General features: G+C 37.8%; 1 long non-coding RNA gene and 1 other non-coding gene across 3 annotated transcripts; one reads left to right on the forward strand and one right to left on the reverse strand.

Moving 5' to 3' along the window:
* The first annotated feature begins 4,392 nt into the window (after window positions 1–4,392).
* Window positions 4,393–4,464, forward strand: TRNAA-UGC (transfer RNA alanine (anticodon UGC)). The gene has a single exon. It is a non-coding gene; the product is annotated as a tRNA-Ala (tRNA).
* Window positions 4,453–54,980, reverse strand: LOC143670251 (uncharacterized). Of its 2 annotated transcripts, none has more exons than XR_013169306.1 (5): window positions 54,722–54,980; window positions 37,305–37,343; window positions 22,917–22,972; window positions 20,533–20,652; window positions 4,453–4,554 (listed from the first exon to the last, which is right to left on the reverse strand). It is a non-coding gene; the product is annotated as an uncharacterized LOC143670251 (long non-coding RNA). The 2 variants fall into 2 exon arrangements; XR_013169305.1 differs by lacking the exon at window positions 4,453–4,554 and adding an exon at window positions 9,207–11,538.
* Window positions 54,981–72,089: the final 17,109 nt, after the last annotated feature.

A 72,089-nucleotide genomic window follows, 5' to 3' on the forward strand; every position in this document is an offset into this window, starting at 1 on the left:
TTGATAAAACCACTTTGAAAAATAGGAATAGAAGGAAACTTCCTCAGCATGGTAAAGGACATTATGAAAAACCCACACCTAACATCATTCTCAATGGTGCAAGGCCGAAAGCTTTCCCAGTAAGATCTGGAAAAAAATGATGATGCCTACTGTCTCCACTGTTATTCAACACTCTACTTGAAGTTTTAGCCAGAGCAATTAGGCAGGAAAAAGAAATAAAAGGCATCCAAATGGGAAAAGAAGAAGTAAAACTTCCACTATTTGCAGATGACATGGTACTATACATAGAAAGTCCTGAAAAATCTGCATCAAAGCTACTAGAGATAATAAACAAATTCAGCAAAATGTTGGGGTACAAGAGCAACACATGCAAAAAAACAGTATTTCCATACACTAGAAATGAGCAATTTGAAGAAGAAATAAAGAAAAACATTCCATTTACAATGGCAACCAAAATAATCAATTACCTAGAAATAATTTTAACCAATGATGTAAACCACTTGTACACAGAAAACTACAAAATATTGCTAAAAGAAATCGAAGAGGCCCTCTTTCAGTTTGCTTAAGCTGCTGGAATGCAATATTCCAAAAATGGGTTGGCTTTTACAATGGTAATTTATTAGCTTACAAATTTATAGTTCTAAGGCCATGAAAATGTCCAACTAAGGCATCAACAGGAGGACACCTCTGTAGAAAGGCTGCTTGCATCTGGAACACCTCTGTCACATGGGAAGGCACATGGTCAGTGTCTACTGGTCTTTCTCTCCCAGGTTTTGTTACTTTCAGCTTCTGGCTTCGGTGGCTCTCTCTCAGCTTCTGTGGGTCCTTTTTGCTTCTCCAGGGCTTTTCTCTCTGAGCTCTCTTAGCTTTTTCTGTCCATTATACTCTCATAAAGGATTCTAGTAAAAGGATTAAGGCCCACCTTGAATGGGGTGGGTCACATCTCAAATTGAAATATCCTAACCAGAAGGTCCCATCTACAATAGGTCTGCACCACAGGAATAGATTAAAAGAACGGCCATTTCTGGTGACCATAACAGCCTCAAGCCAGCAGAGGACCTAAAGAAATGTAAGGGTATTCCATGTTCATTATCCAAAGACTGAATATCATTAGGATGTCAATTCTACCCAAAATGATTTATGGATTCAATGCAATCCCAATAAAAATTCCTACAGCCTACTTTGCAGAAATAGAGAAGCCAATTATCAAATTAATTTGGGAATAAAAGGAGCTCTGAATAGCTAAGAACATCTTGAAAAAGAACAAAGTTTGAGGGTTCACATTTTCTGACTTTAAAGCATATTACAGAGCTACAGTGGTCAAAACAGCATGGTACTGGCACAAGGATAGATATATCAACTAACGGTATTGAATTGAGAAATCAGAAACAGACCCTCACACCTATGGCCAATTAATTCTTGACAAGGCTGCCAAGTCCACTTAATTGGGAAAGAATAGTTTCTTCAACAAATGATGCTGGGAGAACTGGATCTCCATATGTAAAAGAACGAAAAAAGGTCCCTATCTCACACCATATACAAAAGTTCACTCAAAATGGATCAAAGACTTAAATCTAAGAGCCAGGATAATAAAACTCCTAATGAAAATGTGAGAAAGATCTTCAGGGTCTTATCTAGGCAATAGTTTCTTAGATATTACACCAAAAGCAAAAGCAATGAAAGAAAAAAATAGATAAATGGGACTTCCTCAAAATTAAAAACATTTGTGTATCAAAGGACTTTGTCAAAAAAGTGAAAAGACCACCTACTCAATTGGAGAAAATATTTGAAAATCACATTTCTGATAAGGGATTAATGTCTAGAATATATAAAGAAATCCCACAACTCAATGAAAAGACAACCCAATTTTAATCTGGGAAAAAACTTGAATAGACATTTCTACAAAGAATATATACAAATGTCAGAAAAGTGCATGAAAAAGTGCTCAACATCACTAGTTACTAGGGAAATACAATTGAAAGCCACAGTGAGATACTATTCCACACACACTAGAATGGCTACTATTAAAAAACAGAAACTAACAAGTGTTGGTGAAGATGTGGAGAAATAGGAACACTCACTCATTGCTGGTGGGAATGTAAAATGGTGCAGTTGCAGTGGAAGACAGTATAGAAGTTCCTCAGGAGGATAGGTGTAGAATTACCATACGACCCAGGAATCCTTTTACTAAGTATATATCCAAAAGAATTGAAAGCAGGGACTCAAAGAGATATTTGCACACTGATGTTCTTAGAGGCATTATTCACAATTGCCAAAAGATGGGAGCAACCAAAGTGGCCATCAACTGATGAATGGATAAACAAAATGTGGCATACACATGGGATGGAATATTATTCAGCTGCAGGAAAGAATGAATTCCCGATGCATGTGACAGCACGGATGAACTTGAGGACATTATGTTTAGTGAAATAAGCCAGGCACAAAAGGAAAATATTGCATGATCTCACCAATATGAGGTAATTATAATGAGCAAACTCATAGAATTAAAATATAAGTTAAAGGGGGTAGACTGAAGTAGAGAATGAGGACCTGATTCTTATTTTGTACAGAATTTCTATTTAGGTTCATTGTAAATGTTTTGAAATGAATGGTGGTGATGGTAATACATTTTTGTGAATGTAATTAACAGTGTTGTATTATGTATGTGAATGTGGTTGAAAAAGGAAGTTTGGTTCATGTGTGTTACTAGAAGGAAAGGTAGAAGATAAAACATGGGACTGTATAACACAGTGAACCCTTTTGAGTATGATAGACTGGGGTTAATAGTACAAGTCTAAGAATGTTCTTTCATGAATTATAATAAATCTATGAAACAAATACAAGGTGTTAATTATAGGGTGAATATACCTAATGTAAAGTATGAATTATAGTTGATAGTTCTATTTTAATATTCTCATCATTTCAAGCAAAGTTATCACACTAATGCAAAGTGTTGACAATAGTGGGGTATATAGGAACACTGATCCTTTTACATAGCTTTTCTGTAAACCTACAACTTCTCTAATTAAAAAAAAAATAATAATTTAAAAAACATTACGCTAAGTGAAAGAAACCAGACAGAAAGTACCACATATTGTATGATTCCATTTATGTAAAATGTAAATGTACAGAAATCTAATAGAGATTTAAATAGATTAGTGGTCATTTAGGAATGAGGAAGGATAGAAGGATTGAGAGGTGCCTGCTGAGGAGTATGGGGTTTTACTTTTTGGAGTAATGAAAATGCTCAAAAATTGATTGTAGTGATGAATGCATAACTCTGTGAATATACTATAAGCCATTGATTGTACACTTTGGATGGATTGTATGATATTTGAATATATCTCAAAAAAACTGCTTTTTTTAAAAAAAAAAATCATTATAGGAACTCTATTTTCGGCATGATACTTCTTTAAATCTACAACTTCTCTAATAAAAATTATATTAAAAATAGTATACCAGAATATTCATTACATATATTTTGCTTTGATGTAAAATTGGAAACAAGGTAAGTATGCACCCATAAGGAAGTTTTTGGGTGCATTTTGATGCAATCCTACCGCAGGTTGCTATACAGCTATTATAAAGAATGAGGTAGATGTGGAAAAATTATTTTTACAGGGATAAATGTCTTGAAGCAAAATCCCTGAAAAGCAAGTATATTGAATACTATTTATGTTTAACATCGATGTGCACAGAAACAAATGGAAGCAAAAATATCATATTTAAACAATGATTCCCTCCAGAGGGAGTCATGGAAGCAAAAGGCTAGAAGAATACTTACAAATCTTTCACGTTATAGTTCTGTATTTTATTCTTTTTTATCTTATTCATACTTTGTTGCTAAAATGTGGCATAATTGCTATAAAAACAAATAAAGTGATTAAAAGTCCTTACATTACCATAATGTATTTAGAAGATAGAGAAATAATATAAGGAAGAAAATTAAAATCACCTAAAATCCTGGAGATAAGCTGCTAATATTTCAATAGAATACTAGTATTTTTTTTCTCATAGTAATCACTGTAAGACTTGTTTCCGTACTAAAGGTTGTAGGCAGGGAGGAAACCAAAGTTCAATCGTTACTGCCATCATGAAGGTTCAAACTCTTTTCCAAGAAGTGGAGAATAGTAGGTTCGGTGGGGTTTGGATTGGATGAAGAACAGGAAATCTATAAAAGTGATGCCAGGGGGTGCAAGGGTAGTTCAATGGTAGAATTCTCGCCTGCCATGCGGGAGACCCAGGTTCTATTTCAATTCCCGAGCCTTGCACTTCCCAAACAAACAAAAAACAAACAAGCAAACAAAAAATTCAACAAATAGTACTGCAATAATGGGAATGACCCTGCATACATCATGCAAAAAAATTTTTTTTTAAAAAAAGTGATGCCGAGGGGGTGTAGCTCAGCGGTAGAGCGCACGCTTTGCATGCGTGAGGCCCCGGATTCGATCTCTGGCACTTCCATACCTTGCTTACATCGGGCGGGTCACGGTGGCTCAGCAGGTAAGAGTGCTTGTCTGCCATGCCCGAGGACCCGGGTTCGATTCCTGGTGCCTGCCCATTTAAAAAAAAAAAAAAAAAAAAAAAAATGATGCCATTACAATTGCATATGAGCCATTTGACTAAAGACTGTATTATACTTGAAAAGACAAAGTTGTCCAGTCTTAAGGGCTTTGATGATTTATAAGGCAATGATTTTGTTTGTTTTACAGTCTATGACCAAAGTTGACAACTGATTTCAGTTGGGTTTTAGAGGAAGTGGACAGGAGAATGAAGGAAGAGAAATGTATTTATAGCTGGAGTATGTATGTATGCATGTACAGGTAGGTAGATAGATAGATACACTCAATATTTGCATACAAAAACACACACATACATATATTCTTTCTAAGTATATAAAATATTTTCAGTGTATTTTAATTTATATATTTCATAAATATATTATATGATATATTCTATTGTATACTTAGAGTATTGGTTTTCAAAAATTACAAGTAACTTCATGAATTTTTGTAGAAATAGAATGACTAACTTCAAAACTAGTAAAGAAATGGAGAAAACTGGAAATGAGATGTAGAAAACTAAAATGATCAAATTAAAGGCAAGAAAGAGAAAAGAGAAAAAAAGTAAAGTGTTCCTCACTGTAAATAAACAAATAATATCACAGAAATAACATAAAACCTAGGTAAACAAAAATCAGTAGTAGAATAAAAATCAGACCCTCAAATTGATGAAATTAACAATAATTGAAATCCTTTAATACATCATTTTAAGAGTACTTACACTACTTTCAAGTAAATGGATGTTTTTGCATTTACTCTTTTTTTCAGATGCACCCCTGCTCCACCTCAATTCCCTCTCATGATTTATCTTCAAAGTCCTAATCAGGACTTGACTATTACATGTCGACTTATTTGTATGTTCTTTGTCTTCCCCACTAATATGTAGTGCTCTAGTTTGTTAGCTGCTGGAATATGATATACCAGAAATGAAATGGCTTTTTAAAAAGGGGAATTTATTAAGTTACAAGTTTACAGTTCTAAGGCTATGAAAATGTCCCAATTAAAGCAAGGCTATAGAAATGTCCAATCAAGGCATCCATCCAGGGAAAGATACCTTGGTTCAAGAAGGCCAATGAAGTTCAGGGTTTCTCTCTCAAGTGAGAAGGCACATGGCGAACACAGTCAGGGCTTCTCTCTCAGCTGGAAGGGCACATGGCGAACATGGTGTCATCTGCTAGCTTCCTCTCCAGGCCTCTTTCTTCATGAGGTCCCCCCAGGGCATTCTCCTTCATCTCCAAATGTTACTGGCTGGTGGACTCTGCTTCATGGCCCTCGTCATTCTGCCATCCTTTTCTGCTCTCTCAGAGTCTCCAAGGTCACTGGCTGGTGGACTCTGTGGTTCTTTTGGCTGCATGACTCTGTTCAGCTCTGCTGTGGCTTTCTCATCATTCTTAAAAGGCTGTCTCTCCAAAAATGTCTCCTCTGTTATAGGATCCCAGTAAACGCATCAAGAACTCACGTAAAATTAATCAAGTTTAATACCCACAATTGAGTTGCATCTCCATAGAGATAACCTAATCAAGTTTCCAACCTATAGAACTGAATAAGGATCACGGACAGTCCTTCCAGCCATCTCTGATTTGTGCCCTGCCTCCAAGTCCCACCATGTGTATCCTCCTCTATTGTTGGCAACGTCTGTGTGCTCTGAGCTTCAGCTCCCTCCAGAAATAATTATTGATTAAAATAGTCCCATCTGCCTCTTCCCTTCCAGAAATTCATCAAATCACTGTTTTCCTTTACATTTGTAGCTTATAAATGATGGCTTATATATATTTCTTCTATCTGTATGTATTTTCTATCATTTTTGTGACTTAATATATCAGACGTTTCATTTGGTTTTGATTTTCGTGTGTGTGTGTGTTTTGTTTTGACAGGAAGGCGAAGCAAAAACATATACTTGGTCCACGATCTTAAATAGGAAGGCTATTATAATTAAAACCAAAGTTTCTACTTATTTGTGGTTATAAACTTTTTATTGTTTTTTGCTTTTTTATTTAATTTGATTATAAACTTTTAAATTGTAATTTTGCATACCTTTGATTTCTCTGGTTTTACTCTTGAACAGACTGACAAGGAATATATTCTACTAGGTTAAAAATTCAACCTATCAGTTCCAGCTTTTGTCTTTATTAGTTCCATCATTCAGACTCACTTGTATATCTGCAATATTTTCTTAACTTCTGGAGTTGAATGCATTGTTAAAGTATTGTCATTCTTTATTGTTTAATAAGTAAACATTGAGAGGCATGATAAGATGTGTAAAATGTATTGTACATTTAACTCTATCGCATTAGTTCAGACATGTAGCACTGTCATTGTTCTGACTTACTAAAGCATCTGAAATTTTTATATTTCCTTCCTTTCCAAAGAATCCATAAATGCTTACTGGTTGAATCAAATAAAAGGTCTTATGTTCCTTGATTTAGGTACTATTATTATTGTTATTGTTCTAGTTTGCTAGCTGATGGAATGCAACATACCAGAAACAGAATGGCTTTTAAAAGGGATAATCTATTAAGTTGCAAATTTACAGTTCTAACACTATGAAAATGTCCCAATTAAAGCAAGCCTATAAAAATGCCCGAACTAAAGCACCAACAAGAGGTTACCTCTACTCAAGAAAGGCTGATGACATTCAGGGTTTCTCTCAACTGGAGAAGCATGTGGCGAACATGGCGACATCTGCCACCTTTCTCTCCAGGCTTCTTGTTTCATGAAGCTCCCTCATGGATGTTTTCCTTCTTCATCTCCAAAGGTCTCTGGCTGTGTGGACTCTCCTGGTTCTCATGGCTCTGCTGCTTTCTCCAAAACGGTTCCTTCCTTTAAATGATTCCAGTAAACTGATCAAGACCCACCTGAAATGGGTAGAGTCATATCTCCCTGTAATCAATGGTTAATTCCCACAGCTGGGTGAGTCACAGCTCTGTGGAGATAATCTAATCACACTTCCAACCTAAGGTGCTGAATAGGGATTAAAAGAAATCCCTGTTTCTTATGGGAGAAAAGGTTGCTCCCATAAGATTGGATCATAATTAAGCGTGACTTTTCTAGGGCACATAATCTTTTCAAACTAGCACAATTGTTTTCTAAATTACAGAAATGCTTTGGACTTTTCCAAATGCAAACTGGCCTTCTTATTGGACTTTTTGCCCTCACATTTGGTATTAACCATTTTCACTCATTTATTTTTTCTATCCAAAACCATATGTCAACTTACAAAATAACTTTGTTCATACCACCTCACAGTATTACTTGCTGCATTAACTTTCACTTGATTGCTTTTCCTTGGAAAATTTTTACTTTGTTTAGGAAAAAATATATATAAATTTAGGAAGCAAGCATTTCTAGTTTGATAACATTATGTCTCATATTTAATAAAATTTAAAATCACTTATCAACTTGCACATATGTAAAATGTTCTGTTAGATTCTATTAAGACAAGTAGACAAATGAAAATAGTCACAAATTTTTTAGATAGCAATTTAAAAGTTTACATTCCATCCACTAGCAAAATAGTTTTAAACCGTGTATGATCAATTATATGAAGGAAGAAGAAATGAAATGGATTCACTGAAGAAGAATGAGTTTCACGAAGAAGGCTCATATTGAAAGGCTCAAGCTCATTATTGTAAAAGAAATTCAGCAGTTATTTGTCTAATCCAGGACATATTCTCACTTTCAGCTCACCTGAACTATGGTATTTATTTTTCGTTTCCTATTTATTTCCCGTAGGCATCAACTTTCATTTTTCCCAGGTTGTTAAAATTATTTCATATGATGTATTAATGACTAAGGGAAGGAATATGGAAACCTCACATTTTTGGAGGACTTACTGTGTGCTATTTGCTGCTATAGGACAGACTTTACATGTTGTTACCTGTTTTAATTTAAGCAGATTCAGATAGATGAGAAAAATGAGGTCTGGAAAATGTGTGTAGTTTATTTAAGCTTCATAAGTAGTGAAGCCATATCTGAACCCAATTCTTTGAACATGTTTCTCTTTTGTTTTAGCTTCCTAGGGCTGCTGTAACAAATTGCCACAAATTTAGTGGCTTAAAACAACAGAAATTTATTCTCTCACCATTCTGGAGGAAAGAAGTCTGTAATCTAGCTATCAGAGGTGTTAGCGCCTTTTGGGGGCTCCGAGGGAGAATCTGTTTCATGCCTCTCTCCTACCTACTGGCATCCAGTCATTGGACTTAAGGGCCACCCTAATCCAGTATGACCTCATTTTAACTTTAATTACATCTGTGAGGACCCTATTTCTAAATAAGGTCGCATTCTGAGGTTCTGGGTAGACATGAATGTGCGGTGGGGGGGGGGTACTATTCAAACCACTATACCTGTTCTAATTGACAATAAGAATAATCAAATTGATCAAGAAATTAGGAGTGAATTCTTAACTAAATGTAATTTCACTTGGAGCATAGATAAAATTCCAACACTCATAATTTTGAGAAAAGAGAAGAGAAACAGATAAATGCATTTGTAGAATCTCCTCTCTGAGCATACTGAATAAAAAAATATGCATAATTCCTTTCCATTCCATCTTGTAGGGCTCCCAGGAGAAAGACATGCTATTCGAGATAAATGGGAAAATAAAGAGCAAACAAACAGAAAACACATAACAAGGGATATGTAGGGATACAGTTAGGAATTTTATTTTATGCATTTTATTTTGCGATTCTTTCAATCAATAAACTATTTATTTTCTTCAATTTATCATGCATTATTTTTTACTGTCCACAATTTTTAACTTTCTCATTTGTTCCTTTGTTCATTACTCATTTTCATAGCTTTTGTTATTCTTGCATTTAGCTATTTTATTTCTCTTTTCATTTCCCAAATATCTAAGATAAATTGAGCTTGCCTCTCATAGTGGGCATTGTTGGTGTCACCTTCAGATTTCCTTGTATAACCTGCTCTGTACATATGTCTTCCACCTACTGCAAGCTTTGCTGATAACTGCTCACACTTTTGGTCATAAGTGAGGTCACTGCAGTTGCTTTGACCCTTTTTGGAAGCCAGAAGTGTCTGTGAGTTTCAAGTTCTCCTCCCTCTTAATGAGGCCCTATATTCATGATTGATTGGTGTGGGAACCTAAGAGTCCAGCCTCTTTGCTGTGTAGCATCTGCTTCACAGCCTCAGATTGGAAGACTTCTTGGGATTAGGCTGAGGCTCATATCCCACCTGAAATCACACCTTGGTTTGGCTTCTTTGCCTTCTCTGTCCTGCTTCCTCCTACCTAACTGGTTTCTCCTGGGACAGCTTCCACAAAAAATCACTTGAGTCTTTACCTTGGGATGGGCTTCTTGAAGAACTAAACATCTGTGTTTTCATTTCTTTTCTTGGGCAGTCACTGTTTCAAGCATCTCCTAGTCTCCATCTCATTCATACAGATACTTTATAGGATTCGCAACAATTTCTCATTTAGGAGAAATCATCTGTTCGGTCTACAAACATATTTCAGGTACGCTCTAGGTTTGTTAACTGTTAACTTGTATAAGTATATAATTTTTGGCTTTAATCTCAGATGCAAACTCAGCCCATCTTCACATAAGGTGAGAAATGGATGAAATATTGGGGATGTTTAGCTTGGAAATAGAAAGGAGTGGATAATGGGGTTTAAATATGTGAACTGTTGTGATGGCTGGAGAGGAGGTAAATAGCCTTGCTTTCTACTATCCTAGAGGTCAGAATCAAATCACTCTTGAAAAAGTGCAGGATGTCACATATTGTAGTAGTTTACCAGGTGCTGGAATGTGATATACCAGAACTGGAATGGCTTTTAAAAGGGGGAATTTATTAAGTTGCAAGTTTATAGTTCTAAGCCTATAAAATTGTCCAAACTAAGGCATCCAGGGAAAGATACCTTAATTCAAGGAAGGCCGATGAGTCAGAAACACCTCTGTCAGCTGGGTAATCACGTGGCTGGCATCTGCTGGTACCTTGCTACTGAGCTCCATTGCTTTCAGCCTCTGTTCCTCTAGGGATTCCTCACTTTACTTCTCAAGGGTTGGTTTTCATCTTTTGGCTTCCCTTGGCTCTTTCCAGGTTCTGGCTTACTTAACATCTCATGGTGACATCTGCTGGGCTCCAAGCACTCCAAACATCTGTGTCTCTGTTTTCCAAGTGTTGGCATCTGTGTCAGCTCTACTTTGAAGTTTCTGTCGGCTCTGTCATTTCTAAGCTCTTTCCAAAATGTTTCCTCTTTTAAATGACTCTAGTAAACTAATCAAGGCCCACCCTGAATGGGTGGAGTCACATCTCCAGTTAATGAAAGGGTCACACCCACAATTGGGTGTGTCACATCTCTGTGGCAATAGTTTAATCAAAAGTTTCCATCCTATGGTATTGATTCAGGATTAAAAGAAGCGGCTGCCCCAAGATTGGATCAGGATTAAAACATGGCTTTTCCGGGGTACATAATAGATTCAAACCAGCACACATATCAACTCAGAAGTACAGAGGAACTTTCTAAAGCTTAGAAGCTTCCGAAAATCAGATAGATTGCCTCAGAAATTTAAAAAGGACATTGTGACTGAAAAATGGATATCATAAGATGGATCAAATGGAGGTGGTGCTGTAGCAGTTATATGTATGAAGTTCAGGTGACAGCTCCTACCTAGCTCTTCCCCAGGAACCCAATTTAGGGTCAGAAGGCAAAATGATTCCCTTGATTTAAAGGGGAAAATGCAGTTATATTTAGGGCCTGTAGTCAAGGAGGCAGGATATTCTAAAAACTTCAGCTACATTTTAGTCCCTCTCTTTCCACTCCCTGTTCTTACAATGGGATGGGCACTGCCTGGCTGTTTCCAGAGTTTGAAACTGTAGATTAAAATCACAGGACACTCCACAGGCAAAGGTTTCAATCCTGTTTCCTCTTCCCTCAAGGGAATTAAGATACTTGCATAGCCAAGAATTTAAATGAAGGGTTATCATGAAGCGAAGATACGTATTTCACAGTTTTAAAAGCCTATAGAAAGAAAACATAGTTAAAATAAACCATAAGATTACTTAATGAAGTGATAGTAATTAAATGATGAAATCAGACAACCGTAATAAAAACGCACATACTGAGAAAGATAAAACAGCCTCAAACACTTGCTTTTGCTCCAATTTTAAAATTACTCAACAATAAAACAAGCCAAGATTGGTAGCAATTTAAACTCTCACTGGCATTTTTGACAATGTAGGCTACTCCCACAGCTTTGCCAAAATTGGGCACTGGCATCATTCTTTATATGTTACAATCTGTATAACTCAAGATCAAACATTTTCGAGATTAAATGAGGATTGCTTAAGAGGCACTGAAGAGTAAAGTTCTCAGAATTACTTACAGAACCTTCCATCAGAACATATGAAAATTCCTGAATAACAATGTTTTAAACCAGTAGTTTGCAAACTTTTTGTGCTCTCGTGTCCCAGAAGAGCATTTTGTAACATACCCCCACTTACATTGCTTTTTAATTTAGCATGTGCAAATTGCAATGTTAGAATAATTTCTAAGGAAGAGGTTTATAGTGTATTGTAGATATAATGATGTGTTAAAATAAGATTGCTATATAACTCTTTATGTATATCCAGTTGTGGTGGTGTGAAGCTGTGTGTACCCCAGAGAAGCATGTTCTTAAATCTAATCCATTCTTGTGGATGTAAACCTATTGTAAGTAGGGCTTTTTAATGAGATTGCTTCAGTTAAGGTGTGACCCACCTTATTCAGGAGGGATCTTAATCCTATTACTTAATCCTTGATAAATGGAATGAAGAAAGAGAGAGACAGAGACAGAGAGAGATGGCTTGATTTGGATATTTTCATGACCTCAAACTCTAAGCTAATAAATTCTCGATGTTTAAGCCAGTGCATTTCATGGTATCTGCTTTAAGCAGCCTTGGAAAGTAAAACAGTACTGAAATACAAATAACATATTGTCTTGTTATCTGTTATCTGCTTAAACAGAAATGAATAAGCTCTTTCTTATAGTTCGAAATTTTGTCATTCCTTCTTGTATTTGAATGAATATTCCTCCTACAGAATTTTCTCCTAATGAAATCTATTTTTTGTTTCTAATTCCTTTATTGATTATCCTATCATATTCTAATGAAATAGGTGCACATTTTGAACAAATTTTTACTTCCTTGGGCTATAAGCCTCCATATATTAAACAATTTGTTTTGTGGATATTACATATTACTAGAATAAGCCATAATCGAGCATCAATTTTGTCCTCATTTGAAATTTTGTAGTAGACAGCGCTGACAAGCCGTATTCACAAAAATAAGTAGAAAAATAGAAGCATGGCTCTTACAATGTCATTCAATCATTTGAGCTCCTTCTAAATTCTAACAAAAAATAACCTAGTGATCCATCATCAAATATTACTTAATCTCTTAGCTGACAACTTGATTAGATCTCCCTTCATTTACTGGGAAAGAAAGGAAATGGAAACCACTTGCCTCAGAAAATAATTTGCTGCCCATTAATTAGAGTTCTTCACTTTACCAAAACCACTGATTGCGGCAGATTGTCTCTGGGCTTGGTATTCAGGAGGATTTTACCATGAGGAGGTTTGCAATGCGTACGCGTGCAATCAATCTTCTCTGTCTTTTCTAGAGGGCTGAAGGGGCTTGTGAAAGGGGATTAATTTAGGAAAGACTTTGAAAGCCAAAAACCTGGAAATGTAGAGTCTGTGCTTTTCTACTCTAGGGAAGCCTTCACCTGGGTCAAGGGTGCCCACGGTCTAATCAGAGGAACTCTGGCATATCTCAAAAGGATATTCATTGCTTGACTATTGGTTCTGTGCTTCCACAGTGTGTTAAGGTACCTACACTGCTTAAGACTTTCCATTCTTCCTTCTTTAATGTGTTTCCAATTTCCTCACTGATGGTCTTGTGATGGCTACGATAACTCCAAGCATCACACTGTCAAGTGGCAATATCAAAAGCAGAAAACAAGGGTGGAAGGCGTATGGCTTTTCAGGGAGAAATAACTTTCCCAAAGACCTTACTTAAATTTTCCATTTACAAAATAAGGGCGACATGTCAGCACATACATAAATCAAAAGCAAAGGAACAGTGTAACCATAAATATAATAGACCAACTGTGTTCCATGCCCTGATTAATTGAAACTAAGCATGTCACCACCCGAAAAAGTTACAATGTTTCTTAGCAGAGATTTAGATGAGGTGGCAGATGTCAGTGCTTTGCACATATCCCCTGGGATACTTCTATCATTTTACCATTTTTGTGTACATGGAGTGCTGGTGGAATTTTTCACTCCCAAAAGCCAGCACCCGTGTCTCTTTGTTTTGAGCTTGTCCTTAAACTGCCAGAACCTGCCCTGCCTGTGTGTGTGTGTAGAGCTAGAAGAGCCTGGGAAAATACTATTCCCTTCCACTTTCCAATACAAATAACTGTCTAGTATGGATACTATAAATACTGCAGCTCACTTCTGTTCTGATGGAGACCAAATTCCAGGGGCCCCTATTTCCCACTCCTCTAAAACTTTTCCCAGGAAAACTCATAAGTGTGAATTTATGTGAGTCCTTTTCTTAGGGTCTGCTTCTGATGTATCCAGTCTAATACAAGGGATTTGCCTGTTGGATAGTGACCAGTTTTTTCTGGAAATCCCAGCACAGAGGATCGTGGAAAAGAGAAACCTGAGAAGCACCTACCAATGAACTTCCAGACAGAAAACAAATTTGCCAGCTTACTTCTACTGCATCTATAATGTTTAGACAGGCTCACTCCCTAAAGATTCCTCAGTTTGGAATAGATAATTGTGAAAATAAATTCCAAACCTTTAATGCTTTGGAATATGAAATATAGCCTGATATAATTTTATCATGCAACTCCCTTGGTTAAATGAGAGAATTCAAAATTGAGGCCTCTATGCAAGTAGAATTTTGCATATTTAGGCTATAAAAAGTACATTAGAATTACTTTATAGTTCCCCAGTAGGACTTAGGTTAGCAGAATCATCCCTTCATGTTATATAAACTATGTCTCTAAAATGATAAGATTGATTTCCCAACTATGTTTGGAAATCAGTTTTATCGTTTCAAATCTATCTCACTACTTGATAGCAGCACCTCAGGAGAGGAATCTACATGAACAGTGCAACATTCAATAGGCATATTCATTTTTGAAATATATAAAAATCACTATTTAAGTTGTTTTAGATATATAGATTGTATTAATAAATAGAAGGACCCATGGATAGATAGATAGTGATAGTAACATTTCCAACTAGAGAGAAAAGCTACCAAATAGAAAATCACTGCTGAGTTAAATTTTAAAGTACACATGTTGTGTGTGAGGGAAAGTTGGTGAGTGAAATAATAGTGAATGAAATTATTTTCATAAATTGATTTGTTTGCTATATGCCATGCACTGTGCTAATATCTTCATTCCTTTAAATTAAACTTCACAACACCTCTCTATTAACTGAATTAATTATCTCCATTTTGATGGGTAAAAATGAGGTTCAACTAGATCAAGATACTCTTCCAAGGACATATAGTTCAGCGATAATAGAACTGAGATTTAACACAGGTCTGTCTGAATGTCAAGTAAGTGGTACTAAACCATTTTGTCTGTGCCATTTTATGAGACAAGAAATTCATCTCTTTTGGGGGAATGGCCATATATTTTCTATTGATGTTTTTAGGGGAGGCGCCATGCACTTCCAGCCTGTGGGTCTGCTCGGTAAAAAACATGAAAAATGAAAGAAACTGGACTAGTAGTGATCGATTCAGGTGCAAACTCATTGGTGATTCTACCAGAGTGTCACATGGCCCCTCTAGCCAAGGTATTGGTCGCATCAGAATTAGTTTCCATGCATTCAGGAACATGGCAGAATATCCAGAGACCAATTCCCCATAGAAAGTAGAAAGTCATATATTGGGAGATCTTCCATGCTACAATTGGTAAATTGAAACTGCATCTAAATTTCACAGAGCCAGACTACAAAATTCTTAAGATTAAGGAAAAGATATTTAATTGCATGTGTGCATGATTTTTTTTGGTCAAAGGAAGTCATGGTTGCATTACTTCCAGTGCTCAGTTGCAAACAGGCAATGAATGAGATATTCATGATTCCTGAGGAAAAGAAAAGATGTACTAGTTATAGAAATAAAAGACATAGGGATAGGAAAACAACTCATCCTGCATCACTGATATTTTCATACCACTGTTGCAGATTTGAAAATCAGGCATCTTTTAAACATTCCTAAAATTTCTTGGCTGTTGTTTCCACTAGGAATTTTCCACTGGCTAATCCTTTGGCTTTAGAATCCAGACATTATCCTAGCATCCCTCCCTCTTCCTTCTCTTTTTATTATCTCATTTTTCCAATTGGCCACTCTAGACTTTTCTATAGCTGACCATAAAGAGCCAAAATTTCTCCTCTTCTTTCTTTTTGCCAGCAGTTTCATTGAGATTTTATTTACATATTATAAAATTCAGTGATTTTTAGCACAATTATATGTGCAACCATCACCATAATCCAACTTTAGAGCATTTCAGTCACCCTAAAAAGATCCTTTGTGCCTATATGCAATCATCCCTATCCTACCCCCAGACCCAGAAAACCACTAATATATTTTCTGTCTCTATACATTTGCCTTTCCTAGACATTTCATATGGTGGCGTTTTTTAAAATAGAGCCTTCTGAATCTGGCTTCTTCCACTTGACACATTACTTTTGACCGATAGAGTTCTATTGTATGACTAACACATTTTGCATAGCCGATCCGTTCACCACTTGATGGATATTTGGCTTGTTTCCAGATTGGGGCAATTATATTATGAATAATGTTACCAAGTCCATTCATATGCAAATGTTTGTGAGGACAAGCTTCATTTCTCTTTGGTGGATACCTGACAGTGGAATTGTTGGGTTGTATGGTAAGTTATGATTAACTTTTTAAGAACCACTAAACTTTTCCAAAATGACTGTACCGTTTTACATTCTCAACAGCAATGTACTAGGTAGGGTTCCAGTTTCTCAAAATCCTTGCCAACACTGAATTTTCTTAATGGCATGGATTGAAGCACAAATGATTTTTAATATTAATAAAGTTGAGTTTATAATTTTTTTCTTTCATGGATTGTGCTTTTGCCATCAGAGCCAAGAATTCTTTGCCTAACCCGCATTAATAAAGATTTTTCCTGTGTTTCTCTTGAGACGTTTTACAGTTTTAGCACTTATATTTATATCTACAATTCACTTCGAGTTAATCTTTCTGTATGGTGTAGATACGGGTCCAAATTAATATTTTTGCTTCTGGATATCCAATTGTCCCAGCATCATTTGTCAAAAAGATTATCCTTTCCCAATCCAACTGTCATGGCACTTTTTAAAAAATAATCGATTGACCATGTATGCAGGATTTATTTCTGTATTCTTAATTATCTTCCATTGATCTATGTACCTATCCTTATGCCAGTACCATACTGCCTTGATTACTGTGCCTTTAGAATAAGTTCGCAAATGGGAAGCCCTCCAACTTCATTCTTGTTTGTCAATGTTGTTTTACCATTTCTGGATTCTTTGCATTTACATATAAATTTTACCATCAACTTGCGAGTTTCTATCTTTAAGAAGCCAGCTAGTATTTTGATAAGGCTCATATTGAATCTATAGGTAAATTTGAGGAGAATCACTGTCCTGAGTTTTCCCATCCGTGACTAGAGCATTTTTTTTTAGTAGACGAGACTGAGTCCATTCAATGCAAGAAGAGAAGGGGTTGGCATTAGATTCATAGACAATCCATCTATTCTACCAATATTAAAGTCAATTATAATGAGTGGTTTGATAGAGGAAGACAAGAAAGTTTTATTCCAATTGCCTCCATTTTTCTTAGAATAATTAGCAACTAGGTCATTGCCTGTGAAATAGAACAAAGAGTGATATTTAAATGTGACAGAAGAAGATGTGAAATTATCTTTAGGGAGTAGGAGAGTAAATTGACTAAGGGGATATGGGAGAATTGTGGGACAATACTGAGAGACCTCTTTACTGCTTTTGGCAATCCTATGACCGCCACTGTGTGAAGTCGCCCAAGCTCACTTGCTAGATATATGCTCCCTGTCACCCTCGTTCACCCGAGTCAGCAGCCACCACCAGACATGTGAATGAGGCAGCTGACTTCCGTCACAGGGTGAGTTCTGCTAAGACCCTCAGAACTGTCTAACTGAGCCCAACCCTCATCTCTGACTCATAGAAATGGGAGCTAACAAATGATTAAAGTTTTGAGATTTGTTTCCTAGCTCAATAATTAATAAAAAAAAAAAGTAGGTATTTCTTATGAACCAAAAACTGTCTGATCCACCTTATGTTTCTTTGCTCATTCTAGGGTGATCAATTTGTCCCAGTTTGCCTGAGAATGGTCTGGTTTTAGCACTAAAAGTTGTCCATCTCAGGAAACTCCACAGTCCTGGAAAAACCAGAACAGCTAGTCACCTCATATTTAGCCTTCTCTCTTATTTGTTCCTTATGACTACTATCTTCTATGTTCCATGCACAGTATATGGAAGCTTTTCCATAGGTATTATTTAGGAGGAGACTTTTGATATACGCCCTGTGTCATTGCCTGGGTGAAATGTGGAGTCTCAGTTACCTTCTCTATAAAATGGAGCTAATGATATTACCTGCTCTTAGGGTTGTGGAGGGAATTCTGTGAGCTAGGATGTGCTTAGAAGAGCTCCTGGCTTAATGTCAAGCAACTAATACCCACACTGCTATTAAAGTTGTGGTCAAAATTCTGTATTGTGAAAGAGTCAGCAAATTGAAGATAGTACTGCTTCTGGTACTTTGGGTACTGCTTTCAATAGTATGGCACGAAAATGATCATTCAGAGGGAAACTGTGACATTTTAGCTTTAGTTGAAATCTAGCATTTCAGATCTCTGATGGTGTTAATTCCTGAGTTAATTCAGGAGGAGGAAGAAGGAAGGCTTTGATTCAATGCTCAATAAGCCTATCTTGGGGAATGCATATGGCACTGCTTGTTCATGTGTGCCTGGTGAGAGGAAGTTATGAATTTTAAATAATGAGGTTTAGCCGTAATCATAGTAACTCATCTACTGTGAATTAAATATTAAAAGTAATTTTGAACAAAGTAATATAATTATTTTTGGTAGGAGTTATCAGTAGCATTTGAATATTTTTCACACATCTTTCAAGGGAAATAATAAACAGATTTAAGCCAAAAAAATCATAAAGGTCCCTATTATTTTAGAGAAGAATAGTGAATGTAAATTTGACAATGTTAATGATATCCTTAAAATAGAATCATAATTAAAATCTGTTTTCTGGAAGAAATATTTCACTACATTCACAAATACTAGCCTAGTGATTATATGTGTTTGACTTGCTCACAGAATATGATCCCAATGCCAGAAAATAAAAGGGAAATAATTTCGCTGATTTAGTAGGTCCAGGGGGAAAAAAAAGAGAAAAGAAGAAAATGGGGTCATGGGAACATAGAAGTGAATCTAACATTAAATATTTGAAAGCAAATTCACGTACGCAGTTTTTAAGGGAAGAACCAGGACAGAATGGCAAAATCATGCATGTAAATCTAGTTCCCATTCTATAGATTTGGACTCCCTAAAAGATGAAAGAAGTTAATTGTTCAGATCTTTACCCAGTATTCCTGGTACCAGAAGTTTCACAAAATAGCCGAAACACCAAACATATGTTAAGTGTCTTCCACTTTGAGAAAAGAATGCCTCTTCAACTTGAGGGGGATAAAAAAAAATAACTTTCAGATGATAAGTTTATACAAGCCTTGTTTAGATCCATGAGTCAAATAAGAATTTGACTATGTATGTGTGTGAGTGTGTGTTTGCACACAGGTGTGTGAATTTTTGCCCCCAACTCCTGAGCTGATTTGTTTGCCATGACTATTGAGAAGAGTTGGTCTCACATCTCAGGCCAACCTCCCCAAGATTGCAGCATTTTCCACCTTATTTAGTTCCAGTAGATTAACCACCATAATTGGCTAGTTCTCTCCAAATAAGGTTGGCCTCATGGTGTAGTGACATACATTTTCCTCCAATTTTTTTGGATTATAATTTCCTTTCTGCAAATTGTATCTCTCTCAGGTTCCTATTGGAATATCAGTTTCTGCTTTATCCATTTTTTGTTTACTATATTAACTGGGTATGTGGCGTTGTAAAGGTAAAACCTTTATAAACAGACATAAAAGCCCTTGCTCCTTAAATCTCCTCTGATGAATAAGATGGCTATTCTATTTTGTTAAGGAGTCTCCAGTATATATTTTTTTGATCTGTTTGATGGCAATATATATTTCTATAAATGAAATAAAAACTGGATTGCCAAAGTCACTGCCTGTATACCTATTTCCTGGGGCCAATAGATTACAATTTTTTTCTGCAGTGAAAGAAACAAGTGGAAATTTTAGAAAACTAACAAGTTGTGTGTGGGCATGTGTGCGTGTGTATAAAGAAAGTAACAAGAAGGAAATAGAAAAGTCTAAATCATTTCATTTTTGTCTTGTCTTTTTTCATATGTGCAGTTTTATGTATAGTTCCCCACAAAATTGGAGTCATACTACATGTACTGCTTCAAAACATGGTTTTTGCACACTTTATGTGTCACAAAAAATATTCTGCTAATATGATTTTCATAGTTTCAAAGTGATAATAATGACCAGAGTATATGAGCCCCAGGTTCTAAGTAAGCAATTTGCAGGCACACATCCATGATCCACACAGTAAAAATAGGAGGCAGATGATACTATCTTCATTTTAAAGATGAGAAAACTGAATCTTTAAGAATAGAAGTAACTTGCCCTTAGCCACAACGATAATATATGTTACAGTAGTGATTCAAATACTCGTCTTACAAAGCATGGTTTACGAAAGCATGGTTTCTTCATCGCTTTCTTTTACAGCCTTTTGATAATATTCAATTGAATGAATAAATAACAATTGATTTTACCTGTTGTCTCCTTTTGGATAGTTAGTGGTGTTTTAAAGTTTTCATTGTTACAATTTGCCTTGTATTGAGCATTCTTGTGGAAGAACCCACATTGGCTGTTCAGGGTCTTAGAAGCAAATCCTAGAATTACAACCACTAGGTTAAAAGTTTTGAATAGTTTTAAAACTTGTGATGTATGTTTTGAAAACAAACTGGATGAAAGACAAAATTTTCCAACTAAATATCACTTCCCTAGCAATGTTTTCATCAATATATTTCTTTGCAAGTGACAATTTAATCTTTTAAAGGTGATCTGAGTTTCTGTAGCTGAATATTCATAATTCTGTCATCTCCAATACTGGGGAGATTAGATAGATTGGGAAATATGAGATACTTAGATACCCATTTATACACAAAATTATATCCATTGCATTTCTTTCATGACCACTAAAATGAATTGACTATACTTCTTTCTAATTTTCTATTCATAAGCTTTGCCTTTTCTTTCTTGCTTTTTAAAAAATCAGTTCTGATATTCTGTGCCTTTTAATTGAAGAATTTAGGACATCAAAATTTCTAAACCTTTTTGTAATAACATAATTGGTGTTTATCTTTTCTTAACTAATTTGTAAAATTAACTCTGGTCAATTAATTGGTCTGTAGAATCATCCCCTTCTTTCATAGTATTATGAAGTTAACAGGACACATGCCTTCCCAGGGTAAGGCAAACATTTCTCAGTTTCCCATACTGTTGATTATGGACATGTAACTAAGTTCTGAACATTGGGTTATAAGTAAAAATGTTATGTAGTAGAGTCTGGGAGACTTCTCTTGGTGACCCAGTTCTATGGTATGACTTCCAGATTCATTCTTGAAACTACAATACGCTAGTCAATTTTTTCTCAAAATTCTTATTGCCTAAAACATTTATTTCACTTGCATGGGTCTGGAATTTGGCTGTGACAGCTCTTTCAGGCTGCAGATCAGGCTCTTTCATTCCAAGACCCATACTAAGTAGTAGCAGCTTCCTGGGGCATGCTCTTCTCATTATGGATGGTAGGAGAGCAAGAGCATAAGTGGAAATGCAAACTTCTTCTTACATCGTCTTTTCAACTGACAGTGTCACATTCATTTGGTCACAGTCGGGGACATATACTTCCCCTTTTCTACTGGGAGACACCTCAGTGTCACATAGCAAAGAGCTTGGATGCACAATCCTGTAACGTTGGAGGGAGTAAAGAGGTGGTGACAATAATTCAATCTGCTATGCCCAGAGTATATTCTGTTTCTATACATCTCCCAAGAATACTGTGAACCACTTCATTTTCTATTTTAAAAGTCCTTTCTTCCTTAATCTACTTTGAATGGCTTCTATTCTCTGCAGATAAACCCTGACTGACATTTCCCAGAACATTTCATTTTTTAATATGTCTGGAATTTATCTGGTGAAAGGTCAGAAGGAAGATAGAGTATTCATCTGACTTTTCTAGCACTAAGCATGACTTTCACCTTTAGCCTGTGAAGCAGCATGCTCTCTCTGTCTATGGACTTTGGTTGGGGTAGTCACCCCTACTAAGGCTGGAGCATGTGGCAGCACCTTAAATCAAACAGCTTTCTCCCAAATATAGATACTGGTGCAAGACTGGATAGAAATTGGAATGTAGTGGAGTTGGGGTGACTCTAATAGTTCCCATAATAATTAGAACCTATGAATGCCTAGGGAAAGAAAGAAATAAAAAGTGATGAAGTCTAAAAAATTCAGAATACTGTTCTGAATATGGGCAACTAGTTATATGTAATGAATTGGAATGTGTAGGGTCAGCAGTAGATCTAGGCAGGTCAGTAATGATAAACCAACTTTCTGAATGTGAGCAGGAAAGCTGCGGTAAAACATTTATAGGTATGTAGTAAGGTATAGGTACATCTATGAGTATAAGTAAATTTATGAAGGCTTGTGGGTGTTTATGTGTATACTTCTTCATACAAAGGAATTGCATTTGTTTTCAAGAATGGTTGTTTTTTATTAGTTCTTCAAAACTTCTCAGATAAGAACAAGCAGTTGGGAGATATTTGAAACAAAGCAGTAAAGAAGTGAATGGAAAGTGAGACCTAATACAGGCCACAGGATAGAAACAGGTTCAGTTCTATTTAGATTGATATGTGTGGGGAAAAAAATAGTTCAGGAGATTTGTTTGTTTGTTTAGTTTTGCACATTCAAACTTGGGAGAGTTATTTTCCCCTGGAAAAGTTTGATTTTTCTTGTATCAACTTTACCTATTCTTTGCATAATATTGCATTTTCCTCTTCTACTCATTGTTTACTCACTTCAAGAGAATTCAATATGATTTACAATAAAAATTATATAGGACTCAGCTAGGCATAACTTGAAACACAATAAGGAATACCTTTAGAAATGATCCTCCAGCTTGTACTTCTGCTCGCAAACAAATATATTATATTCCTAGAAGCATATGAGAAAGGATGCAATAAGATTTTATTCAATTATACAAATAATCAGTGTCATGACCAGGTACATTGTCCCTATAGCTGATTTCATTCCAGCAATCATCCACATGAACCGCTTCTTTTTCTTTATGGTAGTTTATATATCCATAAACAATTTAAACATATTAGATTAAATAATCTCATTTACGAAAACTGTATTTGGTGGGTGCCCAATTGAGAAACACCAATATATTGTGAAAACCATAGAAAATGTCATTGCTTCATATTATTTGGAGAACTGATCAGTAAGAGAACAGAGTTCACCAGGAGAGTTAGAGGCTGGGAGTTGAGTTAACTATGTGGAAGGAGAAAAGCAGCATGTAGTGTTTCTGAGAAGGATCACTAAAATAGGATCAGAGAACAAATGCAAAATGTCACTTGTGTCATTAAAAAACAGTTTGGGACCATTAAGTGGCCAGCATCTAAGAGATGGAGTAGTAGTTTCTAGAGAAATCAGATTAAGAGAGAAAGGGACCGATAAGCTGGGACCGATAAACTGGAACCCAGGCACACGGTCTTGGAATAAAGGTAAAAAAAAAATGGATAAATAAGCAGTATCTAGAAATGAGGTCTGTGTAATAATCTTTGCACATCAGCTGCAAGAAATAAACTTGATTTTGAGTTTAGGGTTTTAAAGCCAAAAGGTCCTCTAGGTGTTTGAGGTAAAAAAAAAAAAAAAAGATTAATTTTCCTAAGGTTCCAGTAGAAATTCATCTCCTTACATTAGCATCCCGACGCAAAAGTAGATGGTCTCAAAAAAATAAATCACCCCAAGCCCATGGATTGAGACAGGTAGGCAGGCTGGAGTTGAAAATAAATGAGCAGGTGAGTGATCAGCCAATTCATGACCCTGCTCTCGATTTCTCTTTTTTGGATTTGTAATTGCTATGGCTATGCTCCCTGAACTCAAGGTTAAAACTAATTTTTGAACACTTTGGCATTCAGAATTTTACTATTTCAAGTATTGTCAGAACAAAATAGCTCTATAATTAGGAGGCCTTTACATTTTATAATATCTGTTAAAGCTATTTAGGAAGTTTAAATTTATAATCTTATAAATGATCCTGACACATCCAGAAAGAGCTGACACACTTGTAGGAGGACTATCCCCTATAGGATTTGATTCTTCCATCATCAGGGATCAAGTTAAAGCCTTAGAATTCTGCATGCTCCAGGCGGCAAGCTCTCGCTCCTTGCTACCCTCAACAATCCAGAGATTCTCTACCTTGTAGGTCATTAATGATCTCTTTATACCTGCTTTAGTTTCCTAGCTACAAAAACAAATACCATACTGTGAATCAACAACAGGAATCTATTGTTTCATGTTTTCAGAGGCTAAAAGGCTTGCTTCTCCTGGGGTCAACATTTTCTAGCTGGCAGGCAATCTTTGGAGTTTCTTGGCTTTTCATCACATGCCAATGCATGTGGTGGCATTTTCTCCTTTATCTTCAGGGTTTGGTTGCCTTCTAGCTTCTGGCTGCTCCCAGTGGCTTCTCTGTCTGTCTGACTTTCACTGTGTGTATGAAGAACTCTGGTAATCTGGATTAAAACCCTACTTCATTCCATTGGGCCACACCTTAACTGAAGTGGCATCTTGAGAAGCTCTCATTTTCAATGGGTCCACACCCACCAGAATACAGACCAAGACCGAAAACATGTCCAAACTGGGGTACACGATTCCATCCATCACAATACCCTTCATCCTTTCTTGGACGTCATCCTTTATTAGAGAGCAGGGAGCGAAGTCATAGCAGTTGAAATCCAAACAGAGAAGTTGAGGGCAGGGTAAAAAGAATCCACATACAGCTCTGTTCTAACCCATCAGTGAAACAGTCTAGGTAATGCCGCAAAATAGAATTCCACTCTGTTGTTTCAACTGAAGGGATTTGATGAAAGAGAAATTATAGAGGTGTTAGTAGAGTCAAGGAAACCAAAAGAGGATTTTGAGGTACCCAGAGACAAACAACAGAAAGAAGGTATTACCATAGGGACAATGGTAGGAAAAAGTGTTTAAGGAGCTCAGTGAAAGCCGAAACAGTATAAGAGGTGTGGCTAATTAGGAGCTACGGGCTGAAGGAGAGTGTCCTCTCCTTCCTCTTACCCTCACCTCTCCTAACAGTGCCTCATACTGGCCACAAGCAAACAAACACCAGTCAAAAATGAGCCCAGGCGACGTGGTTCACATGGGTCAGATTTCTGGAGTATAAAACAAAGCAACAAGAGAGAGAATACATTTGGGGGGCGGAGGGTTAGAAGGAAAGCCATACACTCCATTTTATCCACTGGAATTATTTTATCAGTGCACCTCAAGAACAATCATCAGCAAAATCTCCTACATTCTCAAACTTTGCTATAAAAGTTCCATTCTTCTTCTTGCTCAAGTTGAAACTAGGAATTCCTTCCAAGAATATTACTTTCTCTGACACCCTCATAAGTGGCAGCTGTTTTCTTCCTGTACTTCTGTTATTTGGGGACCACATGGGAGTTGGTACCAGACCATTCTCCCTCTCTCTTCCTTAAAATCTCCCAGTATTTGAAACTTATGTCATCAGGCTATTTTGCCTATTACTCCTCCTCATTGTAGCCATCCACTGATCTTTTCGGTCAAGCTTATAATTCTATGAGTATTTTATCTCCTGGTTCATTTGCATTTCCTTGAATACTACTCCTGTCAAGTATCGTTGATTCCAATAGCCATTTTGATGCTAGTCCAATATCCTAAACTATCAGTCCCTTACCTTTATGTAACCCACTGAGTTTTGTCTTTCACCATACCTCAGCCAAAACGAATGGTCATAGAATTTGCTACATCCAGTAAATATAAACCCTTCATGATCACAGTTCAAGCTCCAGTCTTCAATCACCACCTGCTATACTTTTGTCCTACTCCCTCAACCCAGCTACCTTTGTACCTTCAATCCATTCTACATCTTTGCTTATCTCTGCTGTCTCTCTTGTCCTCACCTTTTTTTTTTAACGCAACTTAAGTTCCATGCACAATCAATGCTATTACTTATATGTATCCTCAAACTGCTTCCCCTTTTCTCACGAAGTCATACCTCCTTGGACACACTATTGCTGGTTAAATACACTCCACACCTACTCTTTGATGACATCTACATTGTTAAAAATGGCTGGAGCAAAACAGATATCATGGTATTTAGATCAACCTAAATTCCTATCACTTGCTTTATGTGATCCTAATATTGTCCAGTAATCACACTATATTACCCTGGCCCATTTTTACTTAGAGGAATAGTTTGTAAATTTTCCTCTCTCTTTTCACATTCCCAAAACCTCCTTTCCCATTGTTATCCTCAGGTGATGATGTTGTATCCACTTTCTTTGAGAACATTAAAGCATTTAGAGGAAAACACAAGCTTCCATCCTCACATCTACTCACCTTTTTCTGTGTTTATACTCTAGATTCTCTCTTGATAACTTGTCTATGTTCCTAGATGAGGCTGCACTCTGTATTAAAGAACCACATCCAATCTCCATTATAGTCAAGGACTTGGCCTCAACAAGACTACCCTGAATCAACAACTTTTTCATCCACTGGATCATCCCATCTGGATACAAACAGGCTATAATGCCTCCCTACATTGATCTCACTTCTAGCTTCAGCTACAACCATAGTTCCCCTTTCTTTCCTTTCCTACACGGTGAAATTCTGTGTGTTTGTTTTTCTCATTTTAACACTTGTTTCCGACTCTTCCTTCAATCTATCTGGAATCCCCATTTTTCAACTTACCAAAATTGCTTGTATCAAGGTCACCAGAACACTTTCATTGTTAAATCCAGTGGTCAGTTCTCAGCATTCATCTTATTTGCTGCATTAGTAGCATTTGAGTGAATGGATCACTCTGTGGTGCATCATATAATTAGGTCAATAATGTTAATTATTACTAATTAACATTAATTGGCTAATAACATTAATTAGTAATTAGCATCAATTAATAATTAGGCAGGAGCACAGGTCTAGGATACAATAGAAACTTTCAGCAAATGATCCCTTTATTACATAGAATAAAGAGTCCAGAAAGGGCAAATGATCTCCTTGTCATTTACACAGCACAAAGAGTCCAAAAGAGCAGGGGAAGTAGTCCCATCATGGCTGGATTCTTAAGGTGGCCGAAAAGGGCACCAGGTCCAGGGTTGATGGTAGTTCTACACACCCCACATTGTGCAGGATAAAAGAGACCCATCTATACTGTTTGAGTTTGTTTTTCACCCACCCTGGAGGGAGGGGACCTGCCACAGAGAATTTCTGCCTTGATCAACATCTAGGGTTGCTTGTTCCAGTTTCCAGGTTTAAAGTCTGGCTGGGCTTTTTCATTAGAATTAACATGTCCATGGCCTGCAGAATGGTAAAGGATAGAAAAGGAGGTGGGGTTAGCAGAAAGGCAGGAGGAGCATGTTTGTGACTGCCCCAGAGAATAATGTGAGGGGAGGTGTGTCCTGGGGATTGGTGCTTAACAGGGAACTGTGACTTGTTACTTTCGGTAACTTCCCTAACTCCCTCATTCCTGAAATGCTCTTTTCACTTGGTTCCCAGGACATGACACACAGATATTTTCTTTATCGCCTTTCTGGCTATTCAGCTTAGCATCTTTTCTAGGTCCTACTCATGGACATGTTGGATTGCCGTCAGACTCTGACTTGGATCTCTATTCTATCTACACTCACCCCACTGGTGATCTAATCCAAGATCTTGGCTTTAAATGTCATTTTTACGCTGCAGACTCTTAATACACACCTCTCTCTAGCCTGGACTTCTTGCCACCTTCAAGCGATTCATAAACTGGCATTTCAAACTTAACACGTCCAACATTGACCTTTTATCACCTCTGCAAATCTGTCCCTTTTCCATTCTTCTTTAACTCAGTCAATGGTAATGAAACTGCCCAGCAGCTTCAGTTCTTCTTTGTCCTAAACCACTCCCTTTATTTCACCCAGTTAAGGCCTGGTACTGCCCCCCACCCCCCACCCCCACCACCAGCAGTCATCCCCAGTAATGCCCTGTTCCTGCTTTGTTTACTTCTGCCTTGCCAACTGGCTGACCTGGACAAAACTAGAAAACCCCTGCCACCTCTACCCAGACATGTGCAAAGCAACAACATCCTGACATCTGACCTGGGATAACCTAGTGGAACACAACTCCTAAAAACTCCACCCTCTCATCATGCTAAGGCCACCATTTTCTGGCTATGTGATGTATGAGCTGGCCCATGTCCCCTACTACATCTAACCCTGCCTCCGACCCTACCTCATCTCACACACACACACCACCCCCCTCCACCCCTCCTCCCACCCCACCCTCTCACATCATCCAACCTAAGCCTCCCCGATTTCAGCCCAATAAAACCCTGCTTCTCTTCCAGATTGGGGAGACAGATTTGAGGTTTTCCCTCCTGTCTCCCTGCTTGATGGTCATGCAATAAACACTTTTTTTTTTTTGAAATCCTGCTGCCACGCAATGACTTCTGTGTGCTTTGGGCTAAGAGTCCCCTACTGGGTAACAGTAATTTCATACTTTCAGTTGCTCGGGTCAAAAATCCTTTTTACTTTACTTCATATCCCACATCCTCTTAGCAAACCTTGTAGTCTCTGCCTTCAAAATACAGTTGTTTCTCCCTCTCCACTCATATGACAAGCCACCATCATCCCTCACTGGCTTTCTGCATTTTATTCTCCTGGTTGCAGCCTAGATGATGATGTTAAAAACATGGAGAGTTGATGTCACTCTTGAGCTCAACATCCTACAGTGGCTTCTCATTTCCCCCCCAAAATTTTGACCAAAGTCCTTTCCATTACAAGAGCCTGCATTGTATGTGTTGCCTGCCCAGCATGGGACTTGCTGACCTCACACAATGCAGACTCAGGCCACTCCAGCCAGTCTTCCCCAACGGCTCACTCCCTCATTGTTTAGAAAGTTCTGAAAAAATATTATCTTCCCAGTGATGATTTTTCTGGCCACCCAGTTAAATTATTTTATTCTGCTGTCACACTTTCTATCCCTCTTTCCCTGCATTTTTATTTCTCCTTAGCATTCATCATTATCTAAAATAGAGTGTGTTCTATATCTTATTTATTATCCTTCTGTCCCACAAGAATTTAACATTCATAAGAGTTATGATTTCTTTCCTATGACATTATTCTGTGTATGCTTATATATACAGAAATAAAATATTAATGCATTCTTCTTATGTGAAATTAAAATGCATATAGAATACGACAAAATACTGCCAGCGTATATTCTATTTTATTTATAGTTTTATTGTGGTATGTTTTGACATAGATGGTTCATGTGACATACTTTCTCTTTAATTCAGCATATGTGAATATCTATTTAATTCTGACTGTTCTTTTGTACTGCTACAATGTATTCCAAAGTATGGATTTACCAAAGTTTTTTAGTACTTCTTCCACTGATTAACATTTACATTGTTTCCACTTTGCTTCATTCCATAGCTGAATGAGACATTTCTGTGCATACATGTTTGAATCTGACCCTCTTATACTTAGAACAATTGAGAAATAAAATTCCAGAGTTATAGGTTAACTGTTTTATTGAGATATATTCACATACCATATAATCCATCCAAAATGTACAATCAGCAGCTTTTAGTATAATAACAGAGTTGTGCAGTCATCACTACAACTGATTTTATAACATTTTAATTACTCGAAAAAGAAAAACCCCATACCCCTTAGCAGTCACCTCTCAATCCTTCTATCCTTCCCCAGCCCTACATAGTGACAAATGTAATTCTCTGTATAGATTTATATATATTTAAATTTTATACAAAAGGAATCATACAATATATAGTACTTTCTGCCTGGTTTCTTTCACTTAGCATAATGTTTTTTTAAGTTTTTGTTTTTCTAATTAGAGAGTAGCTTTATATAGAAGTCCTATAACTATACAACATTCCCATATACTGCCCTATTGGTGACATTCTGCATTGGTGTGGTACCTTTGTCACAAGTGATGAAAGGACATTAAAATATTACTGTTAACTATAATCAAGAGTTTGCTTTAGTTGTGTTTTTCTCATATACCAACCTCTATTATTAAAGCCTGCAATAGTGATGTACAATTTTATAATTAATGAAAGAACAGTCTTATATTTGTACCATTAACCAGAGTCATCATCCACAGCAGGGTTCACTGTGTTCCATGGTCCCATATTTTATCCTCTAACTTTCCTTCTTTAACATACACAACCAAAAACGTCCCCTTTCAACCTCATTCACATGCATAATTGAGTTCTAGGATTTCTTTATATATTCTGGATAATAAACCCTTATAGGGCTTTTCACGTTGAGTAGGTTGCCTTTACATTTTTGTCACAAAGTCCTTTGACATGCAAACTTTTAAAATTTTGATGAGGTCTCATTTATCTATTTCTTCATTCTTGCTTGTGCTTTGGGTATTGTCATGGTTAGGGACAGGTGTCAACTTGGCCAAGTTGTGGTACCTGTTCATCTGATTGGGCAAGTGCTGGCCTGTCTGTTGCAATGAGGACATTTCATAGGATTAGGTTATGATCACGTCAGCTACATCCACAGCTGATTCCATTTGTAATCAGCCAAAGGGGAGTGTCTTCTGTAATTAGTGATGCTAAATCCAATCATGGGAAGCCTTTTAAGGAGGACTCAGAGGAGACAGGTTGCATTCCTGCTTTGGCTGGTGAGCCTCTCCTGTGGAGTTCATCCAGGCCATCCATTGGAGTCGTCAGCTTCGCAGCCTGCCCTGTGGATTTTGGACTCTGCATTCCTACAGTCACGTGAGACACTTTCATAAATTTTATATTTGCAAGTGTTCCCTGTTGATTCTGTTTCTCTAGAGAACCCTAACTAATACAGGTATTAAGCCTAAAAAACATTGCCTACCACAAGATCTTGAAGATGTTTCTCTATATTTTCTTCTAGGAGTTTTATGGCCCTGGGTCTTACATTCAGGCCTTTGATCCATTTTGAGTTAATTTTTCTTTAAGGTATGAGATTATGGTCCTTTTTCGTTCATTTCCATGTGGATATGCAGTTCCCCCAGCACCATTTCTGGAAGTGGTGCCCTGTTGAGTGGACTTGGCAACCCTGTCAAATATCAATTGGCCATAGATGCAAGGGTATATTTCAGAACACTCAATTTAATTCCATTGGTCAATATATCTATTTCAGTGCCAGTACCATGCTGTTTTAACCACTGTAGCTTTGTAATGTATGTTAAAATCAGGAAATGTGAGTTCTCCAACTTCTTTCTTTTTTATATTTTTGGCTATTCAGGGCCCTATACCCTTCCAATAAATTTGATAATTAGCTTTTCCAGTTCTGCAAAGCAGGCTGTTGGAATTCTTATTGCAATTGCCATGTATCTGTAAATCAACTTGGGGAGAATTGAAATCTTATAACAATATATAGTCTTCCAAACAGAATGTCTTTCCATTTATTTACATATTTGATTTCTTTCAGCAATGTTTTGTAGCTTTCAGTCTACAACTCCTTTACATCATTGGTTAGATTTATTCCTATATATTTGATTCTTTTTATTGCTATTATACATGGCAATCTTCCTTGATTTCTTCCTCCAATTGCTGTTTACTAGTGTATGCAAACATTACTTATTTTTGCATATTGATCTTTTATCCTCCCACTTTGCTGAATTTTTCTATCAGCTCTAGTAGCTTTATTGTATATTTTGGGGGACATTCTATATATAGGATCATGTCATCTGCAAATAGTGAAAGTTCTACTTCTTCCTTTCCAATTTGGATGCCTTTCATTTGCTTTGCTTGCCTATCTGCCCTAGCTAGAACTTCTAGCACAGTGTTGAATAACAGTGGTGACAGTGGGCATCCTTGTCTTGGTACCCACCTAAAAGGAAAGACTTCAATCTTACACCATTGAGTACAATGTTAGCTGTGTGTTTTTCACATATGCCCTTGATTATGCTGAGGAAGTTTCCTTCTATTCCTGTCTTTCAAAGTTTTTATTAAGAAAGGATGCTGGATTTTGTCAAATGCCTTTTCTACATCAATTGTGATGATCGTGTGATTATTCCTCTTTTATTTGTTACTTTGCTGTATTACATTATTAATATTCTTGTGTTGAACCACCCTTGCATACTTGGAATAAAATCCACTTGGTCATGGTGCATAATTATTTTCATTTATTGTGGGATTCAACTTGCAATTGATTTGTTGAGGATTTTTGCATCCGTATTCATTAGAGAAATTAGCCTGTAATTTTCTTTTTTTGTAGTAAGCTTTACCGGGCTTTGGTATTATGGTGATATTGGCTTCTTAGAATGAGTTAGGGAGTATTCCTTCTCTTTGATTTTTTGGGAGAGTTTGAGCAGGATTGGTATTAATTGTTCTTGGACTTATTGATAGAATTTACACATGCAGTCATCTGGTCCTGGGCTTTCTTTATTGAGAGTTTTTTGTTAACTGATTCAATCTCTTGTAATTGGTTTGTTGAAGTCTTCTATTTAAACTCCAGTCAGTGTAGGCTATTTGTGTGCTTCTAGGAATTTGTCCATTCAATCTAGGTTGTCTAATTTGTTGGCATACAGTTATATAATATCTTTTTATAATCCTTTTTATTTCTGTGGCATGAGAAGTAATTTCTGATTTCACTTATTTGCATTTTCTCTCTGTCACTTCTGCATTTTTGAAGAAAAGCATATTTGCATTTTTGCATATTTGCTATATGTACTTACATATTTGCATTTTCTCTCTCTTTTTTCTTTGTCAGTCTAAAGTTTCATCAATTTTATTGATCCTCTCAAGGATCCAACTTCTGGTTACTTTAATTATCGTCATTTTTTTATTCTCAATTTCATTTATTTCTGTTCTAATCTTTATTTCTTACCTTCTGCTTATGTTTTGAGACTAGTTTGCTCTTCTTTTTCTAGTTCCTCCAGATGTGTAGTTAGGTCTTTGATTTTAGCCCTTTTATCTTTTTTAATGTAGGCATTTAGTACTATAAAATTCCTTCTCAGCCTTCTAAGCACTGCCTTAGCTGCACCTTATAAGTTTTGATATGTTGTGCTCTCATTTATATTTGTTTCAAGATATTTACTGACATCTCTTGCATTTTTTTCTTTGACCCAATGATTGTTTGGGTGCGTTGTTTAACCTCCATGTATTATTGAATTTTCTAGATCAACACCTGCTATTGATTTCCAGCATCATTCTATTATTTTCAGAGAAGATGCTTTGTATAATGTGTATCTTTCAAAATTTATTGAGACTTGTTTTGTGACTCAACATCTGGTCATCCTGGAGAATGACCCATGTGCCCTTTAGAAGAATGTATATCCTGTAGTTTGGGGGTGTGTTCTAGTTTGCTAGCTGCTGGAATGCAATATACCAGAAACAGAATGGCTTTTAAAATGGGGAATTTAATAAGTTGCTGGTTTACAGTTCTAAGGCCAAGAAAATGTCCCAATTAAAACAAGTCTATAGAAATGCCCAATCTAAGGCATCCAGGGAAGGTTACCTTGGTTCAAGAGGCCAGTGAAGTTCAGGGTTTCTCTCTTGTCTATTAGGGCACATGGCAAACATGGCATCATCTGTTAGCTTTCTCTCCTGGCTTCCTGTTTCATGGAGCTCCCCGAGAGGTGTTTTCTTTCTTCATCTCCAAAGGTCGCTGGTTGGTGGACTCTCTCCTTCTTGTGGCTATGTCATTCTCTGCTCTCTCAGAACCTCCAGCTTTCTCCAAAATGTTTCCTCTTTTATAGGATTCCCGTAAACTAATCAAGACCCACCCAAATGGATGGATACACGTCTCCACCTAATCCATCTTAACAACCACTCTTGATTGAGTCCCATCTCCAGGGAGACGATCTAATTACAGATTCAAACATACAGTACTGAATAGGGATTAGAAGAAACGGCTGCCTTTACAAAATGGGATTAGGATTGACACATGGCTTTTCTAGGGTACATATATCCTTTCAAACCAACACAGGATGCAATGTTTTAGTATGTGTGTTAGCTCTGGTTCATTTATCATATTATTCAAGTTCTGTGTTTTCATTATTGATCTTTTGTCTAGATGTTCTCTCTATTGATGAGAATGGTGTATTGAAATCTCCAGCTATTATTGTAAAGACCTCTATTTCTCCCTTCAGTTTTGCCCATGTTTACCTCATGTATTTTCAGGCACCCTGCTTAGTGAATATATATATATGAGTTATTTCTTCTTGTGGATTGCCTCGTTTATTAATACATAGTTTCTATCTTTCTATCTTATAACAGTTTTGCATATAATGTCTATTTTGAGTGATATTAGTATAGTTACCCCAATTCTTTTCTGGTTATTATTTGTGTGGAATACCTTTTTCCAACTTTTCACTTTCAACCTACTTGAGTTCTTGAATCTAAGGCGAGTCTTTTGTATACCACATGCAGATGGATCATGCATTTTTCCCCATTCTGTCAATCTGTGTCTTTTGATTGGGAAGTTTAATCTGTTAACATTCAATGTTATTTCTGTAAAGGCCATAACTTCAACCATTTTATCATGTGCTTTCTATATATCATACCATATTTTTGTTCTCTCTTTTTACCCTTTTAGTTACCTTTACTAATGATCTTCACTTCTATACTCTCCTCCAAACCTGTCTCCTGCCTTTTCCTTTCAGCCTGAAGAACTCTTTTCAGTATGTCTTGTAGGACAGGTCCTTGTTAAATAACTCTCTGAGTAACTGTTTATCAGGGGATATTTTTAATTCACCCTCAGTTTTGCCATATCAAGAATCCTCAGCTTGTAATTTTTCTCTTTCAGTACCTTAAATATATCATGCCAGTGCCTTCTCTGCTCAATGATTTCAGATAAGAAATTGGTAATTGCTCTTTTGCAGTTTCCTTGTATATGATAAATTACTTTTATCACTTTCAGGATTTTCTCTTTATTTTTGTCATTTGACATTCTGATTAGTATGTGTCTCAGAGTAGCTCTTTAGGATTTATTCTGTTTGGAATACGTTGTGCTTCTCAGACATGTACATTTATGTTTTTCATGAGAGTTGGCTAATTTTCATTCATTATTTCTTCAAATATTCTTCCTTCCCCTTTTCCCTTCTTTTCTCCTTCTGGGACACCCATGAAACTTATGTTTTTGCACTTCATATTGTCATTCAAACCCCTGAGACCCTACTCAATATTTTCCATTCTTTCTCTATCTTTTCTTCTGTTTGTAAGTTTCCAAATATCCTGTCTTTTCATTCACAGATTCTTTCCTCTGACTGTTTAAATCTGCTGTTATATGCTTCTAGTGTATTTTTAATTTCCTTTATTGTGTCTCTCATTCCCACAAGTTCTGTTATGTTTCTTTTCATACTTTCAGATTCTTCCTTATGCTCACCCAGTGTCTTCTTAATATCCTTTATCTCTGTAGCCATATTTTCTCCTTGAAATGATTTAGCAGATATACTTGAACATCTTTGATTAGTTTTCCAAATTCTGTGCATCTTCCAATGTTTTAATTTTTCCCTTTGACTAGGCCATATCATCCTCTTTCTTAATATGGCTTGTAAAGTTTTGCTGATGTCTAAGAATCTGATTATCTTGATGAAGTTACTCTGATGGTCATTTTCTATCTCTTGCCTAGGGTTTTATTGTTGATTAGCTTTGTGTTAGGGCCCTTCTTGGTCCATTAGTTCAATCTATTCTAGTCCTTTGGGATTGCCCATGCTTAACCGATCAGATTTTTTCAATTCTTCTTTGTCTTATTCTTGCCCTGGCTATGTGGTACAATTTTTAAGATTGCACTATTTGTGCAATTGTTTCATCCCAGGAGAAAGTGTCCTTTCCTCTGTTCTTTCTCCAAGAATCTTTATTTCTTCTGTGTGTTTTTGTTTTGCCTCTGTTATATATATTTTCTACTCCCCTTTACTTGCCTGTGGCTGCTTTTGTCTGGAGGGCAAATTCTTGGAGGAGTATCATCCTGGAGAGGGCTTTCCCAAGTCAGTAATTACTTTGGCCAAAGCAGGGCCAGTGATCCATGAAGGGGGCACAGAACAATTCAAAAGTGCCCAGGGGAGCAGGTCAGAACAGATGCTGGAAAGCCTTTTTGACAGCTCTCTGAAGCTCACTTTCCTGGCCTGCCCAGCAAATGGTGCTCTTCAGCACATGTTTTCCCGAAGCCTAGGGAGGCCCAGTGTTTTGAATCTCCACCACTTCCATCTCTGTTGAAGGCAGGGTTGTAACAATGGTCACGGAAGTCTTTGTCCATGGTGGGCTAAAACAGCAGTTAAGAGCTGGGACACAGCAATCTAAGTTTTCCAATCAAGAGCCATTATCAGTGCTTGGCCATGCCCCCCTCACCCATCTCCCGGCCTCAGTTCTTTGGGAAGAGGCCTTCTGCATCCCTTCTGTCTGCAGCAGACAGACAAGGACCAGACCTGAGCCGCTCAACTCAAGAGTCAGGGATGGGTACCAGCAGCTGCTGCAGAACACGTTACTCAGCTTTTCACTGCAGTTTCTTATTCTCTTTCCTGAATGTTGTACGGTGCTCCCCAGGCCTCCTGAGCTCCAGATCAGTTGTGTCAGACATTTCTGTCTGTCCACCAGCTGTTTTTGTAGGATAAGTCTTGTGGCACCTTACACCTTACTCTGCCATCTTCCCTGGAAGTTCCTCTTCTATCGCTACATGTGTTTTTCTTTTATATAATTTTGCCAAAGTATTAATTATGGTCTCACCATTAGTATAGGTGAGATCTTTTTCCTCTCCAACCCTATCAACAATGGTATTTACAGATTTTATGACATTTTACTAAACTGGTGGATTATAAACAATGGAGACTTTTTCTTATTTAAATTTCCCTGATTGCTATTACATTTGATTATCTTCTAATTTACAATTGACCATTTGTACTGTCTATTCCATGACTTGGTTTCTCGGAATTGCTTGTTATGAGTCTGTCCACTCTAATGGGTTGAATTGTGTGTAGCAAAATGATATGTTCAAGTCCCAACACCCTGGTACGTGTGAATTTGAAAGTAAGGTTTTTGCAGATGTTAGCAAATTAAGAAGGGGTCATATTGCATTAGAACAGGCTCCAAATCCAGTGAGTGATGCCTTTATAACAGAAAGGAGAAGGAGATTTGGATACAGAGATACAGACACATAGGAAATAAGACCACATGAAGGTTGAGGGAGAGTTTAGAGTGATGCATCTACAAGCTAAGGAACACCAGGTATTGCCAGCAGCCTCTAGAAGCTAGGAGAGGGGCAAGGAACAGACTTCCTCAGAGCTTCCAGAAGAAACTCACCCTGCCAGTACCTTGACTTCAGACTTCTGGCCTCCAGACCTGTAAGAGAATAAATGAGCGTTGTTATAAGCCAGCGGGTTTGTAGTACTTTGTTACAGCAGCCCTAGGAAACTAATACATCCACTTTTCAATTTGGTTGCTTGTTTTGTTGTTGATGGTTTATAGTAACAATTTGCATATTACTAGTATTAATCCTGTACTTTTTATATATTTTTCAAATATTATCCTAATATCTTACACTGATTTATACCTTTTTATCCTGTCATTTTTCATAGAAATAAACTAATTTAGTACAGTCATATTTATATGTTTCACTTTGTGCATTTGGATTTGTTTGTACTGTTTAAGGAAGTCATTCCTAGGTCAAATCCGTAAATACAGGTTTAGTTTTTTTCTAGCACAAATAGTTTTACTCCTAGGTTTTAAGTATTAAAGCCATTTTGAACTTCATTTTGTGACTAGTGTGGGTTAGGGGAGCCACCTATGTTTCATTTACTTTTTTTTGTTGTTTGTTTTCGTTTTGTTTCTTTTGTTTTGCATGGGCAGGCACTGGGAATCGAACCCGGGTCTCCAGCATGGTAAGCGAGAATGATTTACTTTTTTTTTCTGCAAATAGACATTAAATTGGCTCATTTTTAAAGCAGACTTCTGTTTTTCCCCTCACTGGATTAAAATGGCATCTTTATAAAACCCTCAGCTTCCACATACATAGGAGTCTGGTTCTTGTCTCTCAATTCTGTCCCACCGATCTATTGTCCATTCTTCTGCTAATATTATGCATTCATTTTTCTAGCTTTTTATCAAACTCAACTGTCATAGTTCCTTGATATCTGATGAGGAGATGAAAAATACAAAACAGATGCTCTCCAGAAGATGTATAATTAGTACTCCTATAGTTGAAGTAGTACAGAGAAAGGTCAATGGGTGGCTCTCAACTAATGAAGTGTTTATATATGTACATTTCAAGAGACTAACAATTATAAATGTAAGATTTGCTCCTCTTAGCTGTTCAGGCTCTTCAGTGAATGCTCAGAATGACAAGTTTAAAGCAACTGTAACTTCATTAGCTCTCTACCTATTTTCCAATCTTTATCAAGTAGCAAAGGCAACAGAAAATCAATCACTTCCTTTTCCTATCCCAGAGGGAAAGACAGTTTGAGAAACAATCACCTGTATCCGATTGAGATCAGATATGGCAACATACTATTTCCGAACTGACTTTTGCTTAAATTATCTGGAAAATTAAAATGAGATCAGATTTAAGAAATGAGAAAAAGGGAGACGTGAGAAAAAGGCTTTCAATCACAATTGTTAATATTCTGGTTCTGAGAAAGAAACCAGACTTGGGGAAGTGTTTGGGAGAATATGCTCTAGAGGTTCCATTCAATTGTTATATTCTGTCTGACTTTTGTGTGTTAATAATGGCCTCATTTCTTGACCAGTTTCCTCTTCCGTTTATCGACCTTAGGAAGGAGCACTGGGAGGCATATAGTAGAAATGGTTGCCTTTGAGATACTCTATTTACAAATAGAGCACTTCTAGATCTGACTGTTTCCATTGACTATACTCCCTGCAATACCTACTGCCATCAGGTCTCAATAAAAATCATGTGAAAAATGGCCAGCAGGAATAGCTTTATAATATTGAACGTGGGACCCCTCCTGCTATATCCCCATCATGCCCTCGTCCCCAGCCATAGAAACTAGACTCCTGGGATCAGGAATATTAAAATGGAAGCTATCTAGTATACAGGATATCTTATTGATATGTAGCCTCCATTGTTCATAGCAGACTCTAATTCCCCAGATTGAGTCAATCTCAGAGAAAAAGCTTTCAAAATGATTTTATAAACTGGACCTAACCTGTTTTCTTCCACAATGCTTTTTCATTTCAAGCACAATCCCCAAAACAGGAGGTGTGGTTGGGTTTATAAATCACTTTGTCTGAGAAAACAGGAACAAAAGTATCTCATTGTTGCAATTATTTACCTTTTGTCCTGAGAGATTTATATTAATTAGCACAATATATTTGTCTCATCCTTCGAAACTCCTTATAGTCTGTAATCAGACTATTTAGTGTTCCAGGCAGAGCTTTAACAATCAAAAATACAGTCTGCAACCCTACCAATTGTTATTGTTTTTATAAGTAGCTCCTTTAAACCTCCTCAGATCTTAATATAAGGATGCCAACTCAATTAGCTGGCAATGAGAGGAGAAAAGAAAAGCTGTTATGCAGATGCCAGAAATTTTAAATCTTTCTTGACTCAAGAATTAGCTTTTAAAAGGGGACAGAAAAAAAATTTCTACACTCTGAGAAGTTTCCAAATGCGTGATTATTAATATATAATTCAATGGAGCATAAAACCAATTTGAGAAAGAAATGGGTGAGGGCATAAATGCCTTAATAGGCAAAGTGGAGGTGCCTAAGAAAAATACAAGAACTTACTGGATGCTCCTCTCCCTTCTAGCCCAGGAGCAGCCCCATTGTCTGCTGCCATATGATTCAGAAAAAAAGGAAAAGTTCATTTTTAAAACCCTCCTAATTCTCCCGATTTTCAGATATTTTCATTATATTTGGATTGTTTCCCACTAAATTCACATTATTAATCTTAGAGGATAGCATATACATGCATGCAGATTACTATTTATAATTCATCCACTATATTCAAATCTGAAATAAACCATCTAAAATGAAATGTAAAGCAAATGGGAATAGAACATTAAAACAGATTGCATTACAACAGATTCACTAAAATTAACGAAATGAAATTTTCATTTAAAAAAGGTGATGTCACCAAAATAATTACTGTTTTAATATCCTTGTCATTGCACTGAGCAGCTGCTATTGCACATTCTCTTTTGGAAACCTTGAAATTATCATTTGACTTTCCCCATATTTAATATTAATCTTTTGGGTTGAAATGGTTTTTCTTCATGAAGCTGTATGAGTTTTGCTTTTTATTTTAGGGTGTGAATGTATGTGTGTATGCTATTTATTCTGCCCTACTTGAAACTCCCAAAGGAATTTAAATTATACATTAGCGTCTAAGCAAGTGTTACAAATGAAGACCCTCTCCTAAAAGGAACTGTATTATTCATCTAATGTACATTTTTAATTACTACTAACTTGCTTCCCTAAAAGATATAAGGTCTTCCATGATTGTGCTGTTCACAGAAGCAGTAAAAACCATTCTTTATTTGTCAAATTTACATTAACTCAATATGTTGAAGGATATTAAAATTTGTATATTTCAAAATCTCAATTTAAACGTAATTTATACATCTATTTGATGCTTCATTTCATTAAAATAGAGGGGCTAAATTTGCTTTACCCAACAAATGAAACAATTTTAAAAAGTGATTAAATTGCTTTAGTTAAAAACAGATTTACATTCTAAAATGTTTATAATTTTAAAACAGGTCATTTATTTTTAGTATACATTTATCAATTGCGCACATATAATACACATCATAGTTACATGATACATCACATGGAATGATGCTTTTTGTATACATGTTCATGACAATTTTTAAAAGAAAAAGATTTTAGATGAAAGTTTGAAATAACAGTGCATGTGGTATTACTTTATAGACATGGTCTTAGAATCTAGTAAGGGTTTTATTAAAAGTCATTAATACTTTTAATAGAATAAATGGCAGTAATGAACTGGCAATGCAATATAGACTAATGGAGTTTGGTATACTTTTCTTTAAAAACCTTGTAGTATACTGCACATGTGATCACAAAATAGTGTATGAACTGAATGGCATTCATGTGTAGATACGGTTATGCTTGAGTCAGAGCTTTGGTGAAGTTGAGACTTACTCATATCCATGCATATCTAAAGGATAGGTAGAGGTAGGTTTATCAATTAGCCTCCCTGGTAAGACAACACCAGAAGACCGAAAGAGAAAATGAAGCATATGCAATAAGCTCAAGGCAAGGAGAGCTATTCCAAGAAAGTATTAATATGCCACTTTATTGTGCTTCTTTCCAACCCCTTGGACTCTTTGCTTGTATCCTAGTTTAAGGTGACTGCCATCAGAGAACACATAAAAAACTAAAATTGAATCAACACAAGACGTCAGATGCGTTGTTACATCAGTTTCTGATTTTCTTGAAGGAATGGAGTGGATAGTGGCTTCTGTAAGGATGAAACATGCATGTTAATGGCTCAGCCAATGACAAGAGATGATATTCTCATTTCAGACATTATCACTCTCAACACCAGGCATTAGCCAACGTGAGGAAGCATCAGCAGGTAATAGTCACTCAAGCAATGCCTTTGGCAGGCATAAACAGCAGTAATTTCTGGGGGAAGCAACAAAACAACAACAACAACAAAATAAGTGGCTGCCTTATTAGCATAAACATAAAAAGAAAACCTCACAGTATGAAACTAGACAATGCTAGGAAGATAACTACTGCTGCCACCTTATGGCCACCGAAACACAATCATTCTCTAGGTACTCCTAGAACCATTTTGAAGGACTTCAAATGGCATGGAGTTTCCGCAAATGAATAGGGGTAGAGGCTGATAGCACGCTGATTCATAGCTGCTATTTTGATCAAATTTGTATTTTAGGGCTTTGTAATCCCCCAAATATAGATTATATCTGTAAGTAGTTTTAAAGCTACACAATACATACATTAATGAAAAGTTTGTTATACTCTAAGTCCTATTGAATGTGTTTTCATTATTTTTTAAAGTTCAATGCATGTCTATCCATTTATTTGTTTTTAATAAGTTTTTGTGTGAGGGCATGCTTTGGAACTATGTAAATACCTTGTTCTGCATCAAACTTGAAATTAACTAGTTAATTAAGTTCTATCAGTATGGACTCAGGTTTTCCTATTTTATTAAATAATCTGTAACCCATTATTCTAAATATTTATCCCGCTCTCAGATTTGGCCAGTGGGAGCCTCTTCAGATTGTGTCCTTTTAGCCTGCCCCCATCATTCTTTGAGATTTCCTTGATAAAAGAGGATGTTCTATGTTCATCTTCTACTTTTTTTGCCCCAGCCCTAGAATCATTCATTTAAAAAAAAAAACAACGCCTTGGCTTCTTTTGGTGGAGATTGGTATTAAGAAGCCAAGATGTGGGTGCTGATAGCTCAATGCTAATGGGTGGGCTACTGTTCCAAGTCATGCATATAATATCACCAGGCTCTTTCTAGGTTTCTGTCTTTCCTTATTTGTAAATTCCTTCTTTACCAGTGAGAATCCTGGCTCCCATTATCCTTGCCATATTTACATATTTGATAAAGTCCCCTGTAATAACACTGCCATCACTGTCACTCTCACTTACCTACATTGATGTCCTCCTCCCTCTAGTCGAGATCTGGCTTGACTCACCCAAATGGATGCCCTCTTCCTGATATGTTAACACTTTTCTCACCCTTTGGGCTCTGACTCCTCATACTAGGTACCCACACATATGAAAGCCCTTTTCACCCTACTTGGGGTCTGACATTCCGTGTCAGCTTTGCCTCCATGTGGACACCCTCCGCATCATTCTTTTGCTCTCAGGTCCGGCACCAGGCTCTCCTTTACCTAGATTGCTTCTTTATCCTGCTTGAGCTTTCACACCCCTGCCCCACACATGGAAACCCTCTTTGTCCCACTCTGGTTCTGACATCCCACCATGAGCCACCTTCCCCATCACATGTCTCTGATGCCGGAGTTCTAGGCTGCATGCCAGTGAGCCTGGGAAATGCCAGTGAAGTCGAGACCTCCGCCCAGGGTTGATGCCATGAAGGTTTATGCCTCAGTCACAGGAAAGAACTCAAGGACTAGTCAGTGTGTACAGCCAAAGACTAGTCAGTGTATACAGCTCAAAAGTTCAATGCATAGACAAAGTACATGCTCTAAGGACCATGAGCGCTGGCATTCTCCAAAGGAGGAGAATCCGTTTGAGGTGGGGATCCTTGCATTATTAGGAACTGGAGGGGCCCTTTCCCCTCTGGCTATGCTAATAAGGGATTGATGAGCTGCACATTTCATTGGTTCTTTTGAGGTATGGACCTGAACAAGGGCCAGGTGTTTGCAGAACAAAATGAATTCTTTTTTTATGGGTTTTAGGTCACTTTCCCCTCCCTCCCTCCCTATCTAACTTGCCTCAGATCCACTCATCACACATAGGCTCTCGCACTGCCCACCAGAGAGCTGTTCTCAGTCTGCTCAGACCCTGGCCTCCCATGCAAGGCACTTCCCTACATGTAGATACCGTTTTCAGCCTGCTCAGGCTCTGACTATCCATGCCACAAAGCCCCTCCTCACTTGTCTAGCTTTCCCTGATCAACCTAATGGCTTTAGAACTGAAATGATCAGGAAAATAAGAGAAAGGGGAAGGAGAAATGGATGATAAGGTGAAAGATGAGGTAAAGGCTCTTCACTCATTTTCATTATTCAATTGGCTCTATAAGCCTGCAGCAACATTTTGAGTGGTAGTGTAGATGGAGTTTTCCCCAAATCAAGGTTCATCACTCAGTGTTTGTCTGCTAAAGCTTCCAGAATGCAACACACCAGAGATGGATTGGCTTTTAACAAGGGGATTTATTTAGTTAAAAATTTATAGTGCTTCAGAGGAAAGGCAGCTAGCTTTCATCTGGGTTTCTGTTAGATGGAATGGTACACAGCAATGTCTGCTGGCCTTCTTTCCTGGCTTCTGGATTCCAACAACTTTCCCCGAGGTGATTACTTTCTGCATCTCTAAATGTCTGGGCTGAGCTTTGAATGCTGAGTTGCGGTATGCTGAGCTGCGGAGCTCGCGTCTGACTGCTCTCTTTTAAACCTCCAGGTAATTAAATTGAACCTGAATCATCGTGGAAGGCACTCCCCTTAGCCGACTGCAGATGTAATCAGCCATAGATGAATTTCACATACTGATGACTTAAGTCCACAGAAACAGAATGAGGCATCAGTACCTGGCCAAATTGACACCTGAACTTAATTATCACACTTGGTGTGGCTCAAATACACAGACCAGGCTGAGGAGGAAAAAGAGGTTTATTTATGCCATCAGGAGGTCGGGAAAGATTTTCCAAATCAGCCCTCACATAATGATCTTTCAATTGGCTTTTATACACATTACAGACAAAGAAAGATAATCATCTTAGTTAGCAGGTAACAGAGGTCTAGAGAACTTAAGTAGTTTTTTTGTCGTAGTTGTTGTTGTTTATTTCATTTCTTTCCTATTTCGTTTAGGATTTACATCCTCTGTGACAGCTGGGGCAAGGTGCCTCTAAGTCTGGGGCTATAGATGAAAGCTTATTCCTATCTGGAGGTCTAGAGCAATAGATGAAAGCTTATTCACATCTGGGTGCAGACATTACATTTACATATTGCTTCCCTGTGAGACTGAGAGCTCAAATTCACAGCTTGCTTGCAGTTTTAAGATTATATTTAAAAAGTCACTGTTGCAGTATCAGGACAAATACAGCTAAAGAGGTAGAAACTAGAGTGGTAGTGGTGGCAGCAGCAATCAGGGTACCATAGTGGTCCCAAGAGATGGTAATTATCCTCTGTTCCTCCTTCTCTGTTATTTGCTTCTTATACATAAATAGAGAAATGATCTTTAAAAAATTTAAATGCCTTTATAATTTTTTCCCTTTAACAATGCTCTATAACGTTTTGCAATGAACAGTCTAATGCATTGCTGACTAGGGAAAAAAGTAAGAGATATTCCCAAAGAGGGGGAGAAAAGGTGAAAAATGGGGGGAACAGTGTGCTGAAAATAAATGTGTATGGCTACACAGTTGTAATGGAAATGTGAGCCTTTGGGTCCTGTGCCAGATTGAAAGTATTTTGTACCCCAGAAATGCCATGATTTAATTCTGACTCAATCTTGGAAGGCAGCATTTCTTTTCATCCTGATTCCATACTATAGGTTGGAAAGTCTTGATTAGATTATCTCAAGGGAGATGTGACATGCTCAATTGTGGGTGTGACCTTTGATTAGATGGAGCTGTGACTCTACCCCTTCCAGGTGGATCTTGATTAGTTTACTAGAGTCTTTAAAAGGGGAAAACATTTTGGAGAAACCTCAGAAATGACAGAGCTGACAGAGACTTCAGAGGAGAGTTGAAACAGATGGTGTTACTTAGAGAACAGAGACATGGATGTTTGGAGATGCTTGGAGTCCAGCAGACATTGCCATGAGATGTTAAGCAAGCCAGAACCTGGAGAGAGCCAAGGGAAGCCAAGACATGAAATCCAGCCCTGGAGAGCAAAGTGAGAAACCCCCACAGGAAGAGAGGCAGAAGCAATGAAGCCCAGGAGGAAGGAACCAGCAGATGCCAGCCACGTGACTTCCCAGTTGACAGAGGTGTTGCAGACCCATTGTCCTTCCAGGAATTAAGGTACCTTTTACTGGATGCCTTAATTTGGGCATTTTTATAGGTTTAGAACTGTAAATTTGTAACTTATTAAATTCTCTTTTTAAAAGCTGTTGAATTTCTGGTACATTGCATTCTGGGAGCTTACAAACTAAAACAGGCTCTCTTTAAAGTGGAGGAGTAGAACCTGAAACTCCAAAGTAAGCAAACATTCTCAAAGAAGGTGAAGATGTACCCCTTGGTTTTGGTCCCTGAATCTGTATATTGGTCCTTAAGATACCCAATGGTTACAATCAACCATGTATAATCTTAACGAAAATTCACCCAAAACACAAGGAAATAAGTTGTAATGAGAAAGAATTAAGACAAAGAATGCAAAACAGATTTAGAGCCCCAAAGGCTTCAGATGATTCTGTTGGAGGGTCTGGATGAACTCCACGGGAGAGGCTCGCCGGCCAAAACAGAAAGAGCAACTATCTCTTCTCAATCTTCCTTAAAAGTCTTCCATTAATTAGATTAAACATGACACATTGCAGAAGACACTCCCTTGGCTGATTACAAATGGAAACAGCTGTGGATGCAGCCAACATGATCATGATCTAATTCTATGAAATGTCCTCATAGCAACAGACAGGACAGCACTAGCCCAGCCAGACAAACAGGTACCACCACCTGTCCAAGTTGACACATGAACCTGACCATGACAGTCCACCCCTGGTCAACTTGACAGCTACATACATCACCTTAAACCATACTTAATTTCTAATTAGAAAACAATAAAAGACACATTTTTTCCTCGCCTAACGATAATTAACTGTCCTGCATACAACAGGAAACACATTAAATATCCCCAGAATACGGTGCAAGTCCTTAGGTAATATTCATTCTTAATTGATACATTATAACTTAAATTCTATAACATGAATAAAACAATATTACAGTCCTTGTTTTTGTGACTGATCACGTGGTCATAGTTCGTACTTATCACTACCTTCATCCACTACCCATTCCATTTTCCCTTTACCCTCAGTAAGCACTTCAGTTGGCCGTGATCCTTTGCTTGGTGGGGTGACCCAAACCTTCATTCCTGAAGTTTCAGAGCCCTTGTTAGTCCTGCCTGGATTGTGTTGTTGCAGTTTTCCACTGATTTTAATCACAGGGCACAGTAGTACTAAAAGACGCCCAGGGGATCTCCTATATTCCAGAAAACTATTCTTTATTTCCATTGTGTAATTGCAGTCCTATTTCCCCCTGGTAGTCAGGGTCAATCACCCCAGCCATTAATGTAATCCCCTTCTTGGCTTGTTGATCCAGGGGCATAAGTAGCCCAAAGTGACCAGCTGGCAGTCTTAGATTCCAGTTCAATGAAATCATTGTTGTTTCTCCTGGTGGAAGCACTTCCCCTTCTGGAACTAAAATCTGTAGACCAGTAGAGCTCAAAGTCACAGGTACAGGTAGCAAAAACTTTCCTAGTAGATCACTAGGGGTAATAGTGAGTGGTGCCACTCCCATTTCCACCTCTTGGTTCCTTGACCCATGGATCCTGGCTATGGGAGAAACAGCATCCTAGAGTGAATGCTGATTCAGAGCATACACAGCTTCCTGGAGAACATTACCCCAGCCCTTCAAAATTGCCACCTTGTTGGTACTGTAATTGAATTTTCAGAAGGCCATTCCACTGTTCTATCAATCCAGCTGCCTCTGGATGATGGGAAACATGGTAAGACCAGAGAATTCCATGAGCATGTGCCCATTCCCACACTTCATTTGCTGTGAAGTATGTGCCTTGATCAGAAGCAATGCTGTGTGGAATACCGTGATGATGAATAAGGCATTCTTTAAGCCCACGGATGGTGGTTTTGGCAGAAGCATTGCTTGAAGGGAAAGCAAACCCATATCCACAGTATGTATCTATTCCAGTCTGAACAAATCACTGCCCCTTCCATGGATGGAGTGATCCAATGTAATCAACCTGCCACCATGTAGCTGGCTGGTCACCTTGGGGAATGGTGCCATATCGGGGGCTGAGTGTGGATCTCTGCTGCTGGCAGATTGGACACTCAGCAGTGGCTGTAGCCAGGTTAGCCTTGGTAAATAGAAATCCATGTTTCTGAGCCCATGCATAACCTCCATCCCTCCCACTATGACCACTTTGTTAATGAGCCCATTTGGCCATGACAGGAGTTGCTGGGGAAAGAGGCTGAACAGTATTCACAGAACGGGCCATCGTATCCACTTGATTATTAAAACCTACCTCTGCTGAAGTCCCCTTCTGGTACACATTCACATGGGATGCAAATATCTTCATGTTTTTAGCCCACTCAGAAAGGTCTATCCACATACTTCTTCCCCAGACCTCTTTGTCACCAATTTTCCAATTATGGTCTTTCCAAGTCCCTGACCATCCAGCCAAACCATTAGCAACAGCCCATGAGTCAGTAAACAAATACATCTCTGGCCAGGTCTCCTTCCAAGCAAAATGAACAACCAGATGCACTGCTCGAAATTCTGCCCACTGGGAGGATTTCCCCTCACCACTGTCCTTCAAGGACACCCTAGAAAGGGGTCGTAGTGCTGCAGCTGTCCACTTTCGGGTGGTACCAGCATATCATGACAAGCCATCTGTAAACCAGGCCCAAGTTTTCTCTTCCTCAGTCAGCTCACTGTAAGGAACTCCCCAAGAGGCCATAGCTATGGTCTGGGAAAGAGAAGGTAATGTGGCATGAGTGCAGACTATGGGCATTTGGGCAACTTTCTCATGTAAATTACTTATGCCTCTGAGACCTGCTCTGGCCCTATCTCATATATACCATTTCCATTTTATGATGGAGTGCTGCTGTGCATGCCCAACTTTATGGCTGAGTGGGTCAGATAACACCCAGCTCATGATAGGCAACTCAGGTCTCATGGTAACTTGGTGGCCCATGGTTAAGATTCAATTTCTACTAAGGCCCAGTAGCAGACTAAAAGCTGTTTCTCAAAAGGAGAGTAGTTATCTGCAGCAGATGGTAAGGCTTTGCTCCAATATCCTAAGGGTCTGCATTGTGATTCTCCTATAGGGGCCTGCCAAAGGCTCCAGACAGCATCTCTATTTGCCACTGACACTTCCAGCACCATTGGATCTGCTTGGTCATATAGTCCAAGTGGCAGAGCAGCTTGTACAGCAGACTGGACCTGTCACAGAGCCTCTGCTTGTTCAGGTCCCCACTCAAAATTAGCAGCTTTTCTGGTCACTCGATAAATGGGCTGGAGTAGCACACCCAAATGAGGAATATCTTGTTGCCAAAATCCAAAAAGACCAACTAGGCATTGTGCCTCTTTGACCAGATGCAGCAACTTATCCTGCACCTTAGAAGGGGTATCTCGACAATGCCCAACACTACTGGACACCTAGAAATTTCACTGAGGTGGAAGGCCCCTATATTTTTGTTGGATTTATCTCCCATCCTCTGACACACAAATGCCTTACCAATAAGTCTAGAGTAGTTGCTACTTCTTGCTCACTAGGTCCAATAAACATGATATCATCAATATAAGGGACGAGTGTGATGTCTTGTGGGAGGGAGAAACGATCAAGATCCCTGCAGACAAGATTATGACATAGGGCTGGAGAGTTGATATAACCCTGAGGTAGGACAGTGAAAGTATATTGCTAACCTTGCCAGCTGAAAGCAAACTGTTTCTGGTGGTTCTTACAAACAGTTATTGAGAAAAAAGTGTTTGCCAGATCAATAGCTGCATTCCAAGTACCAGGGGATGTATTGATTTGCTCAAGCAATGATACCATATCCAGAATAGCAGGTGCAATTGGGGTTACCACCTGGTTGATCTTATAATAATCCACTGTCATCCTCCAAGACCCAACTGTTTTCTGCATAGACCAAATAAGAGAGTTAAATAGAAAATCTCTACCCCTGCATCCTTCAAGTCCTTAAGAGTGGTAGTAATCTCGGCACTCACTGCAGGAATCTGGTATTGCTTCTGATTTACTATTTTGCTAGGTACATGCAGTTCTAGTGGCTTCCACTTGGCCTTTCCCACCATAATAGCCCTCACTCCACGAGTTAGAGCGCCAATGTGGGGATTCTGCCAGTTGCTCAGTATGTCTATTCCAATTATGCATTCTGGAACTGGGGAAATAACAGTATGGGTCCATGGGCCCCTGGAAACGGACCTGAGCTAAAATTCCATTGATCACCTGACCTCCATAAGCCCCCACTCTGGCTGGTGGACCAGAGTGATGTTTTGTGTCCCCTGGAATTAATGTCACTTCTCAACCAGTGTCTAATAATCCCCGAAATATCTGATCATTTCCTTTTCCCCAATACTCAGTTACCCTGGTAAAAGGCTGTTGGTCTCCTTGGGGAAGGCTTGGAGGAAGATTAACAGCATACTTTGTGGCAGTGTAACAGGGTTCTCCCCCAAAGGGACCAGGCCTCCCCTTCATTCAAGGGGCTCTGGGTCTGTAAACTGTCTCAAGTCTGGAAATTGATTAAAGGCTGTGACTCTTTGTTTTTGTAATTCAAGTTAGACGTCTATTCACTTGTCCTAGAACTCTTTTGTATATATATTTCAAACAAGGATTTAGTAGACTTCCCATCTATTGTACTTCTAGGTACCCCATGATTTACTAGCCAACACCACAAATCTCTGTGAGTCAGGTTATTCTGACTCCTGCTTTGAGTTTCCTGTCTATTATAATAGCCATGTCCACCCTGTCTTTGGCGATTAAGTGCTGCCACCTGGCTTCTGCTAATTCAGGATCCAGTCATACCCATTGTGTTTAAGGATACCAACTCAGTGACAGCAATTCCCACAGTAATATCTGACCTACAGAGAAGTGCAACTACAGAGCTCTTCAGGGATGATGGCACTAGTCTCACAAATTTATTTCTTACTGTTCTGATAAAAGGTGCATCCTCCAGACATTCCTGGGGTGTAAGAGCAGGCTTTGCATGATAAATCCACTCTAACATTCCAACCTCTCTAAGCCTCTGAATCCCCTCATCCACATTATACCAGGACAGTTCTGACATTTCAACCTCAGGGTACATTGGCCACCTTTTGATCCATGTGTCAGGCAACTATCCGAACTGTTAATGCCTTTTCTAACCCCTCGAGCTACAACACTGAATGCAGAATCTCTACTTAGTGGGCCCATATCAGTAAATTCAGCCTGATCCAGCCTTATATTCCTCCCGCCATTATCCCACACCCTTAAATCCATTGCCACACATTCTCCTGATTTCTGTCTATATAAATTGGAAAACTCACACTGTTCTTTTGGAGTGTAATGTACTTCCTCATGGATGATACTTTGTACCTCACCTTTAGGGCCCTGTTGGGACTTTAGTCTAGTTATAGGTCTGGAAGAAATGAGATGTGGTAGGGGTGTGTCATGAAAAGAATTAGAAGTATCTTCCAAGCCATTTGCTTCAGGGCATTCATTTGCAGTTTTATCTGGTGAAACAGGATTAACCTAGGGCTAATCCCTTCAGGTGGAGGTTGGGTAGCCATCTCTTCAAGGCAGGCTGGAGGTAGGGTGGCTATGTCCTCAGTGCAGACTATTACAGGGTTATCTAGAGAAGACTCACCATGACATAGGATTTCAACCTCACCCCGAACATCATTATCAATACATATGTTACTATCCCATTTTTCAGGGTCCCGCTCCTTTCGAATCAATGCCCTCACTTTAATGGCAGACACCATGCAAGATTGAGATTTCAGTTTATGTTATGAAGTTATTACTCTAACAATAAGATTCTGAGTCTAATTTTCGGAGATCTCAAGTCTATGGTTACGTGAAACAAGATTTTCCTTCAGGATACTCATAGAAGTGTTTACATCTGTCAGATGGCAGGTAAGCTTCTCTTGTGAAGTCTTAAGCCCATCCCGTTCAGTCATTAATCTATACAGGGTATCTAACAACAACCAGCCAACACCTCTATATCTCCTATTTCCACAAAACTCTGTAAAGGTGTCAAAAACATCCCCCAGAGCCTGGCTTCGTAGAAGCGAAGCAGTAGAAGAATCGAACAGTGATATTTTGACTATCTCTTTTGCCAGCTCACTCCATGGATTGACAGTATCATTCTGATTATAGGAATCAGAGTCCTTAGTGCCTTTGAGTCCAGTCAGAGTAGAAAACCAACTGTAAAAACCCATTTTTAAGATTCTGTTTCTTAAGAACCACTCCTGGTACCAAGCTCTATTAGTTAGGGTTCTCTAGAGGAACAGAATCAACAGGAAATAGCCATAAATATAAAATTTATAAAAGTGTCTCATGTAACCATGGAAACATAGAGTCCAAAATCCGTAAGTCAGGCTGTGAAGCTGATGACTCCAATGGAGTGTGTGGATGAACTCCACAGGTGAGGCTCGCCAGCTGAGTCAGGAAGAGAAGAGAGTTGTCTCTTCTGAATCCTCCTTAAAAGCCTCCCATTAATTAGATTAAACATCACTCATTGCAGAAGACATGCCCCTTGGCTTATTACAGATGGAATCAGCTATGATGCAGCTGACATGATCATGATTTAGTTCTATGAAATGTCTTCATAGCAACAGACAGGCCAGCACTTGCCCAACCAGACAAACAAGTACCACCACCTGGCCAAATTGACACATGGACCTGACCATGACATTCTCTGCTACATCCTCTCTTACATTCCACTACCTTCCTTCCTTCCCAACTCATGCACATTTGATTATCACTCTATCTTTTATGCATATACACAAGCATGTTAAAAAAATGGCATCTAAACTCCTAGAGGTGGGAAATTTACTATCAAAATGGGCCAAAGTTTATCTTGGGGCAGGTTAGTACTTTCTGTGCTTGTTCCCAAGTTAGGATTGAACTGGCCTTGCAGCTATAGTTCTTGACTGGGTCACCCTGACCATGGCTCCCGGGTGCTGAAGTCTGTTTTTGATTTCTTTCATCCTCATCTTTGGTTGGCTATATAAAGAGAATTCAGCATTGTTAGTTTGGGTGTGGGTGGGACCATTGGCCTCATTATGGGTTTTGCCAGCCTCACTAGAATCATCTGAAGTAATAAAGAGCATATGCTCCCAGGTGGTTTGACTGTGCTAAGACAAAGACCTCAGGGGCCAGCCCCTTTTGGGATTGCCCCAGTCAAAGAATGATGCCAGGCCCAAGGTCAAACCCTATTTCCAGGACAGCCTGTATCAAATAACTAATTGGTATGTGGGTGTAAGAGTCCAGACAGCTCTGGTAGGTCATCCCATCTATGACACTTCGCAGAGAGCTGAGGCCTCCATTGAGCCAGCACCGCAGCTCAACTTTTCCTTCTGCACAACCTTCCTTCTTTCTTTTGCCTTTCCATGTGTGTTTCCCAAGAGAACTCTAATAAGTCTTCGGAATTTTAATCTCAATCTCAGAATCTACTTCCCTATGAACCGAGTCTGTAACACAGTGACACCAGGTACGGTGCCCCTTCAATTCTGTGGCTCTAAAATGTTGGTATGCTCTGCACCCAGCCTTATATTCATGTAGAAACACTGTGGACGTCATTGCATGGGGTTGGGGACAGGCCTGGGAGTTTTTATCTCACTGTTTTTCACATCCCAGTGGTCCAAATTCCAAAACAGGGCCTCATCCTAATTATATAGAAGGCTGAGAGCTGTACTTTTCCTTTGTCCCCATGAAGAGGACATTGGATGAGGGGAGCATCAAACCATTTTCTGCTACAAAGAGTATCTGTGAAAATTAAACAGAGAACATTGCTTTTAATGATGAAATAGAAAAACCACTTCCTTTCACTTAGAAAAAAATTATGCAGATGCTCATAATAACTGTTATTCCAAAATTTTACTGTAGGGCTTAGCTAGGCCAGTAAGACACGTAAAAGGAATACAGGGTTTATGGGTTGGAAATGAAGAAAGAGAGCTAGCAATTGTAGCAGATGATCTGATTGTCTACATAAAATAACTCCTAAAATCAATGGATACCTTTTTTAGAATTAAAGAGAACTTAGCAAGTTGGCTAGATATATCATCAACGTGCATAAAGTTATGTTTAACAAGCATCTCACAAATACAATTTTTAGAAGATGCTATTTATATTGACATTCCCATGTATAAGGTACCTAGTAATAAGTCTGTCAGAAGATGGCTGAATTTTTGAGGAAATTTCTAGTTTAAAAAACAAAAAAATATGACAAGTAAATGGATAACTGCAGTCCATGTATCATGCAGATGTCAAGTGTCCACAAAATGTTCTGTATATTCGAAGTGAAGCCTATAAATCTTCTAACATAAAACTCTTTTCATTAAGGAACTTGGCAAATTTGTAAGCAGGAGCAAAGGTCCAAGAATGGCAACACAGCCCTGAAAGCAAACAATACTCATTTGCATATACTTTTAACAATAAAGACAGTGTGGTACTTTCAAGGTACAGAAAATAGTTGATTGAAACAATTTAGGCACCAAACACTGGCAAGTGTGTGTGTGTGTGTGTGTGTGTGTGTGTAAACAACGGAAGTACCAAGGAAGAGCTTCAGAGAACAGATGGTCTTTTAAATTAATGGAACAGTTGAGTTGATACTCCATATAAAAAAACAAAAGCAATCTCTACATTGTATTATATACACAAAGATCTGTTTAGAAGGATTAATTTCTTGAAGGTTAAAGGGAAACCTAAAAAGATTTAAAAGACAATATTAGGAGAATTATCTTCATGATTCTAAGGTAAGGAAGAAATTTTTCAACCATATATGAAATGCTACTTATAAAAAAGAGATAAATTCTACTGTATTGGAATTAATGACTTCTTTTTATCACAATATATCATAAAGAAAGTGAAAAGCTAACAGACAAACTTGGAGATAATATTTGTAACATTTAAGTCAACAAAGTAGTTGAATCTCTCTCCTCTCTCTCTCTTCATAGCAACAAGTGAAACACAAAATGTTAGACATATGGCCAAACGTATAGACTCTATAAAAGGTATTTTAACCATAACCTATAAAAGGCATTTTAATAGAAGTGAAACAGAATATTTTGCTCAACTGCATTATGGAAATTAAAATTAGGATACCATAAAATACAATTTTATACTCACTAGAACTGGGTTGTCAGAAAGTCTGAGGCCAAAGTGATGTTCCTCATGCCGTCTTCTCTGAAGGGACCCAAACTCGTGGATCATTCAGGTGAATCATTCCTAAAAAGTCAACAAAAGAGCTGCCTTGAATTATCCACTTCAAATAATTGACCAAGTGGACTGTTCCCTGGAGGAGTAGAGTCTGCCTCCAACTCTGGTCAGTGCAGACAGCTTTAAAGATAAAGGCATCTGAAGCATTAACTCTGCGCAGTAGAGGACACATTCACCTTAGTTGCCCTCCTCCCTTCATGAGAAGTGAGTGGCTAAGATGAAGGGAATGGGAAAATATTCCACCTAATCCATTAGAGCCAGTGGTCTGAATTCATGGATGGAGTTTTAAAAGGGAGTAATCATTTCTCCTACGCATGTCTTCCCACATTTATGTCTCTCTGTCTTACATTTTCCCCTTTGTGCTTCCCAGCAGGTGTAATAGGATTTCAAGGGATTATGATACCATATGTACTCCATTCTCTGTTTTATTGGATACCAATAGGGGCCCTCTGAGGATTAAAGCCGACATTACAGAAAAAGAAGACCTAATGTTTTCAGCTGTGGGGGTAGTAGAGGAAGCTGCACAGGGAGCAATGAGAAGTGTCTGTGCATAGGAACACATAATCAGTGAAACAGAGGGAAAGGCTTCTACAACTTTCATTTGAGCCAATTATTTGAAGTGGATAATTCTAGGCAGCTCTTTTGCTAACTTTTTAGGAATGATTCTCCTGAGATACTGCACATGATGAAATGACCCTTTCATTTTTCAGTTGGCTTGTTTGGGTAGTAGAGAGCCATAGTCAATAAGTTACGACTTAATGCAGAAATCATCAGGGGGTCAGTAGATTTTAAAGAACATTCTTTTCCTTTGATATATTTTCCTCTGCTCAGCTGGGTCAGCACCCTTGAGCTCCTGTTCTTTGATACTTAATATGGAATTATCTGAAGTGTTTAACTTCAACCTTCTTTCCTTCAGTCTTCTAATTGAAGTTATTTTACTCTTAGAAAAACCATCTGTTATAAAAAGGGATTATACTTTGAGGGCTGTAAAGTAGAGAAGGGAAAATGGATGGATCAGATTAGGAAAGGGAGACTGATTGAGGCTTAAACTAAAAATGAAATATAAATGACATGCTGAAAAATGAAATATGAATGAAATATAAATGACATATAAGTGACGCACTTTCTAGATCCTATACTTTATATTTGAAGAGTGCTTTTAGCGTTCTAACTACTTCTGTAATTGCTGAAAAGGATATATCCATTTGGAACTTTTAAACAGTATGTACTTTTAATAATAAAGGCAGTGTGGTATTTGCAAGGTACAGAAAATTGCTGCTTTAAAAGGGTAGGCAGCCTTTACAAATGTTAGTTGTTGGTTTTTGTTTCAAATTAAGTTAATATCCATTTTATCTCTCTTGGAATTCTTTAGATGACTCTACTCCCAAGGTATTTATTATGGGATCCCAGATGATATTTTGTGTTAATCTAGAGTATATTGCAATATTTATCTAGTCAGTTTTCCCAAGCAAAATATCTGTTTATAATAAATCAAGCATTCACTTACTGTATTCGAAATAATATGATTGCATATGGCCATGACTTTATTTGGACCAAGAGAATAAAGTTACTCAGTTACAAACACAGGACAGATTGTATTTTGCTAAAATGGCTTGAACCTTGCTGCGCCCCCATTCAGAGATGGACCCTATTTCCCCTCCCCTTGAACCTGGGGCTATGACCTTGGGTCGAGTGGAGTGTGTGCTTGGGGTAGGGGGAAGAGATTGTGCTGGCCTGCCTGAGTAGAATGAAGTGGAGGTGACACCATGAGACTCCTGAGACTAGGTCATAAAAGGAGACTGAGCTTCTGCCAGGCTCTCTTTCCTTTGGTACACAAGTCTTGAGGATGCTGAACTGACATATAAGAAGTCTAGCTACCCTGAAGCCACCACGATGGAGATCCCGTCTGGAGAGACCTTATAGATGTAGAGAAGCCACAGCCGGCGCCAGATAGGCAGGGGCCTAAGGGACATGGGCATTATCATTCGCTTTATTGGGTGCTGTTACTCATGACATCTCCTGGGGTTCTGGGGTGGGGGGCATGTTTGGCACCCGTGGCGTCAGAGCAGGTCTATGGGTGAACGGGGCAGCAGCACCCCTCAGCAGTGTCCCCAAGAGAGATCCCAGGGAGGGGCAGTCGGTGGGTCGGGGCCCGGGCTTTGTCCCCCACCCTCCTGGTCCTTACTGAGCGCCTCTCCCGGCTGCCTCGCCCCCTCCCACCTCCCCGTCAGCCTGCTTCAGGGTGCCTGGAGGAGCCACCCCTCACAACCGACAACTATTTGATGGGGGTGAATTATGAAAAAAAAAGGGGGGGGAGTGTAGAGTGGAGGGTGGGCAGTGGGTTCAGAGGCCACAACACAACCCGGCAGGCCTGGGACAGGCAGGGTGGGGCGCAGGGCAGGCGGGGCGCACGGAGCTCGGATATCTCCAATGTATAAAGAATAGCTACAAGAATAAATAAGGGTGAGGGGCCTTCAGCTGCTTGATTCTTCCAAGTCCAGGTACAACATAAGTAAGAAGGTGAGCTTTTAGAGGATTCTAGATCCCAGCTTTTTTGAGCCACTCCAGCTGATTTTGCATAGCCAGATTTGTCCATGCAAGCCCTGCCTGCACAGAAGGCTTGTGAACAAACCTAATGTTGTTGTTTTAAGCCACTACATTTCAGAGTGATTGATTATGCAGCGATTAATAACTGGGACAAACTACTGAACTTCAGATATATTAGTTTACTGTTTATATCTCAACTAGAAAGGTATCAGACCTCTTTGTAGAGCCAATGACTGCCCCCCCACCCTGAGATACATCAAATTCTGTCAGTCCAAAATGCAACACTATGTGGAAAACTTATAGGGACGTAAAGAGGAAGGAATTGAATATATCTTTTCACAAACAGTTTGTGTTTTGTTTTTTGGGTTTTTATTGTCTATGTATGTAAACCATGGTAAAACAGATAATAATGAAAATGCGAGGGTTTTTCTTTTCCTCCTAAAAGCATAGATGCAGGAACTGGTAAGATAACTATAGTAAATATCAGATAGGAATATGTCAGCAGGCAAGAGACAGGTCAGATATGAGACTCAAACCTCAGTTGTAGCTCAGGAGTGTCAAGGACCCGGTAAGGGGAAAGGTAAGTGAAGGGAGAGCTATACATGTCAGTCTTGCAAGATAAACCTCCTAGGACTCATAAAGATTTTGAGGGGTGCTCAGAGAAGATAAAGCCAGCGAAGGAAATTGAGACGGACTGACCAGGTGGGTTCAAACAAAAGGAATATTGGGGAATGACACGGAAACTAGTAGATGGATCAATTTAATACTGCTTTGATATTGAGTTCACAGAAGCGTTCATTGGATTTTGTAAACATGACCTTGACAAGAGCATTTTGAGTAGAGTGATGGGGTTCAAAGCCAGAATGGAATTAATGGCAGGAGCCTGGAGACAGTAATGGAGACAATCTTAAAAAAGAAAATCCTTTGAGTTCTGGGGTAATTCTAGTGGAAACGTAGAAGTGTCTGTCTTTACTGTGTCACTCCTTTTCCAATACCCTCTACTTTAGATTTGGAAAATGAATAAAAAGAAGAAATTAAGAATATGTGAGAGGAAAATAGGAGAGTCACAGAGAAAGGGAAAGGCACTTGTAAGAGAAGATGAAAAGCCACTCTCCTCAAAATAGAAACACTACCCCACTTCTGCTTTCTCCCCACCCAAGTACTAAATCCTCCATATTGCAACTGTGAATTTACTTAATCTCCTTAAACAAATTTAGCTTGGGGAACTCCTTTGAAATTCATGTTAGGAATTCTTCTGAAATTCAAGGAAAAATGCAAAAAAAAAAAAAGGCAACAATCTATATTAGAATGTATATACTCTAAAAAATCACCCCAGAATGCCACTGTGTAAGCTAATGGCCTCATCTGTGTTTCCAGAATGGGAGTTGGATTGCACAGATATTTAAAAGTAAAGCATTCTGTTAGCTCATGCCAAAATATATAAAAATCACTTTGAGACAAAATGGTGAACGCATTCAAACGTGATAGATAGATTTTAAGCATATACTTCTAATGGATTGTACAAGCATATCCTAGTTAATCTAACTCTTAAATATTTCAATAACCACATGCAGTGCTTTCTGGGATATATCACTTACCAGGTCCCAGACCCACTGCGCCCGCCCTCACACCTAAGTGTTAACTCCTTGCAGTTTCAAATCCTTAGCATGGTGTACAAGAGCCTCAGCCAGTTTTGTGGCCTGTCACTATATAGTTTACACTTTACAGAGCTTGCAGTCCCTCATTCCTTAAAAAGGCTCCAGAAAAATAAACTGGTTATGTAGTTTCTAAAAATAAATAAGCACCACCTATATATCTTCTTCTTATAAAATTACACTGTAGACTAGCAGTTAAAATTTCTAAAAAGTTTAGATTAACATTACGCAAACTTTTAGACTATGAATATTTTTACTCCTTAATGCTAGGAAATACTGTTTTAGCAGTAAACACCCCCCCACACACACACACACATAAAACCCATAGCAAACAATTATCTAATATAACAATATTTAAATTGCCAAATGTCACTATAAACAATCATTTTCAAGTTTACTTAAAAAGCAGTATTAGAATGGGCCATTTTGTTGAGATCACAAATGTACACCAATACACTAAATAAAAATTAAAGTGTTATAATATGCAAATAGGCATCCACGTTTTAAGTTACCATTTCCAGCAACAATGTCAAACAGAAATTCCAAAATGTGTTGGGTCTCAAATAGTTCAGACTATAGTGGCAAAGAAGTGTTCTAGAAACACTACCTCAGAGGAGATCGAAAAGGGATCACGATGACGAAGAAGATGTTGGTGGAATATTTTAATAAGATTGTTTTGAGAAATGTGAACAGAATAAAGAAATATTACAAAATCCTTATATTGTTTATGTATGAATGTTAAATGTATGTAACAATAAAATTAGAAATAGAAATAGGTAGTTGACTTTTTCCTCTTTATCCCTCCAAGGTTTTACATATCGATTGACCAAAATCCTTACATATGTATGTATGTATGCACATGTGTGTATGTTTCTTACTGAGATAATGGGGGATTGATTTATACTTGCAGTTATTCAGTTTTTCAGCACTCACCGCCATTGTGAAGCTCTCTTTCAGCAACTTTACTTCTTTTTCTTGTCTTTCTAGCCAGATCCCTGAGTTTACATCTCTATGTATATGTATATTTATAGCTATATGTATATCTTTGTCTATATCTTTATCATCTATATCCCTATTCAGATCCATAGATTTTGTATTTATTTAGATTGAGCCACTTGGGGCAAGCATATTTCTCTGGACTATTTGTTTCCAAGGATTACTGTAGTGCCAGGAATAGTCCTCAGCGAATGTTTGTTAAATTGATTCATAATATTACTTTTCAAATTAAAAAATTGATTAAACCCAGATTGCTCTTTCTTCTTTTGTTTCTAATCAGGCTGAAGGCATATACAGTTTCTTCTGTAAATCAGTTTACATGCAAAAAATTTTGAAACTCCTAAGATAAAAGGTAGTTCAGAACCGCCTTGTATATGAAAATAATCATTTAGCCTATAAGCTTCCATGAGTTCTTTTGCTTCATCCCAGTTTCAGAGAAATAATATCAGCGAGATTTTTTTTTATCGGTAAAACTCTTAGCCTCAAAAGTATATTAAAAATATATTTTTTCATTTCTATGAAAATATTTTCCCCAAACGTGGTTTTCTTTTTATATATATTGAATTCTTTCAGATTCTCAGTAAGAATCATGCTGTGCTGTTGCAAAAAAACTTGCAAATTTATTGTTCTCTGCTATCAATTTAGTGCATTGCAGAATAATTAATTACTAAAAATCGGTTGAGAATAAAAAATACTTTTTGCTTTTTATTCTGTCAATTTATAAACCAGCAGGTTATGATCAAGATTCTGGCATATAGAAGCAGCTATCGTAACAAAACTAACCAATAATTTATGCAGTTTATGAGCTTGACTCAGGCATTGAATTTAGTGACTATAAAGGGAAAATATAGCTTCAGAGAAATATTGTAAATGGTCTGATCATAATCTATATGAAACAGCCAGGTATAATGCATTATAGATATTTAAACTTATACAATGTAATCAGGTCTATTTTCTTAAAAAGTGATCATAAACTCAAATACTTTTCTTGAATTTAAATATGAAATCTACTTAAAAATTTACAATTCTTTGCATAAATTGGGAAAGCAAATAACAAAGCAAGTCCCATAATTTTCACTATTAAAAGACTCCATAGTTTTCATTTAAATGTTTAATTTTACACAAGATTTCATTCTATTGCTTAAGCACAATTTGGCTGCATTTTAAATGTCTTTTTGAAAAATACTTTTTAGAACCCTAGGAATGTTGCCTCAATCTTCAAATTACTTTATTTCAATTCATCAGTAACATTATGGTATTTGTCTAATATTTTAAAGTAATTCTTTCTTATTGATTCATAATTTAACTTAGAATATCAGATTCACTTGATAGCGATAAACTAAAAATAATTAGTATTCATAACCCTTAGCTGAGAGTCAGGAAATAAATAACGACACTGAGGTTTCCATCAGAATTTAATTAAATTCAGCGAGTTACAGCTTGGTGCGTCTCAGCATTTAAAAAACAGTTGACAAATATCATCTTAATTACTTCCTTTCTCTCCCCTCCGTGATGATTTTATCATTTATTATGAAACCATACTTTCAAGTATCAGTCATTAAGTTTTGATGTAAATTCATTCAAATTTGTATTGTTTTGCAGTATTTCCCCTTGCTATTGGTACAAGAGGACTAGGGAAGGCGGATCCCTTCTTTGTCCCCCTCTCCTCTCAAATTGTATCATTTTATTATTTTGTTAAGACATCTCTCTTTCTGCGTATCAAGCAGCCCACATTTGATACATTGCCTTGACACCTGGCCTATGTTATTCCACAAAAAACAAAAGAAAAGAAAAAATGCTGTTTTCCCAACAGATTGTAGTATCAACTTCCTTAGACAAACCAAGTTGACATCTGTGACATTGTGAAGAAAGAAAATAAAACAGGCTCCACAATTACATGTTAATAAGTCCTTAGTATTTCTTTTCTATTTATGTAAAATAGGCTTACAATTATAGACTTGGAACTAGAGGCCGGGCCTACAGCGATCAATAGTGCGACAGCTCCCCCTATAGGGCACTTCAAAATATCTGCTCATCTGTTAATCCAGAGGCAAAGCAGCTTTTTCCTCCTAATCACTTTAAGTGTTTGATCATTTTTTTCATGTATCCATTGATTTATTTTCAGCTATAGATATTCATATATTTAAGGTACTTTTCCTTTAAAGCAGAGGAGAGAGAGAATAGCATGAGTGGACTGATGCCAAAAGCTTTTAAGAAATAATTTCATCTCTGTAGTGCCTAACAAGAGAAATCTAAGTATAATGTGATTTCTTTTCTACCTGCTTCTGTCCAGTTTTCTTTTATTAGTCCAAATTATATGTAAGCGTATACTGACAGTGGGTGAACCACACTTCAGGTGTGTACGTATTTAGTCCCAGAGGCTATAAATACAGTAAGCTAGATACAGATAACTGCAGATCTAGATGCCCGGGCATTTTTGCAAATGTGGCTTACATATCTTATGCAAATTATAAAATGAAATTCTGAATGATGGAAATGTTTTAATTAACGCAAATAACCAGCTCTAGAAATGCAATATTGCATCTCTAGCCAATATACATAAAATGAACATTTTGAAGTTGCTACCAATAATTGTATTAGATACAATTAATTTTCCTAATCAGCATGTGTTTCTTATTCGAAATTTTGGTAATGAAACATTAATGATATTTCTTCTATCAGTCAGTCATGCTGAAATCTGGCATGTAATTTTACTATCTTGATAAGTACTAGCTCAGTTTAATATAGTACCATTCAAATTATCATTAATTTCAAGTGACTGAGGTTCTAATGAATGAGGATTTTTACGTAATAATATTATGTTGTGTCACTCAAAGTAATTTTACCTTACCAAAAGCTGAACTATTTTATTAAATATGCTAGTTACTCTAATTATGTATTCAGCTTCTTGACCTAGCCAAAATGCCTTGTGAAAACAAATGTGCAATGGCATTTAAGAATTACCTCAATTTGGGTATGGGTTACTCATTCTTTTATTATCTCAATAAATAAAAGGCATGATGAGTTAGCCCCACATCAGAGTGAGTATGTGGTTCAAATAAAATAGCCATAACATTTAAATATACATGAATTGATGTCAATTTTCCTTTGTAAGTCTGCATATGATCACTTTTTGTGATTTAGTTGCAAACGCCTACAGCAGTAATAAGAGGTGGGAAAAAAAGTGTACAGAATGTATGGCCCCCTTAACTGTGTGTGTATGTGCGGACCTTGATTAGCGAATATTTCCTTATAGCCAAACATGTTAGATTCTGGAAAATTCTTCTGGCTAGGCTTTGCTAACAAAGACAATGGAATGGTACTCCACATTACACAAAGCTGTGCTTTTGAAAAGGTTCCTCTAAGGTACCACTAAGGACAGGAAAGAAAGACCATCTTCCCTTGGCAGCAAAGGGGCATTGAACATAGACACATGCCACTGGACTTTAAGATTTGTGAAGTCTCATGTGTTATTAAAAAAGATTTTAAATTCTATCCAATAACAGTACGTGTTTTAATGTAAAAGAAGCATAAAGATATGTACAATTAGATAATTCACAGAGTTCATCATACTTTTCTTGAGCTTTGTATTCATTCAGCCCCCATGTCATGTCTGGTGGAACTCCAATATGAGAGCAAAATAATAGCCCCTCTCTGAACCTCACATCCATTCACTGATAGAGGGATATATAAATTAGGTTAAAGTCTGTGTTCAATTTACGGAACGCCTTTCTGAAGTCCTTCATATTCTGCTCTTAGAAATTATGTATTCTGCAATACACAGCAAACCTTTGCCTTTAAAAACAGGAAGAAGCCTGGCCTAAATAGCTTTACAATATGTTTCTACATTTTCTGATAATTTGCCATATATGGTAGAAGGATAACCCTGTATTATTCATGAAATCACTTACTCATTTCAAATGTAGGGACGGGGACAAAGTATTCTATTAACCTGAATTCATTGCACAACCACCATCACAAAATGTTCTCCTGATGTTATTTGAGCACTTTAGGCTTTTTCATCACCTAAACTAAATGAAAGAACAATGAGATAACTGTAGGAAATATAGACTTTGAGAACTCTTCTGCAGCGATGCAGGAACACAGGCAGGATATGTTTCGTCAGCCACAGAGTAGATAATGGTCATATCCTCAGAACTGAAAACTAGGCGTAAGATTGGCAACTTGGAAACTTTCCACATTTTCTCAGAACAGACTGTTTTAACCAAGATTTTTAGTTAAGTAAACACAGAGCAAATTAAATACCCGAAGAAAGCAATTAAAAAAAAAAGATCACAAGTAAATAAACCGAGCAGTAACTTGGATTTAAAACCAACGAAAAGTCAAGTATCCATTCCCCAAAGCATGCAGTTACACAGATGGGGATAATAGTAGGAAAGGGACAAAGTACAGAGCGAAGCAATTTGAACATATGGCGTTTCGAAAGGTTCTTAGGAATTGTAGAGCTGGGAGTATTTGGACTGTAAAGGAGACTAACAGATCACCAACATAATTGGCTGGCTAATGGGATATCTTTGAACAAAAGAACTGTGATCATTATATCTACAGGATATTATGCATAATAAACAAATAATTCTGTAATGCACTGGGATTCCTGTTCCTTGTATTTTTAGAAGAGGATAACAAAGTGCCTGAATCTCTTATAAGCGAAGATATTACAATTCATTGCTGAGAGGGGGTGTCATAGCATAGATCACCTTAACGTGGACTGGAGTCTACCAGAAAGAAGACTGTGAGTGGGGGAAAAAAGTCTATGAGTGAATGGTAAGATTGTGGGTTTATATACAACGTATTTCATTGTACTACAAATGTTCAAAGTTGACCACTGTTTTCAAGTGCAGATGGGGTGAAGCTAGTATTTGTGGACAGTCTACAATGTGCTAGGGTCTCTACACATAGTAAGTTCATTTAAGCCTGCAAACCTCCTTATTCAACTGGAAACTGTTGAAATTTTGTAGATGAAATTACTGAGATAGAGAGATATTGTTACCCTAAGACCCTCGTTCAGTAAGTAGGTAAATACGGTTATGAATTCAAAACAATCTCCCAAACTTGTCCTCATTCCTTCACATCTTTATCCTGAGCAAGTAACATCTGGGGGGGGGGCACCACGTGTCACTCCTGGGCCCATGGCCTTTATGTTACTGCGATATTCTGTCACCAATACTAAATATGGCCTTATGGATCCCTCTGCTGGAATGGGATTGACAATTTCTACTAAACCAAATTAATTCATCAAGTCGAGAGAAAACAATACTCTAGCCTTGAAAATAGCAATTTTCCAACAACGAGATGCAGTTTTAAAGGAAAAAAAAATCTTAGGCATCCAATAAAAGTTTACAAGTGAAATTTCTTCTGTCTCTTTTATGTTGCTTCAATACTTGTTTCTCATTTATCACAATTTAGTAGGTGTTTGATGTTTTATTTTCTCTCAAATTTGCCTCTAACATTTTTTTGATATTATTTGCTTTTACTGTTCATGTCAACTGAGCATATTGAGTCATGGAGAATCTACTCAGAAGCAAATATACCAGGAAGTGAAAGCATCAGAGATCTTTGCTTGCCCAGGCTTTTCCCAAGGACCTGATGTCTCTGATATTGTGACAAGTGTGGGCTTTAATAAATTTGGATCTTTTAAATTTCCTTCCCCATTCTAAACATTCACATTCATACTTCAGTTTGTATCTGTTATTGGAGACAATTTTTCTTAAAGAGGGCTCCCCAAATTGATTAAGCCCTACAAAACCTGAGAACCCTTTCCTCCACTAGCAATAAAACAGTGGTTATCTTAAAACTGACATGTTACATTTTGAGAGCCCAGCTTCCATATCATTAATACCCTTTGATTCATTTGAAAGTTGTGATATCTGCTGAGAAAAGTTGTGTTCTCTTTTGGCAGCTAAAAATATTTTAGGGTGTATTTTGCACTTATTTGTATTAACTATGTTGAATGAAACAATATAAATACTAAACAAAAAGTTATTTCTAACCCTTTACTTTGAAATAATTTCAAACTTATAGGACAGATCCAAAAATAATACAAGCCCTATATAGAGTACTCCAGCATACCCATCCCCAACTCCCATAGACACCCAGATCCAGCAATTGTAACATTTTGCTACCTCTACCATATAGTCTGTTGTCTATCTATTTATATATATCTGTCTGTCTGTGTATCAACTATCAGTTATCTAGCTATCTATCATCTAACTATCACCCACCTATCCATTTTCTGAACATTTGAGAGCAGGTTGCAAATACACTCCTCAAAAATACCATGTTTTCATGCACATTTCCTACAAACAAGGATATTCCCTTATGTAATCACCTGAAGTGCAGTTATCCAGGTCAATAAATTTAACATGGATGTAAAGCTTACATTCTTATTCTACTTTTTTTTTGTATGTCCCAATAATGTCCTTTTTGAGCCTGTGCTCCTCTATTCTTTGAGCACATCCAGTATCAGGTTTTGCATTTAATTGTCATATCTTTAGTTTCTTTCTTCTTCTTAATTGTGGAAACATATATGCAATATAAATCTTGCCTTTCCAACCCCCCCCCAAGCGTAACATTCAATGGAATTCATCACATTCTGTTGTACACCTACCAGCCCCCATTACTATTTTCCTTTTACCCCAAACAGAACCCTCACACTCGTCTTTGCAGTTCGAACTGTGCAGGTGTTCTCCATCAGGGCTTATCCAGATGTATTTAGAGAACAGCTCCAGGCCAAAGTGCACCTGATCCTTTCTGCAGATGCATCTGGTCTTGGGCACGTGCATGTGGCCCTGGGAATTCCCCCATTTACACGGATCCTAACGTCCCCTCTTCCCTAGGAAACAATTTCTTCACATCTGATCCCAGGTACTGTGCTGCACGTCCCACACCTGTAGTCCCTTGCCTCAAGGCAGCACAACTTGACTGCTCTCCCACAGCGTTCTCTAGGACAGCTCTGTGAGCTGCCATCTGCAAGCTCGGTGAGTTCTGGGATGGTGAGTCCCGCAGGCTAAAACCAGGCCGGTTAGGCCAGACACATGCTCCCATTATGTGCGCGAGGGGTGCTCTGCTCCCTTTGGAACTAGGACCAGTGATCCACAATGAAAGAGCGGGCTAAGCTAATGAGGGGTAGGGTGGGCATCGGGGAGGGGCCAGCCAGGATGCCACAGGATCCCACCACTTTTGACTAGCCTCTTTCTGGATTCGGCCCTTGCCCTGTTCCTGCAATCCTTGAACTGTTTACTGGAGCTTTTAGAAAGATGTTTCTGCCCATTCTTGTTGGTTGTTCAAAGCTTCTGTTAGGGGAAGAGCCCTGAAGCATCTCACTCTGCCATCTTGATTGGGGTGGGGACTGCATTGCTCTTTTTTTGACAGTGGGATGGTAATAAGATCAGAAAGACCAATATACCCTGTTTAAAATTCTGAGACTACTTTATGACTCATACCCTAATCCTTAGTCATACATGTTGGCTTGAGCTTCATTTATTTGTACGTATTTTTTTGTTTTCTATTTTCTTCACAAATATGTAAGCTCTATAAGGAGAGGGAACTCTGTCTGCTTCTTCTCCAGAGTTTCTCTATCACCTAGAACAGGGCCTGGCACATGATAAATGCAGAATAAATACTTGTTGAAAGAATGAATGAATGAATGAATGAACATGTGCTTAGAACCTCAAAATGTACTGATTAGTGGAAGTCATCTCTAAAAAAAGAACCCATTGATCAGCTGAGTCTTTTAGAAGTATTCACATATTCACAAAATTATACTAATTTTTACTCAACACTCATCATTTCTGTACACCAAGTTTCAGCCAGATGTTATTTAAAGTAGCTGAAATTACAGACCCTTGAAAGCTGGGGTTTGTAATGGAAATGCTGACAGCCACTTAACCAGATAATAGCACCAGTTCACTTGGTGTGTATATATAGTGTCACTGCTAATATGGCTGTGCCATCTGTTCTATCCGAGAGTTGTAAAAGATTTGAGCTTCAAACTACTTGTTTTGTTTTTTTAAACCTGCAGGATAAATTGGATCCTAAAAGGTGAAATAATAAAATGACACTTCAGTGCTTTAATTACATTGCTTAGGTTGCTACATAGATATAGATACAAACAGTGCACCATGAAAGAGATGATTGGAAAACGGCATGTAACCTTGAAACCCATCAGGCATTTCTATCTACAGTTCTGTTCCTGCTAGGCAAGGATAGGAGAACATTTTGCACTCCTTATGATTTTTTTAAGAGCCTAATAGTTCAGGTGTGTGGTCAACAATGTATGGTGAAAATATGTTTTTTACTGCCTCTGCTGACTCTTAACTTGGAGAGAAAGGTCAGAGAAACTCCAGATGGCTGTCAGTAACTCTGTGGGAATGGCTTTCTCTAATTACTGACATTTGACAAGTATTTTTCCCCCCAGAATGTAGGCTTAGCAGACACTGGAAATTATCAGAATTAATTCTTAACACCTGTGTTATCTGGGGCTGGCAGCCTGCAGGGAAATTCCCTTATGCCTTTCAGCTGAATGCCTGGGGGAGTCATTCGTTTAGCCTCCCGACCACTGGCTGTTTGATAACAGAAAATAGGACAAGAAATATACCTACTGGAAAACCTCACGGGTCACCAGTCAAGAATCCCCATTCTCTTATAATAGCTGTTGGGTATCAGATGGACATAGGCTCCTTCTGCTGTAATAGCAGCGCTTGGCCAACTGAGGTGGCTAGTATGTGTAGCCGTAGATGGGACACTCATTTCGAGATGAGTCTTTCTGGTCTTCTCACAATCTATATATAGTTTCCTCAGCAGTCAAAACTGCACCCTGACTAAAAATTTCTGCATCTCCCGCTACAGGCTTCAACTTTGTTCTTTTTCCGAGTTTTTTCTCGCAATTTCTTAAGAACCAGTAGCATGGCAAGTGTTGATGTTTTAAGTGTCTTTATCTTTTATAAATTTATACCTTTTATACCCCATTCTTACTTGTTATTGATTTCTCAAACATCAGATCTTCACTCTGACCATTGGAAAGTCGAGCTTATGGGAGAGCAAATAAGGTCAGGTAGAAACAGAGGCGAGGAAGAGCTCACAATTTTGAGGAACTTGTGATTTTTGAAAGTTTTATTACAATTCAGAAAATGGTTATGAAACCAAAAGCACTTTCATAGCGTGCTAATGACCGTGCTATAAAGAGGGGAATGTGGTATACAGTTTGAATGAAAGTATAAATTATGAGAATAATTGGAAATATATTGTCATATCATGTGATTCCTTCATCAAATATTTATTCCCCGTTTACCATATCCCAGGCCCTGTTCTAAGTGGTAGAGAACAAGCTGACGGAGTTCCCTCTCTTCATAGAGCTTACATATTCACGAAGAAAATGGGAAATAAACAAAGAAATATATAAACAATTAAAGTTCAAGTCAATATGTATGGTTAAGGATTACGGTATTTTTCATAAAGTGTTCTCAGTATTTTATGTAGTGTTTCTTGGTCCTTCTCATCTTATTTTGTCACAATGTCAAATGAAATACACATAAGTTAAATGAAATAGAGGATATACAGTGATGAAGAGGTATTTATTTTGCAAAGTGGCAGGCTGTTCTAGAAAATGGTTTTGTTTGAGGTCGTGTGGTCTAGTATTCAATTTCTGGTTTACTACTTACTATCTCTGTAATGTTACCTAACTTCTCCAGTGATCTCTTTTGTCACCTATAAAATGATGCTAATAATAGTAACCCCTATGGGTTATTATTACAATTAAATAAAGTAATGTCTATTTAGAATATTCAGAAAAAATTCTGCAGAGCAAGTACTCAGGAAAACTTTGCTATTTTTCTTATTGTAGTTTAAATTAATAACAAGTGAAACATCCTTATCTCAAAAAATCTTCCCAAGAAATGTTTGATGCTAAGTAATTACCCAAGCATTTTTCTCTCCCCTGCTTATAATTGTATTTAGGACTAATTAGAGAAGAAAACTTTTTATCTTCCACTACTGCAGTGGTGCCATTAAGCTGACATCGACTAGCACAGTTTGCAATGACAGTGTGTGGACATTTTGTTCAAGCTCCCTCGCCTTTTTTCTGACAGGAGTCAACACCGTGCTAACACGTGAAGTGCAGTCTGGAGGAATACTTCTAGCAAGCATTTGTCAAGGAAATTCTGGTTTACAGCGCAACTGCACCCCAACCATTGTTTCTCCTTTAAATGACTGATGGCCCAGAGTAGTGCACTTTCACCATGTTGCAAGGGGAGCTATTGTCCCTTTATTTGAGCAATTTGAAATGCGGCTTTGGATATCCAAAGCTACCTTTAAGTCTCCGAGTTCATCTATCAGCTGTTGGCTCTGTTACCAGAGACAAGTTGATCAGGTAGGAGGTTCTCTGGTTGATGTCTTGAGTCCTTGGATTGCCTCATGAAGCAGTTTCAGAAATGGAATCCAAGGGGTAATGTAATTCATGGCAGCAGGTCTAATAGTTGAAATTTCTTTCTTCCATCTGCCAATACTAGAGAAACTCATCATCATCAAAGCTCAGCCCTGAGAATGGCGATTTATATATTGTTTCTGTTTATAGCTCTTTCATAACTTTTGGAGGGTAATTATGAGAGAATAGGGAAAAGAATTGCCCACAGGAAAAATTCTAGACCAACTTCAGCTGACAGAGGAAAGAAGGCTGGGGAGAGGGCATGGAACATGGAGAAATGCTATTTGAAATCTCACCCTCTCTCAGTATGCTAAGTTAATGTGAACTGCATGAATCGACAGATAAAGACAAATTTCCTCAGCCACCTTTATAATGAAGTCAAAAGGGGAATAGGATATTTAGGTTGGAAAATTGTTCCATTTTACACACACTCTCTCTACCATTAGCTAAGGTTTTGTGTGGGATAGTTTTTACACTTGCCTCACGGTTCCCAGGTGCTCCCCAAATCACCAACTCTCAGAGCCCTTCGGACCCACTATTACAGGATGAATCTGGAAAAAAACCCAGTCACAGACACACACATGACACGTACACACACACAAATTAAAATCCACCTGTTATTTATGTGGTCCTGCCATTGCTTGGTTCTATAATCATATTCTCTCATTTTGTTGCTCTAACTTTTAAATGCTTTCAACTTTTTATTTCACTTGATGGTATATGTACAAGCTAAGAGATTCAAAATATACAATAGTTGTAAAACAGTTTAACTACCTCTCCTATTTCCTGGCTATCCAGTTCCTTTCTACCGAGGCAAACACCATTCATATAGTCTTATGTTTCCTTTCAAAGGTATTGAGTTAATTTTCAAACATATATGCATAGGTGCATCAATCTTTCTCAGAAAAGATGGTATGCTCTAAAAACTCCTGTGCACCTTACTTTTTATCCCAAAACTGTATTTTGAAAACTCTTTCACTTTACAGAAAATAGAACTGCCTCTTTTTTTTAACACAGCATAGAATTCCACTGAATGGATATACCATAATTTATTTATCAAGTGACTTATTGGTATAGAATTAGGTTCTTTGAATATTTAAACACACTGTTTTATAAATGCCATGCAAAATTGTCTATTATCTCTACTTTCAGGGGGTTAGTTTTCGAGTCTGCTCAAAACAAATACCACGAAATGGGTCAGGTTTAAACAATTGGAATTTGTTAGCTTACAGTCTTGAGGCCGAGAAAATGCCCAAATCAGGGCATCGTGGCAATGCATCCTTCAGGAAGACTGGATATACTTGGCTCCTCTGCCACGTGGCAAAGCACAAGATGGCGTCTGCTGGTTCTCCCTTCTCTTCCAGGTTTTGTTGATCTCAGCTTTCTGCTTCCAATGCACATTCTCTCTCTCTGTCTCTCTCAAATTCCAGTCTCTCTCAGTATGCTAGGTTAGTGTAATATATTTGTTTCTGTTTATAGCTCTCTCTCCCCCATTCTGTTTATAAAGGACTCCAATAATTGGATTAAGACCCATCCTGAATGAGGTGGGTCGCACCTAAACTGAAGTACCCACATCAAAAGGTCCTACTTACAATGGGTTCATACTCACAGGAATGAATTAGATTAAGAACATGTTTTT

This window comes from Tamandua tetradactyla, chromosome X, assembly GCF_023851605.1.
Source record: "Tamandua tetradactyla isolate mTamTet1 chromosome X, mTamTet1.pri, whole genome shotgun sequence".
Lineage (NCBI taxonomy): Eukaryota > Metazoa > Chordata > Mammalia > Pilosa > Myrmecophagidae > Tamandua > Tamandua tetradactyla.